General features: G+C 35.0%; 2 protein-coding genes and 1 pseudogene across 2 annotated transcripts; all 3 read right to left on the reverse strand.

Moving 5' to 3' along the window:
• Positions 1–8,528: 8,528 nt before the first annotated feature.
• On the reverse strand, positions 8,529–9,464 carry LOC141509715 (olfactory receptor 2D3-like). The gene has a single exon (XM_074219492.1). It carries the CDS (start codon positions 9,462–9,464, stop codon positions 8,529–8,531), a length of 936 nt encoding a protein of 311 aa, XP_074075593.1.
• A 13,032-nt stretch (positions 9,465–22,496) lies between these two features.
• On the reverse strand, positions 22,497–26,401 carry LOC141509784 (cingulin-like protein 1 pseudogene; annotated as a pseudogene).
• Positions 26,402–42,838: 16,437 nt separating this feature from the next.
• On the reverse strand, positions 42,839–43,774 carry LOC141509847 (olfactory receptor 5M5-like). Its single transcript, XM_074219714.1, has one exon. The coding sequence runs from the start codon at positions 43,772–43,774 to the stop codon at positions 42,839–42,841; it is 936 nt and encodes a 311-aa protein (XP_074075815.1).
• Between the last annotated feature and the right edge of the window lie 28,315 nt (positions 43,775–72,089).

A 72,089-nucleotide genomic window follows, 5' to 3' on the forward strand; every position in this document is an offset into this window, starting at 1 on the left:
CTTAGACACAATTGACATCAGCTTCTAGTAAAAAATAAGATTTCTACCTGTCCATAGGCACCCCACCAAACCTACCAAGAGGGACTTCTCTTTTCAAGGTTCAGAGGAACTTGAAAAGAAGACTGATGGGATAAGTTGTCCAATTAGTTGACTAAAGAGCACCTGGTCTTGAGTTTATAGAGTTCTAGAGTCCATTCCCATCTTTCCATTAAGCCTGTAGCTTGGCAGTTATAGGGAGATCTAGTGCACCCATGCCCCTGTGCCCATATTTGAGTAAATGTTGAAGTGAATAAATTATCATTATCATTAAAATGTGAACAAGGTAACCAATCAGAAAGCAAATGATAGGGTCAAGTTTTTTTTTGTTTTTATTTTTTTAGCATGAATTCAGAAACAATAGTGAATCTGTAGCCAGTATACATGGTCACATAATCTGGATTAATATTAGGCCTCACTGGAGAGTTAAAAGATCAATATGATATATCATCTAGAAACACAAATGACCCAGTCCATATCAGGGACCTTCTTTACCAGGAATGCATATTTGTGGAATTCCACTGTAGGGTGCCACAGTTTTAATGCAAAGGGAAATATAGGGAAACTGTATCTCTTCTCCTTCAGGAACATCCATGAGATGGAATCCCTACATTAAAGTTGATTGTGAAATTGGGTCCTCAGGTGCAAAGGAGAACTTTGAAGTGTGTGAATTAGCAATAGTTTCCTGTGACTAACTGACAGATTCATGCCAGGTTTGTCAGGGGACTAGATATGTCATTTCTATATCATGATGGGAGGTTTCCAAAATGTGACTGATCTTGTGTGACTGTTGCACAATACTGGCTATAAGATGAGACTATTCAGAATGGTCAGAATTCTGCTGCTAGATGCCTTATCTCTCTCCTGAACCAGACTAGTAAAAGAAATGCAGTTGATCATTATTCTACCAAAGTAGATGTTCAAAATCTCAGGTCTTTCTACCAAAGGCCCCAGGTGGCATCATAAATGAGTCATTTATAATCCAGTAGTATCCTGGTCAGAGTTTCCAGGGACAGGGCATCTCAATTGTACTTTGGGGAGTTTCTAAGTCAAATTTTGTTTTTGGCCCCATGGAAACTGCATACATGACCATCATGTCCCATGTAGAGGGACTATAGAATGATGGCTGAGGGAGAGAAGAGGGGGAATGGGGGAGGGGAGTGCTTTCTTTTCCTAATAACCTACTTCTTTATAGTGATACATTTATGATAAGTAGTTTTTTTTTTTCCTGTAGTCTTGATGTCCCACAGTTCCTAACAGAATTGATGACCAAACAATCATCAATGAGAAGAGTTAATAAATTCTCTAAAACCTTAGTTGGAGGTTCCTTACTCAGTCAATGTAGAATGTTATCAATATAATGGTGGTTTTCCAATCTTGGATCATCGTCAAAGAAGTCAATATCTATTCCACTTATAAACAAACTTGTAATTTTATATTGACCAGGGAGGGAAATCCCTGAGTAAATATTCACCAATTATTATTCACATAAATGTGTGGCACATGGTAGGCAAGTAAATGATTTAAATCACTTGATGAATTGATGAAAAGCCATTTTGGTAGAGTAGGACACTAGTAATTGGGGGGTATCATAATAGGTTTCATGCAGGAGATAATTCCTGAACTGGTCATAGAGGAAAATTAGGTATTCTTTGAGAGAGAGGGGAGCAGGGATTCAATTACAGGGAGAGGGAAGATAAAATATCACATATGATAAACAAACGAGGAGACCACTTCTGGCCAAGATGGCGGAGAGAAGACAGGCACAGTTCTAAACTCTCCTGATATCTTCCCCATCTATCACATGAAACAAACCTCTTAAAAGAAATCCGACAAACAAAACCTAGAAAGAAAAGCTAGGAGAAAGAACATCTACCTCGGGATTTGTCTTCGTCAGCAGCTTTGGCCGAATTTGGGTGAGTAAATCTGGGCTCAGCGGGAGGATCAGCCCGGGATCAGCCAGATTAACAGCTGAATTGGAACCATGAATCTGAGAGCCAGAACTGCTAGATCAGAGGTGGGGCTGTACCACAGGTGCATGAGTCAGCGGGAGAGCAGAGGTGCAGGTGTTGGAGCTGTCCCCCTGGGAGATGCAGGACAGGGCTGGGGGGAGAGTTCTGGAGCAGGAAGGCTTGGGACAGCATCCCTGGGCTCCTCAGGTCTGAGTCCCATTAATACTAAGACTTGTTCCCTAACAAACAAATGCAAACTACTTCTGCCTCAGGCCCAGGTGTGTGAGCAGAACCAGCCCAGCTGATGAATGACCTCAGGCCAGGGTAAAGCCCACCACTGATTGAAGGCAAAAGAATTCAATAGCTCCAACCACTCTCTTCAAGGAAAGGGAGAAGACTTTAACCAAGGTCATGGACACTCCAGAGAAAGCAACCAGCAACTCCTACTGGCCAGCCAGAGGAACTGCATTCAGTGAATAAAGCCTTTAGGATCCCAAGTCCCTGTGAACCAGCCCCTCCCCAACTCAGGTCTTAGCGAAATGAAGAAGGGTCAGTGGAAAGGTGGATCCATAGAAAAATTCTTGGAAGGGAAAGACCCTAACTCAGAGACCTGGAACCTCTGAGAAGAATACAATCTGGTCTTCAGCACAGAAAGACTTCCTTGAAGAAATAAGGAAGGAGCTTAAAAATTTTAGAGAGACAATACCTTGCAACAAGAAAACAAAACCTTAGAAAGTACAATTGGACAAATACAAAATGAGAATAAATCTCTCAGATCTTCAAATGGGCAAATGCAAAAAGAAATTAATTCTCTCAAAACCTCAATTGGTCAAATGGAAAGTTCTTTCAAATGTAGAACTGACCAATTGGAAAAGGAGTAGCAAAAGGTTAATGAAGAAAATTCCTCCCCCCCCAAAAAAAAGAATGGAGTCTACAGAAACTAATGACTCCATGAGACAGCAAGAGTCAGTTAAACAAAATTTAAAAATAGAAAAATAGAAGCAAATGTAAAATACCTCATCAATAAAACCACTGACCTCGAGAATGGATTGAGGAGGGACAACCTGAAAATTATAGGACTCCCTGAAAAAAACATTGAAGAGAAAAAAAAACCTGGACTCAATATTACAGGATCTAGTGATGGAAACCTGCCCTGATATCATGCAATTGGGGTACAAAGTAGTTATTGAAAGAGTACATTGATCCCCACCAGAAAAAAGATCCTAAAATGAAAACACCAAGGAATGTTGTGGCCAAACTCCAGAACTTTCAGATAAAAGAGAAAATCCTACAAGCAGACAGAAAGAAACAGTTTAAATATCAAGGAGCCACAGTAAGGATCACGCAGGACCTGGCTGAATAAACATTAACAGATCAAAGGGCCTTGAATGAGATATTTCAAAGAGCAAGGGAGCTTGGGATGCAGCCAAGAATCTACTTTCCCGCAAAGCTGAGCCTTCTCTTACAGGGAAAAAGATGGACATTAAAGAATGGAAGAATTCCAAAAATTTCTGATGAAAAGACCAGAGCTAAACATAAAATTTGGACATCAAACAGGAGGTTCAAGAAACATACATGAAAAGGGTAAAAAACCATACAGGTGGTAAAAGGAACAAAAAATGAAATCCAGTAAGTTGAAACTGGCTATATCCCAGCATGGGGGAAAAAAAGATTCTCATAAATCATGAGAATTGTAATTCTAACAGAGAGAATATACCAAGCCAGTAATGATGGATATTCATGACCTATCCATGAGACTGCTATCTAAAGAGATGTAACTGGCTTTAACCCCACTTGGGAGAAAGACCCTATTAACTCTCAGGAATTTTGACTCTATTCAATAGAATATACTGAATTAGAAGGGACAGACGCTCAGAATTTTCTAAGACTTAGATAGAATGATATAAAAAACACTACCTCCTTAAAAAGGGGGACAGGAAATAGACTGGAGGAGGGAGGGGAGTGAATAGGGTAAATCTCATTACACTAAGAGGTACAAAATAACCTATGGTAATAGAGGGGAAGAAGGGAGAAGATGAGAAACACCTGAATCTTCTCATCAGACTTGGCTAAAAGTCAACCTACGCATACTCAGTTAACTTATAAAACATCTTTCCTTTCAAGTATTAAAAGGGGAAAAGCAGAGGGGGGGGCAGAGAAAGGGAAGGGGAGTGGGTGGGAAAAAGGGGAAATAACAAAAGGAAGGGAAGGGAAAAGGGAAAAATGGAAAGGGGAAAGAAAGGGGAGGGCAAACACACTGAAGGTGGTGGTATTCAGAAACAAAATATTAGGTAATATGGATAAAGGGGGGAGAAAGGGGGGAAAATACAAATGGATGGAAGATAGCACAGAGGGCAAAAAAGAATTAGTAATCATTAACCTTGGATGTGAATGGGATGAACTCTCCCTTAAAACATAAGCGAATAGCAGAGTGGATTAAAAACCAGAATCATACAATATGCTGCTTACAAAAAACTCATTTGAAGCAGAGAGATACATACAGAGTAAAGGTAAAAGGTTGGAGCAAAATATATTTTGCTTCAGCTGAAGTAAAAAAAAAAAGGGGGTAGCAATCCTTATCTCAGACAAAGCAGCAGCAAAAATAGAAAGCATTAAAAGAGATAAGGAAGGAAACTTTATCCTCCTAAAAGGTACCATAGACAATAAAGTCATTGCAATATTGAATATACATACACCCAGTGGAACAGCACCCAAATTCTTAGAGGAGAAGCTGAAAGAATGACAGGAAGACATAGACAACAAAATTCTACTACTGGGAGCCCTCAACCTCCCATTATCAGATCTAGATAAATCGAATCATAAAATGATAAGAAGGTAAATAGATTGTTAGAAAAATTAGATATGGTACACTTATGGAGGAAACTGAATGGGGATAGAAAGGAATATACCTTTTTCTCTGTAGTACATGGAACTTATACAAAAATTGACCATGTACTAGGACATAAAATCCTAATGATCAACTGCAGAAAGGCAGAAATACTGAATACATCTTTCTCAGATCACAATGCAATAAAAGTCACATGCAATACTGGATCAAGGAGATATAGACTCAGAACAAATTGGAAACTCAATAACCTCATTTTAAAAAATGAGTGGACCAAAAAACAAATTATAGAAAGAATTAACCATTTTATCCTAGATAATGATAATAATGAAACAACATACCAAAACCTATGGGATTCATTCAAAGAGACTCTCAGGGGATATATTATACTTCTAAATGCTTACATGAATAAATTGGAGAAAGAGGAAATCAATGAACTAAACATGCAACTAAAAAAATTAGAGAAAGAACAAATCAAAAATCCCCAATTAAATACTAAATTAGAAATTCTAAAAATTAAAGGAGAAATTAATAAAATTGAAAGCAAAAAACTATTGAATTAATACATAAAATCAGAAGTTGATATTATGAAAAAAACCAATAAAAAGAGAAACCCAATTCAAAGTAACCTCAGAAAATATAAAATATTTGGGAGTCTATTTGCCAAGATAGACTCAGAATCTTTTTGAAAACAATTATAAAACACTTGTCACACCAATTAATCAGGTTTAAATAAATGGGCAAACATCAACTGCTCATGGATAGGTAGAGCTAATATAATAAAAATGACAATTCTACCAAAATTAAACTATCTGTTTAGTGCCCTATCAATCAAAATTCCAAAATATTATTTTAATGAGTTAGAAAAAATTGTAAGTAAATTCATATGGAGAAATAAAAAAGTCAAGAATTGCCAGGACCTTAATGAAAAAAAGTGCAAAAGAAGGTGGCTTAGCTCTACCTGTTCTAAAATTAAATTATAAAGCATCAGTCATCAAAACTGTTTGATATTGGCCAAGAAATAGAGTGGTGGACCAGTGGAATAGACTAGGTGTAAAAGCAGGGATGATTATAATAATCTGCTATTTGATAAACCCCAAGAGTCCAGGCATTGGGATAAAAACTCCCGCTTTGATAAAAATTGCTGGGAGAATTGGAAGTTAGTATGGAAGAAACTGAGATTAGACCAACACCTCACATCCTTTAGTAAGATAAGATCCAAATGGTTACAGGATATAGGCATAAAAAAACAATACTATAAACAAATTAGAAGATCAAGGACTAGTTTACCTGTCAGATCTATGGAAAGGGGAGCAGTTTATGACTAAGGAAGAGTTGGAGAACATCACCAAAAACCAATTAGATGATTTTGATAACATTAAATTAAAAAGCATTTGCACAGATAAAACCAATGTAACCAAGATCAAAAGAAATGTAGTAAATTGGGAAACAATCTTTACAACTAATGATTCTGACAAAGGACTCATTTCTAAAATATGCAGAGAACTGAGTCATATTTTGAAAACAAAAAGCCATTCCCCAATTGACAAATGGTCAAAGGATATGTAAAGGCAATTTACAGATGAGGAGATCAAAGCAATCCATAGCCATATGAAAAATGGAACACTATTGTTCTATTAGAAACCAGGAGGGACAGGATTTCAGGGAAGCCTGGAGGGATTTGCATGAACTCATGCTGAGTAAGATGAGCAGAACCAGAAAAACACTGTACACCCTAACAGCAACATGGGAGTGATGTTCAACCTTGAAGGACTTGGTCATTCCACCAGTGCAACAATTGGGAACAATATTGGGCTGTCTGCAAAGGAGAGTGCCATCTGTATCCAGATATGGAGCTGTGGAGTTTGAACAAAGTGCAAGGACTATTCCCTTTAATTTAGAAAAAAACAGATATCTTATTGTCTGATCTTGTTACCTCTTAGACTTCTCTTCTCTTCTTTATGGATATGATTTCTCTCTCATCACAACCAATTTGCATCAAGGTACAACATGGAAACAATGTAAAGATTGACAGAGTGCTTTTCATTGGGGGTGGGGGGAGGGAAGCATGATTGGGGGGAAATTGTAAAACTCAAATAATATCTTTAATAAAAATAAATTTTAAAAAAGCTTTAAAAAAATTCCCTTTTGCCAAAGTAAATAAAAACAAACAAACGAGGAGGCCAATTTGACTAAAATGTAGGGAAGGTGAAGGCAAGTACTGTAAAGGGAGGCTGCAACCAGATTAAAAAGAAAGAAAGAAGAAACAAGCAAAATTTTTTTAAATTTTTAGATGCAAGCAGGAACTTAGGTCCTTTTTGGGCAAGAAAATGATGTAGTTAGAATTAGGAATATAATTTTGCCATTTAAATGGAGAATGGGTGGGTGAGCAGCATGTATTCTGAAGGCAAGGGGACAAATTAAGTGATTGTTATAATAGTTTATGTGAAAGGTGATGAAGGCATGGACTATGAGAGAGAAGAGAAGAGAGAGAGGAAGAAACAAATGTGAGATACTTTTTGATATTGATTTGAAAAGATTTATCAACTGATGGCAAAAGAAGTAGGAGAAAAAATGATTCATTAAGTATGACCCCAAGGTAGAAAACTTTATTAATTGGAAGAAGGTGACTCCATCAACAGAATCTGGGAAGTTAGAAAGAGGGATGAGCTTAGCAGAAAAGATATGGATTTTGATGAGTTTGGGTTATCTTTGAGTCAACCAGTTTGAAATACATATTGAAATATAGTTGGTAATTTGGGACTAAAATTCAGAAACAGGATCATGACTGATATGTAAATTTAGAAGTCATCTGAGTGGTAGTAATAGTTAAATCCAAGGGGACTGAGTATAGAGAAAGAAGAGAAGTGGACCCAGGATCAAACCCTGAGCAATACCCTTACAAAGAAAATCCTTCCAGAAATAACAATAAATGGGATTTCTTTTTAAATGCTGGCATAGTTTAGAGAAGAGAATACAGGATTTTGAGTCAGATCATTGATGTTTGAAATTCTTCTACTTATGCTATTTTAATAATAATAATAATAATAATGATAATAATAATAATATAATAAATTCTGCTTCAAGAAAACTATTTTTGCAAGGTGCAGCTTTTGTAAGATGTAGGTATATTTAGAAAAAGATTTCTGAGGTCCTCACCTCAATGCAACAAGTACAATATTTATTATGATTTTATGATTAGCTAGGCAAAGAGTTATGTCCTGGAGAAAGAAATATAAAACAAAATAGCCTTTTCTATCAAAGAGGCTATATTCTATTGAAGGAAAACATATAGACATATTATTAGTAATTACCAAATATATGTAACTAATTTCTTAAGGGAGGATACATATTCGAATATCAAGGGAAATTCATAAAATTTCACGGGAAGGCTATAGAAGAGTAGAATTGGGAAAACCCAGAGAATGAGATTGGTCCAGACTAATTTGAGGAAATTGGGGATAGTGAACAGGGAAGTGCATTGCAAACTAGAGACACTATAAATGAGATTCAAAGAGAAGCTGAGTCAAATTATAGGGCAATAAACTGACATATACTTCACAGTTAATAAAAATAATGTAATTTGATTTTCAATTGCTGAGAAAGAGGCACAAATAGAGAGGGGAAACTTGGGTGGCATTTTACATATGATACTCTATTTTTCTGTCAGATGCATATGGCTGTGGGAAAATGTGTTATATGTCTCTAGTTTTCCCTAGGAGTTTCCTTAGTGCTATTTTTACTTCCTTATTCCTCAGGCTATAGATGAGGGGATTCAAGGTAGGTGTGAAGACAACATAAAACACGCTGATGATCTTGTCCTTCTCTGGGGAAGACATGGACTTGGGCCTCATGTAAAGAGACATCACAGAAGCAAAAAACAGGATGACAACCAGGAGGTGAGAAGAACAAGTGGAGAATGCTTTTCTGCGCCCCTGAGCAGAGCGAATTTGAAGGACAATGTTGATGATGTGGGTGTAGGAGAAAGTGATGAATATGACTGGGCACAAAAGAGTGAAGATACAAAGAATCTGTGTGATAAACTCTGCCCGAGATGTATCAGTACATGAGAGGCGGAAGAGAGCAGGCATTTCACACAAGAAATGATTGATAACATTATCTTGACAGAATGACAGCTGGAATGTAACTACTGTAAACACCAGGGATATCACTAAGCCACCCATCCAGGACCCAGTCACCAGCCTCACACATACACCCCTGTTCATTGTGACTGAGTACCTCAAGGGGTCTCGAATGGCAATATAGCGGTCATAGGCCATCACTGAGAGAATATAGCACTCTGCAATGCCAAAGGACAGGAATGAGTAAACCTGTATAACACAGCAGAAATAGGAGATAGACTTTCTTTCTGCAAAGAAATGTACCAACATCTGTGGGAACACACAGGACGTATAACAGACTTCAATTATGGACAGATTGGTGAGGAAAAAGTACATAGGGGTATGGAGAAATGTATTCACTACTATCAACAATACAATGAGCAGGTTTCCCAGCAAAATCATCAGGTAGATCATGAGGAAGAGGACGAAGAGGTACATCTGGATCTCAGACTGTCGGGAGAGGCCAAGGAGGATGAACTCAGTCACCAAGGTGAGGTTGCTGCTCTCCATCTTGCTTATGAATGTACTAAGGGAACATTGAACTTTATCGTTAAAAAGTGTTTTACATGATCCATCTCATTTAATTCTTAATATAAACATTTAAAGCAGGTAAGCATAATGATTTCCTCATTTTTTTCCTTTTTTAATGGATTTGATCATCCACAAATATAAAAAGGTGAAAAAAGTTTGATTTATAAACCCATAATCTTCTGTAATATGAAAATTAATTTATAGTAAATTTAACAAAGTAATAAAATTAGCACATTTGTGACTTTTCTCCTGAACTTCATTTTGTTTTATTCTTTGTATTTAAAAAATCTATTGATGCTCTTTTTATGTGTATGGTTGCTTCCCATTAATTCACTGTCCTCTCATTAAATAAAATTCTTTTTTTGAAAAAGGCAAACAAATTAAGCAGATAAATTGACAATGCAGGACAAGTGTAATCACACTTTTATACATGGGGAAACTGGGCCTTGAAAAGTTATTCGACTTCCAGTCAACAACACAGCAAATTAATGTCACAACTGACCCTTCATTAGTCATCTCTTTGTCATCTGTCTTAAAACTAGAAGTGAGAAAAACATGATATGTCCTCCCTAACTCTTGCCAACTCTACCTCTCATGTACTTGTGTGGAATTGTGAAAAGTGATGATAGTCCTCCTATTCTACCAGTTAATTTGGCCAAATCATTTCTGGAGCTTTTGCATTCCATTTGAACCCCAAATTGGGGGCAGTGTTACGGGATGGAGACCTTGATTGGTAAGCTAGTGTTTTTTTTCCAGAGAAAGAAAGTCAGTATGATAAGACATCTAAAAACTATGTCCTACAAGGATTTCTGATTGCCTAGAAAAGACTTAGAAGGAATATTTGATTTCTTGAAAGACTATCTTTAAACAGCTTTATTTTGTGTGTGGTTCAAGAGGGCAGGAGTTTTCTTAAGAATTTAAATTTAATAAGGGTCTATTATCAGATAAATTGAAAGAAAACTTTAAAATGGTATGAAGTACCACTTGAAGGAATGAAATCTGTTGAAGGAAACGCTCAGAACCCAAGGAGAGTCAATATGAAGTTATCATTATAATAATTTATATTTAATTAGTACTTACATATTTAAATAGGACTCTCTCTACAAACATTATATCATCTGATCCACATGTGAACACTGTGAGGCAAATACTACAACTATTGTTCATCTTTCTTTATGATTGAGAATCTAAGAGAAGAGAGGTGCTTGACCATCACTACCCTGTGCAGGAACCTCCAGTGGCTCCCTATAACCCCCAAGAAAAACTATAAAATCCTCTCTTTGCAAATAATTACCTGAATTACCATTTCACCTTCCCTTCCCTTCAACAACCCTTCCAGGCTTCTGAATTTTACTACTCACCATGGATGAATCATGTAACAATGACTTTTTCACTGTTTTCAATGTTTCTCAAACAAGATACTCCATTTTCCAATTCCAGGTATTTTCACTGCTCCTCATGCATGAAATATATTCTCTATTCGTTTATATCTCCTAGTTTCATGGTTTCTTTCTCACCTTTTACTCAGGAAGCTTTTCCTACTCCTTCTTGTTTCTAGTGCTTTGTCACTATGTTATTTCTAGTTTATTCTATACATAGATCATTTGTACATAGTTCCAGATTAGTCCAGTAGATTGTAAGTTTCTTAAGCACAGATATTGCCTTTTGTCTTTCTTTCTATCTCCATTGGTTAACAAGAAGTATGTGCTATTTTATAAAGATTCCTGGATTGACTGTCTAGTCCAGGGTGGCACAGATAATGAGTTTCTGAGGAAGGATAATAATACCATTGGCTAGCATTTATGTAGTGCTTTAAGGTTTGTAATGTCCTGTTCAAATATCTCATTTTATCATTACAGGAATTCTGAGAGATAGATGTTTTTATTTGCATTTTACAGTTGAGGAAACTGAGGTAGACAGAGGTAAATGACTTGCTCAACGTCACATAGTAAGCATTTGAGGTAAGATTTGAACTGAGATCATTCTGATTCAAGGTCAAGTGCTCTATATATTGCCCCTAACTCAAATCTTACTTTTCCTAATTCCTAATCCAGGGTTTCATTCACTATCTCACCCATCCCTAGAAGGGATTTGCCTCTGACTTAATTACCATGTGACCACAGACAAGTCCTAGTTCCTTATTGATCTAAAGAAGGAAGAGTCATTAGGGGTATGACTTTACTGATAAGGACATAGAGGCATCATGAAGTTAAGTAACTTACCCAAGGTCACATAGGTAATAAGCATCAGAGCATAGATAAAAAGAGAGAGGTAAGTGCTTACTATAAATCAGACACTCTTCTGTCTGTTCTTATAAGACTGCATAAATATTATCTCATTTGATCTTCACTAAACCCCAGAAAGTAGATACCATAATTATTCACAATTGGTGGTTGAGGATATTGAGGCAGACAGAGATTAACTTATTTACCTAAGGTCACATAGCCATAATTGTATGAGACAAGATTTAGATTCAGGCCTGCATGATTCCAGACCCAATGTGGTTCCACTGTGCCTGTAGAAATGGGTGATTAGTTCCTAGGCACTTTGCATTCTTTAAACCTCAGTTTCCTCAATTATAAAATGGTGCTAATAATAATTGAGGTACCCCCTTATAGTAGTATTAAATGAGAATTCATATATATATGCTGAAATATAATTATATATATATATGTAAATGTAAACTGATTTGCAAACTTTAAAGAACTATATGTTGTTGTTCAGTCATTTCAGACTTATCCAGACCTCATTTGAGGTTTTCTTGGCAAAGATACTGATGTGGTTTACCATTGCCTTCTGAAGTTCATTTTACAGATATGGAAATGAAGAAAACATGTTCAAGTGCCTTGCCTAGGTCATACAGTGATTAAGTATCTAAGACTCATGAAGATAAGTCTTCAAAATTCCAAGCCTCTACACAGTGTGTTACCTAAGTGCCCCTGAAAGTACTTATAGATGTCAGTAATTATTGTAAGTACTCATAAAAAAATATTTTGTAGAGGGAATTCATGAATGAGATGAATTGTAGTTCCTTTTCATTTGGAAAGTTTGTTTCATATATATATATAAATTTTTAATGAATTTTTAACATTATGCAAAATTTCATCAAAAGTTTCCTTTGCAAAATCATTTTCCTGAGAATTTAAAAATAGCATACAACTTGGAAAGAAAAAGGACAATTTACAAAATAAAAATGATGTGCGAATCTTGTTAAAATTCCACCTTCTACAGAAAGCCTTCCCCAGTTTCTCTTAATTCTAATGCCTTCCCTTTGTTAATCAGCTCCAACTTCTCCTACATAAAGCTTGCTTTGTATCTACTTGTTTGTACTCCCCAGTAGAGTGTATGATCCTTGATTGCAGAACTATATTTGGACTCTTTTTATATTCCCAGCATTTAGCACAGTGCCCAATACATAGTAGGTCCTTCATAAATGTGTACTGATTCATTGATTACAGGGAATTAACAATGAAGACTAATGATACCTGACCTCCAGTGTAGTTCGCTGGTCCTGTACCTCCCCAGTTACACAGTTAAGAGGTGAATAATCCTTACCTCAAATTTCTGGATCTGATCCAACAGTAACTCTTGCATTGTTGACCTCCCTTTTCTTGTGTGTACAGTAATGGGAGTCCATGGGGAGGCTACAGAGACATTAAAAGAAGAATAAGAGTATTCATCTCTTTAGCCAGCTATTCCTCAATTCCATCATCTGACATTCAACAATCCTTCTTATGCAGAGGGGGAAATAAGGTTCCTGGGATAGGTGCGAGGTCATGCAAAGCAGGATATTTAGCAAAGCAATTAAGGGACCACAGTTTCAGCAGCTTTAGCCTTGAGATTTCCTTGTTTGGCATAGAAGTGGTTTGTGGAGATAAGGGAATCACCAAACAGGGTAGGATGAACTCTTCTTAAGGTTCTCTCCAGTTGCTGACAGTTCACAGAGACCAAACCTACTCAATTTTGAAAAGAAAAAAGAAATCAATGATATTATATTTTCTTCCTCTCTACTCCCTCTTGTTACTCCTTCCCTTAGCCTTGGTGCACCAAAACGTATAAGTATTCATTAGGAGGGAGGATGCAGAGGAAGTTTAGGTCAGACAGGATTAAATTCCACAGCTCTAGCAAAAGACAACCTCGAATGTAATCATACTAATAGTACCTGGCATTTTCATTGAGCTTGAAGCAACCCAGTCTAGTATCTAAACGATCATCTTCTTTGATCTTCTCAGTATCTTTGTGTGGTTGGCAGGATGGTTGTTGACAAGTGAAGAGAAAATAAAAGACCACTGAAGAAATGACGTTAGGGGTACACATCATACAGAGTTAACTGGGACTGTGTCAGATGTCTTGACACCCTACAGAGGTATCTGATCACCATATTGCATTACCCTTCTCATAAGTCTTCATGTTGGAGCTTTTTAATTTTCTTCTCTAATCTAATACTGCTAGCTTACCCGCCCTGGTTTTCCTGACTATTGATGCCTCTTTTTCCTTCTCCCTACATCAAACTCCAAATTCTAAGGTGACTAATTAATGATTTTTGTATTCATTTTGGAGCAAACTCTGGGAATTGAAATAGGGCAGGGTCCTACTCATTCATAACACCTCCCAAATGCTATCTAAGACCTCAATTTGTGCTCCCCTAACTCTTACCCTAGGGGTCAGTGATAATCTCAGATAATGTTAAGAATCTGAGTTATGTCTATTTCTCTGCTTCAGATTAAAGCAAATAAAACTCAGAAGCCTAAATTACAAAATATCTATAATTTTCTTTTAAGATGGGATGGTCATGAGGAATGAGAATCTCCTAGTAGTGTTGATGGAAATGGGTGATTAATTCCTGGGCTCTTTGCCTCTAGAAGTGAAAAATACTAGTCCAGTTTCACACAGGAATATTTGCTAAGTTTGAGGACTATAGGGATTTGATTCTCATGACTCCTCATTAGAGAAAAAAGAAAAGGAGTAATTGTTCAATCACTCTTTCTGGCCCTTAGCCTCCTGGGTCCTATATTCCCACTAGGAAAAGAGTAGCATATAATGGGCTATATATTCTGAGAATTTATGACTGACACCAGGCAAAAAGTATATAGTTCAGAGAGATCTGCTTCAGATTCTCCTTGGAGACCTCTCCATTCATGAATCCTTTTTCATGTGGTCAGACTTCGATCTTTAATTCCAGACATAAAGTCCAGCTAACTGCTTTGACTTTAGAATATCTCTTCTTTCATCCAAAGAATATGAACATCTACTTGGATTACTCCATAACTATTAATTCACAATCTCTTCTTTTCCTTTTGTTATAAGGCCTCTAGTATTTATTTCCCCAAGACTATTCTGACTTTTTCATTTTTCATTTTTTGACGTTTTTCTTTGACACTTGTTCTTTCTGCCTGAAGAACCTCTCCCACTGCAATCTATTCATTCAACTTTATACAATCTACAAGGCCCAGGCTCCAGATCCCTCAAAATCCTCATAACTAGTCTCTGAAACTTTGACTAGCAACAACTAATTTCATGTTTAGCACATACTTTTGTATCACTCATCATCTTCTTTGTATCTTCTCCACAGAAGCACATTATTGATCATAATTAATTTAGATTTGAATCATAAAGCTCATTTTCTTTTTAAAATAAAAAATTAATTGTGAATTTGAGGAAAAATGACTTCCACTTCCCAGATATCATTCATGAGAAGAAGGGGAATGATGTAGGTCAGAGACTCCTAGGAAGAGCCATTGAAGGGAAACAAGTAAAAAACTATCATACCATCTCATGTCTCTAGTTTTGCTCAGGGGTTTTCCTAGATCATTTTACCTCCATAATCCAAAACTATAAATTATGATAGATTTGAGGACCATATAGAATGCAGAAATTATATTATCATTCTTTGAGGAAGAGCAAACAAAGAGAAAAATTACATTATCATATAATGCCATGAAAACCATCAGATGAAAAGAACAAATAGGTGAAAATATCAGAAAGTGATGAATGTGACAGGACAAGATAGCATAAAAATACAGAGTACATTCTTTTTTAGGTTTTTGCAAGGAAAATGGGGTTAAGTGGCTTGCCCAAGGCCACACAGCTAGGTAATTTTTAAGTATCTGAGGCCGGATTTGAAATCAGGTACTCCTGACTCCAAGGCCAGTGCTTTATCCACTACACCACCTAGCCACCCCCAGAATACATTCTTGACCATATCTACAAGGGATGTATCTGTTCAGGAAAAGTGCAGCAGGGTAGGCATTTCACACAAGAAATGACTGATAATATTTTCCGAATAGAATGACAACTGGAATATGACCATTGTGTCCACTTTGGATACTACAAAGTCACCCACCTAACACCCAGTAGCCAAACCTCCAAAGAACCATCATTTGATTATGAGTGAGCACCTGAAGTGATTCCTGATGGTCTCATAATAATCATAGCTCATTGCTTGAAGAATATATCACTGAAAATGCCAAAAATAAGAATGTATAAAGCTGTAGGGCACAATAGGAAAAAAGAATTAGAATTCCTTCCTGCCAAGAAGGTCCCAGTATCTGTGGAATCACACAAGTTGTGTGACAGACTTCTGAAATGGCCAGAGTTTTGAGAAAGGAGAACACAGTGGGGTTTGTGGAGGCATGGATCCAATAATATCAACAGACAATGGGCAGGTTCCCCAACAAGATCACAATGATTGACCATGAAGAAGAGCAGAAAGAGGTATAGCTGCAGAGCAAATCTATTGGAGAGGTCAAGGAGGATGAATTATGTTACTGAGGTGAGGTTGAAATTTTCCACCTTGATGACAGATCTACAGAATAGAAAAAAGATAATTATAATTTTATGGTTACAAAGAATTTTGCATTCATCATAAAACATGATCCTCAACTTAAGCACACATTAAGGACAAATATTATAGAAGAGGAAACTGAGGTTCAGGTGGCTTATGATTTAGTGACAACAACATAATTCAAGTGGCAGAGTTTTCCCCTTTCTTCTCAAATCCTGATTCCAGAGCTTTTATTTGTTCTCTATATTATCACTGAAATCACGATCTCTAATTGGTGAATTGTGTTAGGTAGAAGGAGAGAGAGAAGGGGGAGGATATTCAGAATTGTAGACTCTTTCCTAATATTGTTCATATTGTTCATCAGGATCTTGATACAAAAGTATTCATTTTATACTTGTGGAAGCTCCATCTGCCCATGTTTCTGTTCTTCCCATCCCATGTGACTTTTGCCAGTTTCCCATTCTCTAGCTACAGGCATCTTCTTGATAAAATGGAATCTTTTGCTTCTGATTAGAATCATTATTTGCCTTATAACTTGCTCTCTTTCTAATGCAGCCCACCAATAAACATTATTAACCCTCACAATGTGTTACACACTATTCTATAAAACTTACTTGATACTTGTAAAGAGACCATCTCATTTTGTCGGTTAGTTTAAGAATAAATTATTGATCTCTGTCACTGATCTGATATCAGTGAGTCAGTCCTTAGCATTCAAGGACAACCCCATTTATGTAGCTCAAAAGGTTGTTGTGAAGATACCATTTTGTAAAGTTTAAAGTAATAAATGTGAATAAATGACATTACTCTGTCAATTATCCTATCAATATCCCATCTTCCTCTATTCATTATTCAAAGCCTATACATGCATTTATTTCCCAAATCTCAAAATAAAATGTGAAAAAGCACCCTAAACCTTTCTAATCTATTATGTGCACCTGAATTTTGTTGTTACAATATTGAAAATGCTATAATTTGTGATTTTCCTTACCATTATGCAATTTTGTTGAAAGCATTGGTTCAATTGATTTCTGTGCTTATCTTGTAGGATTGTTAAAATGAAAACTGCTTTCAACAGGAAAACAGTTCTATCTCTCCTATATCTATCAATTGCTCCTATTTCTTTTTCTTTTTTATTGCTAGTGCTAGCATTTCTAGAAAGAAACCTATGTTCATTAGGAAGAATGGTCTCTTATTGTCTTTGTTTTGGCTCTTGCTTTTCTTGGGTATCAACACCAATATTGGCATCATAAAAGGAATTTGACAGAACTTCTATTTTGTTTAAATATTCTACATAGAGTCAGAATTAATTATTCCTTAAATGTTTGGTGAAATTTTCTTTTAAATCCATCTGGTTTGGAATTTTTCCTTAGGGAGTTTATTGATGGTTTCTTCAATTTCTTTTTTCTGAAATAGGGCTATTTAATTATTTTACTTCCTTTTCACTTAATATGAGTAGCTTGTAATTTTGTAATATTCCTCCATTACACTTATACTGTGAAATTTATTATCATTTAGTTGGGCAAAATATTCAAATTATCACTTTAATTTTCTCCTCATTGGTGCTGAGTTCACCCTTTTCTTTTATTAATTCAAAATAACTAAAGGTTTATCCGTTTTATTGAATTTTTTCAAAAAACTAATTCAGTTTTTGTTATTTATTAGTGTGATAGTTTTCTTACTTTCAATTGTATTAATTTCTCATTTGATTTTCAGAATTTCTAAATTGATATTTAATTGGAGATTTTTAATTTGCTCTTTTTGACTGTTTTTAGTTGCATGCCCAATTCACTGGTCTCATCTTTCTCTATTTTATTCATATAAGCATCTAGAGAGATATAAAATTTCCTCTAAAATCTTCTTTGGCTACATCCCATAAATTCTGGCAAGATATTGTCCTAGATGAAATTGTCAGTTATTTCTATCATTTGTTATTTTATCTATTCATTATTTAAAATTAGTTGTTTTGTTTCGAATGAATTTATGATTTATCTTTACACGAACGTTTATTTTATGAAATTTTTATTACATCATGAAAAGAAAAACAAGCATCTGATGTCTATGCCTTTCTGCATTTGACTGTAAGATTTTTATACCCTAGTACATGATTTAGGTGATTGTACTGCAGAAAAAATATGTATATGCCATACTATTCCCATTCAATTTTAACCAGAAATCTATCATATCTAAAATTTTATTCACTTTCTTAACTCCCTTCTTATTTATTTTGTGTTTAGATTTAACTAATTCTTACAGAGGGAGGTTGAGGACCCTCACTATTATAGTTTTGCTCTCCATATCTCTTTGTAATTTATTTTACATGTCCTCTAAGTATATGGATGCCATACCACTTGGTGCAAATATATTTAATAATAATATTACTTGGGGCAGCTAGGTGGTACAGTGGATAAAGCACCGACCCTGGAGTCAGGAGTACCTGGGTTCAAATCCAGTCTCACACACTTAATAATTACCTAGTTGCGTGTCCTGGCAAGCCACTTAACCCCATTTGCCTTGCAAAAACCTAAAAATTATAATAATATTACTTCATTTCCCATGGTACCTTTTTAGATGATGTATCCCTTCCTTATCCCTTTTAATATGATCTATTTTTTGCTTTTCCTTTGCAGGAGATCAGGATTGCTACTCCTTATTTTTTACTTCCCCTGAAGCATAATATAGTCTGCCATAACATTTTAACTTTACTCTATGTGAATCTCTCTATTTCAGATGTGTTTCTTGTAAACATTATATTGTAGGATTCTGCTTTTTAATCCATTCTGCTATTTTCTTATGTTTTATAGGAGAGTTCATCCAATTCACATTTAGAGTTAAGATTATTTTCTCTATTTTCCCCCTCCATTCTCTCTTTCCCCATTCATATTTTTGTCTTTCCTTTGTCCTTTTCTCTCTTTACCGATGTGTTGCTCCCCATCTGCATTAACTTTTTTTTTATTTTAATTTTAAATTTACTTGTACTTTCCCCTTCCTTTCATCAATGCTTTCTTCCTGATTCTGTCCCTTTCCCCAAATCCTACTTCTCTATAAGGTAGGATAGATTTTTGAAACCTAATTTGGAATGTATGTCATTCCCTCTTTGAACCAAATCTCTTGAGAGTAGAATTTACACAATGTTCACACCTTCCCTTCTTTCCCTCTACTCTAATAGTACATTTTGTCTCTTTATATGTTGCTATATATCTTGTAATGTGTAGTCTTCTCCCAGTATAATCCTTTTCATTTCTTGATTGTTTTAGCCCTGTATTATATCTTCCACCCCTCTATCAAAATATACTCCTTATAACTGTTCTGAACAAACTACCTTTCTCAAGGGTTGAATAATTGATAAGCATTGTTATTGTCCAAGTTCACCCTCCTTTTCTGTCCCATTAGAAATACAGTTCTCAAGAGTAATAACATAACTTCAAATTATAATCAATTTATGCTCTAAATCATTACTTATTAGAGAAATGCAAATTAAAGTATCTCTGAGGTACTAGTTCATACCTCTCAGACTAGCCAATATGACCAGAAAGGACAATGATCAATGTGGGAAGGGATGTGGAAAATGTGGGATACTAATACATTGTTGGTGGAGCTGTGAACTCATCCAAACTTTCTGGAAAGCAATTTGGAATTATGCCCAAAAGACAATCAAAATGTGCATACCCTTTGATCCAGCAATACCACTACTGGTTTATACCCTGAAGCGATCATGAAAAAGGGCAAAAACATCACTTCTACAAAAATATTCATAGAAGCTCTGTTTGTGGTGGCAAAGAACAGGAAATTGAGTGAATGCCCACCAATTGGGAAATGACTGAACAAACTGTGGCATATGTTCATTTTGGAACACTATTGGTCTTTTAGAAACCAGGAGGGATGAGAAGTCAGAGAAGCCTGGAAGGATTTACATTAACTGTTGCTGAGCAAGAGGAGCAGAAACAGGACATTGTATACCATAACAGCAACATGGGGGTGATTATCAATCTTAATGGACTTGCTCATTCCATCAGTGAGACAATCAGGGACAATTCTGGGGTATCTTCGATGGAAAATAGCATATGTATTGAAATAATGAATTGTGTAGTTTGAACAAAGACCAAAGACTATTGTGTTTAATTTTTTTAAGGTTGATAGACATTGTTTATTGAAAAGTGATATTAGTGTTTAGAGTTTCATATACATAGAGGTAGCTGCAACAAAAATATATCTTCCCAGAGATAAATAGCGCAACTAAACTATGGCCAAGTAGAAAACTAAGATGAAGACACATCTACTGGCATTGTAAAAAAGGTTTTCATAAATGCAAAATAATCAAGAATCACAAAAAATACAATTTTCTGATGATTGTCATCACAGCAATTGTGCATTTGGTCCTTTAAAAGAAAAAAGATTAAAAACATGCTCTTCAGAGGACTATAGAAAACAGTGATAAGGTTCTTTGAATTAGTCATTAAAGAGATTAAGTAGAGAAAGTATTCATTCATAGATATATGAAGTGAGTAATAGATTAAGTAGAGACAGTATTCATTCATAGATATATGAAGTGAATACTAGGAAACACTAAGTATGCTATATACTCACAACTTTCAAGAGAGGTTTTGGCAATGGTCAGTCATGCCTTTATCTCCATCCTACCATATTCATGAGGTCCAACTCCTGAATTCCTAGCAAGCTATCTAACCATTTTTCACATACTCTTCTCTAACCACGAGGGTCAAGGCTTTAATGGTGCCAAGGGAAAAGAAAGACTGAGCTCCCTCTTGTCCCTCAATCACCCAAGGGCACAATTCTCAGAACTTAAGTGAGTTCTTCAGTAGTTCTTGCTTTTTTCATGGCATGAGTTCTACCTATCCCCTTTCTCCAGTGTCCAAATCTACCAAGACTTCAAATCCTGCTCAGTCTATATTCTACCTACTTATCCTCTCCAACTTAAGAATTCTTTTCTTTTTCCTCCTTCATTCCTATTTCCCCTACTCCTCTGATCCTATATATCCCTTTTATACCAGCTCATCATCCCTTACTTCTTATACTTCCTAGTTCTCTCCTATTTTCTTCAAGATCCTGAATTCTTGATTCAGTCATGACCTCTCACCATTTCTCCAGTTCTTGGCATCATCCCATTTAGGAAGCCATAAAGGCTGGTTTAGAGGAAACTTTCATCAGTGGCAAGATTATCCAACTTGTCTATACCAGAAGTGATCACTACTTCTGACTATTAGAAAGTTAAAGTTAGGGGCAGCTAGGTGGTGCAGTGGATAGAGTAACTGGAGTCAGGAGGACCTGAGTTCAACTCCGACCTCAGACACCCAAATAATTATGTAGCTGTATGACCTTGGGCAAGTCACTTAACCCTACTGCCTTTCCAAAAAAATAGCTAAAGTTGGAAGACAATTCCCTCCCACCACATATAGATCTAAAAAATTTGAAAGTGGTGGTGTCATATTTCAGTATGTCACTAAATGCAAAATACACATATTACATCATGGAGGATGGAAAATCAACCCAGAGATAAAAGATAAACTATTTTACTCTGTAGGTGGTGATGGGGGAGACAACTACCACTGACTGAGTAAATTCTCTATTAAGAAGTGGATTTTCCAAAGAATATGGCTATTATCATTTGAATTCTTTCAAGAATGCTATTCCCTTTATATTGATTTTCAAAATGGTCCCTAATATTATTACTTAAACTCTAGTCATTTCTTATTTAAAATGATATATACTCAATATATATTTGCATGCTTTACATATGAAGCTGACCTATAAAACTTCCATAGTTTTCCAAAATGGAACTAGAGAAGTCAATGAGGTCTAGTTCAACATATTTACAAACTATACATCAGATTTTCTCAACTTAGAGTTATTAAATATAACCAATACCTATACCCTGGCATTTAGGATCATCAAGTTCTAGGTGACATCATTATTTAAATAGAAACTATGCCCTATATTCTGTCATTTGGAATCATCAGGTTGTATAGTGAACACAATCAAATGGTGATGGCAAATAATTATCATGACTGATCTTGACCTCATCTGATGCTGTTGTTGATTTTCTTACTATATGAGCTGGTGCTCAAAGGGTAAGTAAGCAGTAGTAAGCCCTATTTATAACACAGGAACTACCTATCTTGGATGTAAGAACTGCTCTTCAGTCTAGATACCCAAAGTGAGGATTATAATACTTGAGGAAATAGCACAAATTGTGAATAAAGGGGAAAGGTATCCACTCCAGATGGACCTTTTTATGCATCTGGCTCTGGTCAACTGCACTTTGGTATCTTGTTTTGCTGTTCAAACACTGAGGGAAGCAGAAGCAGACTTAGTAGGATCATTTTCCTTTGAAAATGGGTACCCCAACGGTGCTTCATATAGACTGTACTGAAGTCATCATCATCCTCATCATCAAGATCATCCAGCACTTTACTTGGCATCTTCTTGTGTCTTAAATCCTTTTTCATGTTGCTGAGTTGCCCTTGTAGTTGCTCATTCACATCCATCTGCTCTTCCAACTCTCTCTGAAGCTTCTTTTTTGAACTTTCCAGTCTGTCAATCTCTTCTTCTGCTTCCTCAACCTGGCACTTCATTGCCTTTAAACGTAAGCTCAGCTGGTCTTTTTGGTCAGTTAAAGAGAGATGCTCATCATCTACCTGCATCACCAATTCCTTCACTTTCCTTTCCAGTCTTCGATTGGTCCGTTGAAGATTAGCTCTGTCCCTATCTTCATTCTCTAGTCTGTCTTCTAGCTCTGAGATCCTGGCTTCCATCTGCACCACTAGTCCTTCTTTACTAGATCTATATGAACCTCCCAGGTGAACTATTCGACTCTTTAAATCTTTGTTCTGTCTCTCCAAGGAAATCTTATCACACTCCAAATCTTGCCTTACAGCTCTCTCTTGTAGAAGCTCACTCCTTATTTGTTCAATCTGTTCCCTGCCACAGGTGATCCTCTCAGACAACAAATCAGAGTTGTTCCTTTCTTCATCCAGTTCCATTTCCAGCTGAGAAATTTTGTCCTCCATTTGCTTGACTTGTCTGCTGCGATCCTCCTTAAGATGACTCTTGGCTTCCAATTCATACTCTAGGTCTTTCAAAGTCTGTTCTAGAAGTTGTCTTTTTGTGATGGCTTCATTTTGAGATCTTTGGTAGTCTCATAATTCCTCCTCCATTAAGTGCATCTCATCTTGGATTTTTATGGCTGTCAGACGGGATTTTTCTGCCTCCACGGTTTTCTCCTTTAATTGCCTCTGCATTTCGGCAAGTTCTCTGCGATTTTTCTCCTTGTATTCATTCAGCTGGTTCTGGAGTTCCAGAGTTGATGCCCGTGAAACTTCAACAATGTCAGCCATTCTCTTTGTGCAGTTTCTCAATAGCCTTGTCCAGTTGCCATTGCTCATTCTCCATTTCATTCTTCAATCTCCTCAGTTGTTCTTTCTGGTCTGTCTCATCTTGTGACTTCTCCAAGAGATTTTTGTGCTCCTCTGTGGCCCGACTGAGATTTCTCTGAATGTCCTCTAGTTGACTCTCCAGTATCCTTTTTGCTGATCTCATTTCCTTTTCTTGATCTTTGGCACATAAAAGGGCTTCTTCCAATTGCTGCTTGTTCCACCTCACATTTCTTTAATTTTTCCTTCATTTTGACTTCATCTAATTTCATCTCATCAACTTGTGTCTGAAGTTCTGTCATGCTCACTTCTAGTTCTCTGAGTTTTCCTGTAGTTTCTCATTTTCTTCAGCTAGAGCCTTCACTTGGTTTTCTGCTCCTGATTGAGTCTGTTGTGAAGTACTACTCCGATGGGCCAGGACTAGAACATTCTTGGTGGCTTCTTCTACACTCTCTCTCAGAGCCTGGAGTTCTGCATCATATTGTTCCTTGAGTTTATCCATTTCTTGATCATGACTTGATACTTCTTCCTTTAATGCTCCCTTCAAGGCAGTGAGTTCTCGCTCTCGTTTTCTTAGCAGATCTTCTTGTTCCTCTTTGGCTATCAAAACATCTTGCAGATTGGGCTTTGTTTGCAACAATTCCTCAATTAGGGCTCCCTTCTCTCCATCCTCTGAATGTTTTGCATTATCCAACTCATCATGCATTTCTGACAGCCGGTCCTGGAGATCTCTGATCTCTCTCTGGTGTTGTTCCCGTTCCATCTTCACCTGAAACAACTCTTCTAGTTTTTCTGGAGCTCCATTTCACTATCATCCAGACGTTTCTGCAGTGTCAAGGCCTCCTCCTTTTCCTCATGTTGGCTTCGAAGATCCTTAAGGTTATCTTTCATTCGGTCTCATTCTTCTTTGATGTTCTGTTGATTCCTAATTTCTAGATTCAGTTGTTTCTGAAGTTCTGAAACCTCCTTGTTCAGTTTGTTTTTCTTTCTGCTCCAGTAGCTCTCTGACTTCAGCTGAAGGATCAGAAACTTGATTGTTTCCTTGTGCACTTCCAGTTGCTCGAGACTTTAAAGTCTGAATCTTCTCAAAGACCAGGTTTACTTTTCTCTTAGTGGCATCATCATTGTCAGTGCTCCCTTCTTTGAGGTAATTGTAAAGGATCGGCTTAGCCATCTCCTCATTTGTTTGTTGAGCAAGCTCCTGCTGACCTTTTCATAAGTCAGGTGTGGCCTCCGCTCCCGCCCTGCCTGCCTCTGGCCGGTCCTGGGTGCGCCGCGAACTCCGGCTCCGGCTCCGGCTCTGGCTCCAATTCCTGCTCTGCTCCTGGTCCTGCTCGTGCAGCCAAATATTGTGTTTAAGTTAAAAAAGAAACTGTTATCTTTTTATATAATTTTGCTATGTCTTATATTTTGTTTTTTTTTTTTCCTTAAGGATATGATTTCTTTCTCAACACATTCAACTTAGATCAATGTATAGCATGGAAACAATGTAAAGACTAACAAACTACCTTCTGTAGGGGTGGGGGAAGGGAAGTGAGTTTAGGGGAAAATTGTAAAATTCAAAAATAAATAAATAAAATTTAACAACTTTTAATCAATTCATACCATACTCTCTTTTCAAGTACTCCCTATGGACATAGAATTGTCAAGAGCTAATATTCCATGAAAAGGAAAAGTATGTCATAAACCATTTATACTCTCACCCTCAAACTACACTTCCTGTGATTGTAGTTAAAGTATCAAGGAAAGCAAAATCACTTCAAGATCTATTTATGTCCAATCTTTCTAAGTACACTTTTTCTTTCTATCCCTATAGTATTCCAACTATAGCACTATAGTCTCACTGACTAAAGTACTGGGTACACACACACACACACACACAGACACTCTCTCTCTCTCTCTCTCTCTCTCTCTCTCTCTCTCTCTCTCTCTTCTCTCTCTCTGTTCCTCTGTTATTACCACTATTGTACTGAAAAAGCAAGATCACTTCATGATCTAGGTACGAACTCTCCCTCTGTCCCTATTGTACCCAACCCTCATTAACTGAAGTATCTAGTAAAGTAAGATCATTTCAGGTTTAATTATGGACAGACCCTCTAAGTATTCTCCTTTCCTTTTCCCCAAGAATAAATACAGCCCTTGTAATCAACATTGTTTCATGACTCATATGTACCCATGACCTCAAGGACAATCCCTCCAAGTATATTGAAACCTCATTAATTAAGGTGTCCAAATGTCCAACACTTTCATGGTCTTCATGGGCATCCTATACCCATTCTCTCTCTCTCTCTCTCTCTCTCTCTCTCTCTCTCTCTCTCTCTCTCGACTACTTGCAGTATTTTCTTCTTTAACTGTGAATTTTGTAATTTGTCTACAATGTTCCTTGGGAGTTTTTATTCTGGGATCACTTCAAAGCTCTGTTTTTGATCAAGGGTTTCAAGTAGACCTAAATTCATAAAGTATCACTCCTGCATCTTTTTAAAGGTCATTTGTTTTTCCTAAAAGTTACTCTACATTTCTTTCTATTTTTTCAGCCTTTTGGTTTTACTTGTTGAAGTTTTGATGTTTCATATAGTCCTTAGTTTCTAGTTGTCCAATTCTGATTTTAGGATTTTTTTCCTTGAGTTAGCTTTGGTGTTTCCTTTTCAGTTGGTTAATGTTATTTTTAATTGAGTTGTATTTCTTTTCCATATAATTCATTTTGATTTCTGATGAATTACGTTCATTTTCCCATTGGCCATTTTTACTCATAAAGGATAATTATCCTGCAAGGCTGTCATTTTTGTTCATTCCATTTTTCTTCTTCCTCTATTTTTTTGGTTTCTAAAATCATTTTTGAGCTTGTCCATAAGATTTTGGAGTTGAGGTGAATTCAAAAACTCCTTTGAGGCTTCACATTTGGGTAATATCTCACTACTTTCTTCTAAGATGATATATTTATCATCCCTATATGAAGAATAACTTTCTTTTTTTAACGTTTTTGCAAAGCAAATGGGGTTAAGTGGCTTGCCCAAGGCCACACAGCTAGGTAATTATTAAGTGTCTGAGACTGGATTTGAACCCGGGTCCTCCTGACTCCAGGGCCGGTGCTTTATCCACTGCTCCACCTATCCGCCCCAAAGAATAACTTTCAATAGTTAGTGCAAATTTTATTTTGTTGTTGTTGTTCACTATGTCCTTGGAGTATAGTAACAAGTTTTTGTGCCAGGGATCTGATCCTTGACTGATTGCTTACCAAGGTGGTGCCTATACAGTCCAGTCCTTGCCTATGCAGAGTTTTGTTCCTAAAGTAATCCTGTCTGTTACTCTAGTATTCCCAGGGCTTGGACTTTGTCTAGCATTGGAACCTTTACTGCAGGTATGCTATCAAGTTAGCTTGGTGGGTTGAGACCTGAACTGAGCTGTGGCTAAGCTAGCTGTCTTTCTCATTCTCCAACCTATGCTGGGTTTTACCTTAAAGACACATATCTTTACTGACAATTCTATATGATATATTTTTAATTTTTTTTTATTTAAGCCAATGGGGTTAAATGACTTATCCAATGTCATACAACTAGGCAATTATTAAATGTCTGAGGCCAGATTTGAACTAAGTCCCTCTAGACTATAGGGCCCTATCCACTGCACCACCTAGATTTCCCCTACATGATATCTTGAGTTGAAAACTTGTTTCAGTCTTTGTTGTGGTGTAATCTGTAGCTTTAAAGTCAGTACAGAATATTATAGGCTAATATCCCTAATAAACATTGATGAAAAAATCATAAATGAAATATTAATTAAGATATTACACCAATTAACATTTATTTAGGCTAATATAAGTTAATCAAGTAAGATTTTGCCAGGTAAGTAGAAATGGTTTCATTATTAAGGGAAAAATCAACATAATTAACCATATCAATAACAAAAAACAGCAATCATATGATTATCTCCATAGAGGCTGAAAAAACCTTTGACAAAATATATCACCTATTTCTATTAAAAACACTAGAGACTATATGAATTAAAAGAGTTTTCCTTAAAATAATAAGCAGTATCTATCTAAAATACACAAGCATTGTATGCAATGGAGATAAACTAGAAACATTTCCAATAAAATCAGGGATGAAACAAAGATGATCATTATCATTAATATTATTCAATATAGTATTAGTAATGTTAGCTTTAACAATAAGAGAAGTAAAAGAAATGGAAGGAATTAGAATTGGCAATGAGGAAGCAAAGCTTTCATTCTTTGCAGTTGGTATGATAGTATACATGGAGACCCCTAGAAAATCAATTAAAAACCTACATGAAACAATTAACAACTTCAGCAAATTAGCGGGATATAAAATAAACCCACATAAATCAATCTGTATTTCTATATAAGAACAACAAAGCCCAAGAGCAAGAGATAGAAAATTCAGTTTAAAGTAATTGTAGACAACATTATATACTTGGGAATAAACCTCCCAAGACAAATCCAGAAACTATAAGAACACAATTGCAAAATACTCTTCACACAAATAAAGTCAGATCTTAGCAATTAGAAAAACAACGAATGCTCATGTCAAGATAATATATAAAAATGAAAATTCTTCAAAAAATAAATTACTGGGGCGCAGGTGGTGCAATGGATAAGGCCCTGGCCCTGGAGTCAGGAGTACCGGGGTTCAAATCCAGTCTCAAACACTTAATAATTACCTAGCTGTGTGGCCTTGGGCAAGCCACTTAACCCCATTTGCCTTGCAAAAAACATAAAAAAACAAGCAACAAACAAACAAATACATAAAGAAATAAATTACTTATTCATTGTAATATCAATCAAATTACCAAAAAACATTGTATGGAATTAGAAAAATAATAACAAAATTCATCTAGAGCAACAAAATGCCAGAAAATCAAGGGAATTGATTTTTTAAAAAATGCAAAGAAAAGGTAAATTAGCTATACCAGATATAAAACTATAGTTTATAGTGTCATTCATCAAAAATGCCTAGAACTGGTTACAAAATAGAGTATTGGACCAGTGGAATATAATAGGTACAAAAGAAATAGTAGTTAATGACTATAGTAATCTATCGTTTGACAAACTCAAAGACACAAGTTTCTGGGATAAGAACTTAAAATTCTATAAAAACTTCTGAGAAAACTGGAAAATAGTATGGCAAAAACTAGGTATAGATCCACATCACAGCCTATTCTAAAATAAGATCAAAATGGATACAGGATGTAGAGATAATGGGAGATACCATAGTCCAATTAAGAAAACAAGAAATACTCTATCTGTAAGTGCTGTGGAAAGGAGAGAAATTTATGACCAAAGAAGGAATAGAGAACATTATAAATTGCAAAATGGGTGATTTTGACTATTATTTAATTTAAAAATTTTGCACTAATAAAACAAATACAGCCAAGATTGGGAAGAAAACAGAAAACTGGGAAACAATTTTCACAGCTAATGTTTCTGATAAAAAAATTCATTTATAAAATGCAGAGATAACTAAATCAAATTTATAAGGTTACAAGTCTTTCCCCAATTGATAAATGGAGAAAGGATATGAACAGACAGTTTTTCAATTGGAAAAATTAAAGCTATATGTAGTAATTTGAAAAAATGCTCCAAATCATTATAGATTAAAGAAATGCAAATTAAAACAATAATGAGGTACTACCTAACACCTATAAAATTGACCTCGATGACAAAAAAGGAAAATAATCAATTTTGGACAGGATGTGGGAAAATTAGGGTATTAATGCAGTATTGGATAAATTGTGAACTAATCCAGCCATTCTGGAGAACAATTAGGAATGCTATACAAAGAACAAAAAAATGCAATGACATAACCTTTGACACAGAAAATATCCAAAATAAATCATGGAAAAATGAGAAAAGTCTTAAATGTCCAAAAATATTTATAGCAGCTCTTTTTATAAGGACAAAGAATTGGAAAATGAGGGAATGCCCATCTCTTGGGGAATGGCTGAACAAGTTATGGCATACAAATATCACAGAGTTCTATTGTTCTATAAGAAAATATGAGTGGTGTGCCTTTAGAGAAGTATGGAAAGAATTACATGAAGTGATGTTGAGTGGGAACAGAACCAAGAGAACATTATGCATATTAATATTGTGAGGTAATCATTGATGATGGATAGAGTTGCTCTTGTAATTTAGCAATCATGGACAACACTGAGAGACCTGCTATGAACAATACCATCAATATGTAAAGAAAAAAATCATAAAATCTGCATGACTGCTATGGTTCCTTTTCTAAAACCTCATCTTTTTCCTTCTTTTCACATTTTTTTTTGTTTTTCCTATAATTCTAAATCCTCTTTTTTAAAATGACTAAAAGGCAAATAGTTCAAACACAAATGTATAACTTTTTCCAGACTGGAAGGAAGGGTTGTAGGAAAGTGTGGAACTCATAAATTTGCAAATGGATGAATGCTGAGAAATTACCACTGCATGTAATTGGAAAAATTAAATTTCAAAGACAAAAAAAGGGAGAAATGATACAAAGTTACACAGATATTTAATTGGAGAACTAGGGATTATATTTTTTGGAAGCTATAGGTCCTAAATAAAGTGTTCCTCAGTTTAAAAAATATTATTGTTTTAAACTGAAATAAATATCAACAGAAAGAAAAGAAAGAAGACTTCTAGTATTTTCCCATTGCACATAATGCTAACTTTTGGATTAAGAGAGATACTTTTATCATAACAAAAGAATATTTTTCTACTCATAAGTCTGGATGATTTTTGCATAAGCAAATAGTGTGCTTTGTCAAAGACCTTTATTGCATATATTAATGTCATATGATATTGACTATTTGGGAATTTAATTTAATTATGTTAAATGGCTTCCTTGCTTCTATGATAAAAAATCTAATTTGAAGATAGTAAATAACTTCTTGGATTAATTACCATATTCTTTTGCCAAAATTTTTCTTTTAAAAATGAATTCACATCTAATAGTAATATTTGTCTCATTAAATGATTTTGTTAGTGTTTTCTCAATTTTTTAGAACGCTGTGTAGATATCAATTGGTATTTAAAATTTGATAGAATTACTTTATAAATTCATCAGGAAAAGCTTTGTTTTCCTTTGTAGTTCTTTGCAAACTAGTTAAACTGAAGTTCTGTTAATTTGAGAATTTTATATTTTGGAAGACATAGCAGCTTTTCTGAGTTCAATCACCCTCTAGGGTGATTGGATTATTGCATTATTGTTGCATAGGCTGATTGGATTATCAGAAGTCAGCTATTTACAACTCCCTCAGTAGTCTAGGGCTCACCCTGAGGAGACAAGTTTCTGGGACTGTTGTTAATTCCCCCAGCCCCAGTGTTCTCCTTTTGCCAATCAGTCAGATTCAACTGCAAGACAATCTTAATGGAATTTCAAGTTCATCCACCAATAAGACAAATAGGCAAAGTCAAAAAAAAAAAAAAAAAAACAAGGTTAGGTAATTTCTAACACATATATGGTTCTGGAAAAGGAGTTATACACTTAGAATTGACTATTCAAGCTTCTTAGGCTGGCAAGTAAATCTTATCATATGGATATACATTCTGTAAGCATATTCCATTAAGTCAAGTATTCTGGATCAAATACTTAAAAAACTTGAAGGAAAGAAATGAATATTTAGGAGCATCATGGTATGCTCTAAGTAAATGACTAGATAGCAATGACACAGGGAGACAAAATTCATATTACTTATTCATAATATGTAATTATGATGTAATATATTTTATTATATCATTATTTAATTTTACAAAGAAGATTGGTAATCTAGAACAAATGAATAGTGTAATAAAACAAATATTTATTTATATAAAGCATTCAAACAAGCAAAACTTATCTCAATGAATTGCATGAATTATAAAATGTACACTCTAAAAGGAAAATGCTATTTTTCCTTCAAAGGACTCCTGAAAACTGATTAATTCAGTAATGAAAGTCTCAATAATGCAGCCTTAAAATTGCAAAAGGTACCAACATTTTGACAGACAATACCACCACAATATATCAATGCCCATTCTAACAGGCACACCTCCCCAACTGAATTCTCAAAATTATAGATCTGAGCTCCAGAAAGCATGAACTTTGGATATTAAAGCTATTGACAACATATCTACTCTTTTACCTTTCCAGTTTTCTTGCATCTTACACTACTCTTCATATTTATGTTCTCCTTGTCTTCACTTTCCAGTTTCCCTGAATTCATCCAAGTGTTAGCTAAAAGGCCATCATATTTAAGTAGCTTACATTTTCTCTCTTAATTCCAGAGCTTTCCTCCTTATATTACCTTCAATTTATGCTCTAGACGTCTTGAATATACAAAGCTATTTACAAAATACTACCAGGTGTGTGTCCCAAAGAGATCATAAAAAGGGAAAGGGATCCTATATGTACAAAAATATTTATAGAAGCATTTCCTGCTATGAGAATTGTACATTGAGCGGATCCCCATCAATGGGAACGACTGAACAAGTTGTGGTATATGAAAGTGATAGAATACTACTGTTTTATAACAAATAATGAGCAGGTAGATTTCAGAAAACCGGGACAAACTTCCATGAATTAATTTTGACTGAAGTAACAGAAGCAGAACAACATTGTGGACATTTACAGCAACTTTGACTGATTATGAACAGTGATAGACTCTTCTATGCACAACAATGAACATTGGCAATTTTAAAATCCTAGGTTGGAAAATACCATCCATATCCAGAGAAAGAAGTAGGGAATATGTATGCAGATTAAAACATATTACTTTCACTTTTTTCTTTTGTTGTCGTTGTTCTTTTTTTCTTGCTCATGGTTTTTTTCTTTTTGTTTTGATTCTTTTTTCACAGTAAGTCTAATCTGAAAACATGTATAATACAATTGTGCATGTAAACTATAACAGATTGCTTACTGTCTTATGGAGGAAAGACAGCAAGAAGGGAGTAAAATGAATACTGAAAACTATATAAGTAATTAGAAAAAGTAAACTGCTATTAATATAAAAAGGAACTCTATTTTAATATACTTATCCACAATGTCTTTTATGGATTCCATTTCTCTTTAAAATCATTTTGAAATTTCTCATTTAATTTTCAAGCCATTCTGAAGTGTTATTTTATGAAATCAAAGGATTCTACTTTTCAAAATGCACTGGTTCACTTTTCTTTAAACTATAATATTTGTTAAACAAGTATTAAAGTCTGTCTGAGAACTTAGACAAAATTAATTCTGACTTTGAATCTATTCTATTGATTTACCTTTTATGGTCTTTGTTTTTATTCATTTTTGCTCTATCAGTCTCCCCTTATTGCTTCCTCATTATTAAGTTTTTGTACCCTGCCCAATGCTGCAAAAACCTTTGGCTACAAGGCTTCCTCTTTAAGCTTATGAGATTCAGGTGATCAGTTTATTATGAGCAGAGCATGTTCTTCCTTGGAGTCAAAAACCAAACAGAGGAGCTAATGAAAAAAAAAAAAAAGAGATTTGCATACTATTCTGTCTTACAAAGAATGGGAATTTTAAAAAGGTGAAGTCTACTTTGTAAGATAACTTTTATATAAACAATATGGAAGGGAGGTTTTTCTGAGACCCAGTTAAAAAATCATCTTGGTTGTGGTTCCTGATGCTATGAGTTATTTCATTAAGGAACCCTTCAACCTTTCAACAAGGAACCCAAATAAATAAGTAGAAAAATTAACCTAAATAGAATTTGTTAGGGGTTCTTTTTTCTCAGTTTTATGAGCTTCTGAGATCTCACATTCAAAAAACCTCTGCCTTCAAAGACTCTCCTAATGAGAGAAAGAACAGTCAAATAAGTATGTAAATGCATATATATATATATATATATATATATATATATATATATATATATATAAAACACACACACACAAAATGAAAAGAGCAAAAAAAAACACAATTTGAGATTATAGGACTTCTATTTTAATAATAATAGTTGCCCATGTTCAAACAGAGGACCATGTCAACTTTTATATGACTACATGACATGTGAATTATGCTTATTTTAATGAGGGGAATATTGGCAAAATCCTTCTCACTGCCTTTCCTTTTCACTCCTTGGTCTGACTGAAAGGAAACAAGACTTTTGTTGATGTCTGGATGCCATGTGAGTCCTTAGTCTTATGGATATGTTTTCTCTTCCATATCAGCTAGGCTCCAGAAGGTTCCAGCAATGTCAAGCAAAGTGCCAGGAGATAGTTTCTTAATTTTTGTATATCTCTTGAGAAATACTTAAGTTCTTGAGTACCCAATCCCGACACTTGTACATCTTGGGACAGTATCTTGGTATGTTCCACCAGATGCATCTATCTAGATTTCCTATAAAAGTGATATTTTAGTTGGGAAGAAAAGCAAGTCAGAGAAGAGTCTATATGTATTTGAGGAGGGAAGAGAACAGTCCAGGCAAAGGGGCCACCAGAGAAACTGCCCAGAGTTAAGAGATAATGATGAAATTGTGGAATAGAAATGAGACCAATGTCACTGAGTCAAAGTATATGATCAAGGAAGTAAAGTGTAAGAAGTCTGGAAAGATAAAGGCATACTATATCTCATCGATTTCTTTATTTACATATCATAATAATGGCAAAAGTGGAAATAAGATTGATCTGGCATAACTTATTCTTGATTTTTCCATGTTGAGTCCTGCTGATTATAATTTTCTTCTAAAAATTCTGACCATCCACTATTATACTAGCATAGTATATTTTTTCTCACCTTCAAAAATCAGAGCAACATTTATATCCTTCAAATCTTATAGTTTACTCTTCTCCATAGGTTTTTTTAAATTTATTTAAGGAAATGGTGTTAAGTGACTTGCCCAAGGGCACACAGCTAGGCAATTATTAAGCGTCTGAGGCTGAATTTGAACTCAGGTCCTTCCAACTTCAGGACGGTGCATTATTCACTGTGCCACCTAACTTCCCCTTCCCTCTAGTTTTTAAAAGATAGAAAACACATATTCCCACTTCCTTTAGGATCCTAAGAAGCACTGCCTTTAGGTGTAATGACTTGAACTTTTTAAAAGAAGATAATTACAGTTGTCTTATCATTTTATCACCAATCTTTCAATTTAATTTTCTATTAAATTCTTTTCATGATTCTTTTTATGTTGAATGCTGGGAAGCTTAATGATAGCAAAAGTCTTTTTCAAGGATCTCATGGTTTTTCTTAACTCCACTTTTTCTGAGAGGTTGGCAAAGAAAAAGAGTTCCTAAAATTCACTTCCAAGGCAAGTTAAATTTTTCCTCCATTTCTTGAAATTTTATATCTGCATTTATATATACTTTTAAATATAGTGTACACACACACGCACATATCTGTGTATCTTGCCAAGCTTTCCGACTTTCTGGCAATTATGAACCTCACACAATCCACTACAGAGATCTGAGTCCAACTTATTTTCCTTTGGAAAACTATACATTCTCTTCTAGATGAATAGTTTTCAAACTTTTTGTTCCTTAGGACCATCATTAAAAATTATTGAGGAATCCCTACTAAAGAACCTGTGTTTATGGGATATATATATATATATATGTATATATATATATATACATATATATATATATATGTATAAAACCATTTATTGTAAAGTTAGAGCCAAGATGACCTAGTAGGGTGGGAAGTCACATAAATTCTCACAAATTCCCCTCCAAACAACTATAAAACAATAGCTCAAAATGAATTCTAGAGCACCAGAACCAACAAAAGAATAGGGTGGAAAAATTTTCCAACACAACACAACATAGAAGGTTGACAAGTGAGGTCTATTTCACTTAGATGAGAGTGGAGCCCTTTACACTTTAGATGCACTGGCCAAGTCAGCATCAGACTGCAGTTGTACAGTTCAACAGTGAAACCCCAAGATCCCCCACAAAGCTGGGGCAAGCCAGTAACAACCCCCCAACCCAGCCAGATAGTCCAAGCCTTAGGGAACACTGCATCAGCTGAAGTGACTCCCAGAGTTCTCACAAAATAGACAATTAGGACCTGAAAACTGGTGAATAAAGATTACTGGGACCTGGCATTGGGACAGGGATCCAGGTCATAGATGTGGGTCTCAGTTCCAGGGTGAAGAGGAGAACTAGTACACTCAAATATACGTCCTCCTCAGGGAAGCAGAGTTATTGATCACAGGTCCAGAGGAAAAAAGAGTACTTGTGGTCTAACACAAACCAGAAGAGTAGTGGCCACACCTCTCATACTGTCTTGGAAGTATGGAAAACTTGCAGGTGCCCACAATTACCTCCAAAAATTAGTAACGTGAAAAACATGTAGTTCAAGGCAATACCCCCCTCTACCTCAGGAGTTGAGTCCAATTTTAACATAAAATTAAAAGTCAAGAAATATCCTGGAATAGCCTGGAAAATGAATAAACAGCAAAAAAAAATTGTGGCTATAGAAAGTTATAATGATGATAGGGAAGATCAAAACACAAACTCACAGGAAAAAATGGCAAAATCAAAAGTGATACATCCACACTCAAAAAAAATTTAATTGATCTCAGGCAAAAAAGACTTCCAGAAAATTCAGAAAGGACTTAAGAACTCAAGTAAGAGAAGTAGGAGGAAAAATTGGTGAAAGCAAAAATTGGATATAATGATGTAAAAATCATAAAAATATTCATCTCAGTAAAGGAGCAAAAAAAATGAAGAAAATAACACCTTAAAAACAGAATGCAAAATGGTAAAGCACAAAAATGAAATGAAGTGAAGAACCCCTGATAAAACAGGCTTGGTCATATGGAAAAATATATACAAAATTCACTTAATAAAATTCTTCAAAAAGCAAAATTTGACACACTCAGAAAATAAGTACAAAAATTCACTAAAAAAATCTTAAAAATTTGAATTGGCCAAATTATATCAGTGATTAAAAAAATCTTATTGAAGAAAATAATTGCTTAAAAATTTGAACTGGACAAATGGAAGATACTTAATCCATAATCCATCCAATAGCAACAAAATTAAATCAAAAGGGGGAACTAGATCAACATGTGAAATATTTCTTGAGAAAAAAAAACAATGTACTACAAAAATAATTCAAAAGAAAACATTTAAGAGTAATGGAATTACCTTAAAGTCAAGCTGAAAAAAAAGTTAGATATGGTCTTTCAAGAAGTTATCATGGAAAATTTTCTGCTACTGTAGAATCAAAAGTTAAATAAATGAAAGAATCCATTGAATCCTGCAAGATTTCAGTAAATTAAAAACTCTCAACCAAATTCCAGGGCTCCCAGTTCGAGGAGAAAATATTGCAATTAGTCAGAACAAATTGAAATATCATGGAGCCACATTTAGAGTAACATAGTATTTAGTAGCTTCTTAGATAAATAATCAGAGAGCTTCAAATATGATATTCTAGATGGCAAAGAAACTAAGAGTCCAACTAAGAAGCAACTCTTCAGCAAAACTGAGTAAAATCCTTAAGGGGAATATAGGATACTTAATGAAGTAGAGGACATTAAAGCATTCCTGATGAAAAGCCCAGAGCTGGATAGAAAATATGACTATAAAATATAGGACTCAAGAAAAGTATATAAAACTAAAAAGAAAATAGATCATAAGTAATTCAAAAGATTAAATTGTTTACATTCTTACTTGGGCAGATGATACTTCTAAATACTAAAAATTGATCATCATTAAAAAAAAAATCCTAAAAAAGATCGTCATTAAAATTGATCATCATGAAAAGAGTTCAAATGAGTATAGATTTACAAAGAAAATAAGTCTGAATTGACTATAATGGGAAGATTTCAAAAAATAAAATGAATGCTGAGAAAAAGGAATGACCTGAGAGAAAGGAGATAAGAGAACTAAATTAACCAACATAAAAGAGGTACTGAAAAAAAAGATATTTTATTCTTTTGGAAAGATGGTGGTGTTGGTAAATTGCATGAACTTTATCTCAACACAATTGACTCAGAAAGAGAATAACTTAAACATTGAATTTTGTTTCAAAATCTATCTTGTTTTAAAAGGAAACAGGAAGGAGTATAAGAGAGGGGTAGATGATAGAAGGAAGACCATATTGAGGGAGTCAAAAGCAAACAAGCTTTTGAGGAGGGACAGGGCAAAAGGAGAGAGAGAGAAAGTGATAAATGGGAGAATAGGATGAAGGAAAATACAAAGTTAATAATCATAACTGTAAATGTAAATGGCATGGGTGTTTATGACACCCATAAAAAGGAGACATATAACAAACTGGATTAAAAATCACTTATAAAAAATATACTTGATGAAAAAAAGACTCATACAGAATTAAGGTAAAGGACTGGAGTAGAATTTATCATAATTCAACCAATATTAAAAAAGCAAGGTTAGCAAACATGAGGGACAGCGATCTCATATAGTGGATTGAGCCCTAGTCCTGTAATTAGAGTACCTGAGTTCAAATCTGACCTCAGATATTTAATGTCTATGTTATCAGGATCAAATAAGTTATTCAAGTTCGCTTCCATTTCTTAGCTGGAAATAGCATGCCACTATTGTTTCTTTGAAAAGAAAATTCCTAAATGGTATCACAGAGAGTCAGGTACAACTGAAATGACTCAGTAACAAAAAAGTAGATTTGACTGAAGATAAAGTAAAAACAGATCTAATTAAAATAGAGAAACAAAGTATGTTTAGTTAAGAGAATCCAAAGACAACATAATAATATCAATACTAAACATACATGCACCAAAATATATAGGATCCAAATACTTAAAGAAGTTAAATGAGTTATAGAAGGAAATATTAGAACTATACTTTTGGAGGAACCTTAACTTTCCCATCTCAGAACTTGAGAAATCTAGCAACAAAATAAATTATAGAAAAAATTAAGCAGAAGAATATCATTTTTAAAAGTTAGATATAACAGAACTGGAAAAAAGTTAATGAAAACAAAAAATGAAGGTAGCTTTTTTCCAGTGGTTCATCAACAACTAATTGCACAAATTTTGTCATTTATTAAAATATAAAAACCTCATGATCGAATGCATATAGACAGAAATATTAAATGTATTCTTTTTGAAGTGCAATGCAATATAAATTACATTCAGTAAAGAGCTGTGGAAACATAGATTAAAAATTAATTGGAAACTAAATAATCTAATTAGGAGTGAATCTAAAACAAATATTCATAATAGCCCTGTTTGTGGTGGCAACAAATTGGAAATCAAGTAAATGTCCTTCAATTAGGGAATGGCTTAGCAAACTGTGGTATATGTATGTCATGGAACACAATTGTTCTCTTAGGAACCAGGAGGGATGGGAATTCAGGGAATCCTGGAGGTATTTGCATGAACTGATGCTGAGTGAGTGAGATGAGCAGAAGAAAAACACTGTACACCCTAACAACAACATGGGGGAGATGATCAACCTTGATGGACACGCTCATTTCATCAGTACAACAATCAGGGACAATTTGGGGCTGTCTGTGATCAAGAATGCCATCTGTATCCAGATAAAGAACCATAGAGTTTTAACAAAGTTCAAGGATTATTCCCTTTAATTTAGAAAAAAATACTGATATCTTATTGTCTGATCTTGTTATCTCTTATACTTTATGTTTCTTCATTAAGGATATGATTTCTCTCCCATCACACTCAATTTAGATCAATATACAACATGGAAACAGGGTAAAGACTGACAGATTGATTTTCTGTAGGGGGGGGTTTGGGTGAGGGAAATAAGATTGGGGGGAAATGGTAAAACACAGAATAAATAAAATCTTTAATAAAAAAGGACTGAATGAAAAACAAAAGATAGAAATAATTAATAATTCCTTAAAGAAAATGAAAATAATGCAGAAACATTGCAAAATTTATGGGATACAGTCACACAGTATTTTTTAAAACTTTTATTTATTTAAGGTAATAAATGGGATTTCAATGACTTGCCCAAGGTCACACAGCTAGGCAATTATTAAGTGTCAAATTTGAACTGAGGTCCTCCTGATTCCAGGACTGGTGCTCTATCCAATATGCCACCTAGATACCGCTTCAACATGGTATGTAATGGAAATTTTATTTTTCTAAATGCTTATATCAATAAAATAAGAAAGAGTAGATCAATGAATTTGGACTGCAACAAAAAAAATTAAAACTAAATTTAAAACCACTATTTAATCACTAAATTAAAAATTTTGACAATCAAAGGAGAATCTAATAAAGTTGAAAGTTAAAAAAATTGAACTATTAAATAAAATTATGAGCTGGTTTTATGGAGTAACGTAATTAAATAGTTAAAAGAATTGGTTAATTCATTAAAAAAAGGAAAAAAAAACTAATTGGTTTCAAAATAGAAGAGGTGGAATTCACCACTAATAAAGAGGAACTAAAATAATCATTATGATCAATTTTGCCCAAATAAATGCCAATAAATCTGACAACCCAAGTAAAATGCATGAATTTAAAGATTTATAGAAGAGAAGTAATTCTATTTTAGGAGAAAAAAATTAAGCAAGTCATAAATTATTTCCCTAAGAAAAATCCCCAGAATCAGATGAATTCACAAATGAATTCTATCAAACATATAAAAAACAATTAATTTTGATATGTGCACTATTTTTTTAAATGGACAAAGAAAGCAATTCTGCCAATTATTTGTGATGTTCATACCTAAATAGAAATAAATGTAACACTCATGCCTAAAATATAAAGAACAAAAACACAGAAACAAAACTAAAGACCAATTTCTCCAATTAATGTAGATGCAAAATTTTTAAGTAAAATGCCAGCAGGTAGATTATAGCAATATATCTTAAAGATCATACACTATGTTCAGGGGGTATTTATACCGGAATCCAGGGCTGGTTCAATATTAGGAAAAATATCATCCTATTTGTTAATTTTAATAACAAAAACAACAGAAATTATATGGTGATCACCATAGATGAAAAAAAAGCATTTTGACAAAATATAATACTTATTCCTATCAAAAACACTGGAAAGCATATGAATAAATAAAGTTTAAATTAAAAAGATTAGTATTATCTATTTCAAACTATCAGCAAGCCTTAACAGAGAAAGTTTAGAAGTCTTTCCAATAGGACAAAAGTGAAGCAAGGATGATATTAATACTCTTGCAAAATAGTAAACCAGAAGTGCTTGCTACAGAGATAAGAAATTAAGAAATTAAAAAAAATTTGAATATGCAATGAGAACAAACTATCTTTCTTTGTAGATGAGATGTATAATGAGAAAAACCTACAGAATCAATCCAAAACTTAGCTGAAATTCTTAGCATCATCAAAGTTACAAGATATAAAATAAATCCATAAAAATATCAGTATTTTTATACTTTCTCAACAAGCAAAGAGAGATAGAAAGAGAAATTCCATTTCATATAACTATAAACAATAAAAATTACATGTGAGTCACGCAATCAAGACAATCACAAAAACTAAACAAACACAATTACACTTTTCACACAAATGAAAAATGACAATTTGACTTAAATTAATGTACTTATTCAACACCATACCAAACTACCGAGAATTTATTTTATAGAGGTAGAAAAAATAAAAAAGAAAATTCACTTGTAAGGGGAAAGAAAAGGATCAGGTATATCAACAGAATCAACCAAAAATAATTGAAGAAAAGTAGCCTAGTCACACCAGATCTCAATCTCTATTACAGAGCAATAATCATCAAAATAATCTGCTATTAACTAAAAAAAAATACAATGATGTACCAGTGGAATATGTTATATATTTGCAATGTGTTAGTAAATGTCAATGATCATACAGTTTTTGATTGATTGAAAAAGTTTTGAGAACAACAATTCAGTATGTCACAAAAACTGTTGGGAAAACTGGAACATAGTTTGGCAGAAAATATAGACTAGCATCTCATATCATATAGAAAGATTAAGACAAAATGTGAATATGAGTTAGACAAAAATCACCATATCGTAAGAAAATTAGGAATATCTTTTGGTCAAATCTTAGGTAAGGGAGGAATTTATTAAAAAGATTTAGAGCATTATAGATGTAAAATGGATTAGACTGAAATAAAAGAATTTTGGACAAATACATTCAGTGCCACCAAGATTAGGAGGAAAGCAAAAAACCGGGGCATGGAGGAAGGATTGAATTAATCAAGCTTCTTAAAGGTATCATTTCTCAAATATATGAAGAACTGAGACAAATTACAAGTCAGTCCTTAATTGATAACTGTTCAAAGGCTATAAAGGGCAGCTTTCAGAAGAAGAAAAATCAGTTATTTCTAATTATATGAAATATGCTCTAAATTACTATTTATTAGGAAAATGAAAATGAAATCAACTCTGAGATACCACATTACATTTACCAGATTGATTAATGTGACAAAAAAAGGAAAAAAAGACAAATGTTGGAGGCTGAGTGGAAAAACTGGGACAATAATACTCTATTGGTGGAGTTATGAATTATTCTAACTATTCTGTAAAATAATTTGGAACTATGTCTAAAGGCTTATAAAACTATACATACTCTTTAACTCAGAAATAGATTTGTTTTCCAAATATATTTTTTTTAAAAAAACACAGAAAGAAAAGGGTTTATAAGTACAAAATTATTTTTATCAGTTCTTTTTTGTACTGGTAATGAATTGGAAATAGAGGGAAATCTATCAATTGAAGAATGACCAAAAAAGTTTGGTTTATGATTGTGATAAATACTATTGTGCTCTTAGACCTGATAGATACGTTGGTTTCAGAGAAACCAAGAAAGTGTTGTATAAATCAATGCAAAATGAAATGAGCAGAATTAGAAAAACATTATACACAATAGCAGCATTATGGTCCAATGATCAATTGTGAATGACTTACCTAGATCTACAATGATCCAAGACAATAGAGAAAGAAATGATGAAAAAATGCTATCCACTTCTAGATAGAACTGATGGAGTATAAATGCAGACTTTTATTTCTTTAGTTTCTTTATTTTTATCCATGATTTTTTCCCAATATAACGAACATAGAAAAGTTATACAAGACATCTTTATCAAATTTCTTGCCTTCTCAAAGTAGCATGAGTGGGAAAAAGAAGGAAGAAAATTTGGAATTCAAATTGTAGGGAAAATGTTAAAATTATTTTTAAATCAAATTGTAAAAAAATAAAATCTATGCTTTTAATTTGTAAATAAATTTGTGATGGGAGAAGAAGGAAACTCTTTGGGATCAAGTTTTTCTCCTATAGACTCATGTGGAATTAAGCATTTTCAGATTTCCCCAAAAGCTTTCTCAGAGCCATTTTCACCTCCTTATTCCTCAGGCTATAGATGAGAGGGTTAAGGGCAGGTGTGCAAACCATATAAAACACAGAAACAATCTTATTGTATTCTGGAGAAGAAAGAGACTTAGGCTTTAAGTAAAGAGACATTATAGTCCCAAAGAATAAGGTGACAACTAAAAGGTGGGAAGAGCACGTAGAGAAGGCTTTTCTGCGTCCCTGGGAAGAGCGAATTCTCAAGACAGCAAAGATGATGTGTGCATAGGAAAGGGTGATAAATGTGATAGGGCATAAAAGGGTGAAGATACAAAGGACATGCATGACCAGCTCTGCCTGGGTTGTGTCAGTACAAGAGATGTGCAGTAGGGCAGGCATTTCACACAAGAAGTGATTAATAACATTTTCCTGGCAGAATGAGAGCTGAAATGTGGCAACTCTGTCCACAGTGGATAACATAAAGCCACCCAACCATGAGCCAGCAGCTAGCCTCCAACAAATCCCCCAGCTCATTGTCACTGAATACCTTAAAGGATCTCGAATAGCAACATATCGGTCATAAGCCATCACTGAGAGGATATAGCACTCTGCAATGCCAAAGGATAGGAATGTGTAGAACTGAATAACACAACAAGAGTAGGAGATGGACTTTCTCTGTGCCAAGAAGTGAATCAGCATCTGTGGAAAAACACAGGATGTGAAACAGACTTCTATACAAGATAAATTAGTGAGGAAGAAGTACATGGGTGTGTGCAGGCGTGAATCCTTCAATATCAGCAAAATAATGATCAGATTCCCCAGCAAGATCATCAGGTAGAGCATGAGGAAGAGCAAGAAGAGGTACACCTGGAGCTCAGGGCGACTGGAAAGACCAAAGAGGATGAACTCAGTCACTGAAGTGAGGTTGTTGCTCTCCATCTTGTTTAGGAGTCTACTGAAAGAATATGGAAAGTTATGGCAACAAAGCACTTTATATTTCTCTTTTCCTATTTCTGAAAGAATATAAAAAAGCTATTAGATCAGAAGAATGTATCCTTTTATGATTATAAATTACTTTACATACATTATCTCACATTGGTCCCATTCTAACCAAATGAATCATGCAAAATATTTATAAGTTAACATCTCATTTTTTTAATACTATGGATATTGGGGCTCAGAAAGTTAGGCAATGTTCAAATAATATCACACTTAATATGACCAGCTCTCTCCACAAATCCTGATCAGTAAACTTACTCTTATTCTTCATTGCTGATGTTATTGTTCATCCTTTGTAACTGAAGAAGACCATGTCATCAAATGAATAATGGCATTATGTTGATTATGTTGAAGGCAATGTTGTGCAAAGCCAGTCTTCTCACTTCCTTTACCAGAAGCATCATCACCACAAAACATGATTCAATAGGAAACAAGACTTCTTGTGATGACCTGGCTTCTGTGGGAGTCTTTGGTCTTTAGATGTGAGTAGTTCCCACATCAATAAATCTGGGCAGAATACCATCTTGGTGATTATTTGTGTATTTAGACATCCATGGCTTAATCTGCTACTGGCAGCATCTACATTTCCTCCCTAATTTTTAGAAAAAATATTATATAGTTCTCTTCTCAATCTATCTCTGTCCCTCTGTCTTTCTCTGTCTCTCTATCTGTCTCTCTCCTCTTCCCTCTTCTCATATTTATTCTCCCCCTAAGCCTGGTGCTCCTTGGCTTACCTCAAAAATCTCTGTTAAAAATCCTAAAAATTATAACTGGACAGGCAAAAGCTAATGACTCAATGAGACCCTATGATTTCAAAAATAAAACCAAAAGACTGAAAAAATAGAAGAAATTGAAAAAAGGAAGAAAAAAGTATAATTCTAATTTTGATTTTTTCCCATATTCATTGTAAATGACAGACTCTTGCTTCAATGAAATACAATACCTCTTAAAAAAGAATGACTAAACTGGAAAATAGATCCAGGAGAGATAATATGAATTATTGTTTACCTGAAAACCATGATCAAAAAAAAAGAGCCTAAGGGCAGCTAGGTGGCATGGTGGCTAGAGCATCAGCACTGGAGTCAGACAGACCTGAGTTCAAATCCAGCCATAAACACATAATAATTACCTAGCTATGTGACCTTGGGAGAGTCACTTAATCCCACTGCCTTGCCAAAAAAACTTCAAAAAGGGTTTGGACAATATCTTTCAAGAAATTATCATAGAAAACTGTCCTAATATACTAGAAAAGGAAAATAAATATTCCTTGAAAAGCAATCAATCATCCACAGAAAGAGATCCCAAAAGAAAACTCCAATATTGTAGCCAAATTTCAAACTTCTCAGTTAAACAGAAAACCCTGCAAAGAGTCAAAAAGAATAGCTTTTAATACCAGGGAGGTACAATCAGGATTACACAGGATTTAGCTTCAGCATTAAAGGATCAGAGGGTCTGAGATGTGATATTTTGGAGGACCAAGATTCTTGGATAACAATCAAGAATCAACTACCTTGAAAAATTCAGCCATGATATAAGGGTTCAAATAAATGGATTATTATTATAATTCTAGATTTCCATCTCCACTCTACAGTTCTCAAGAGGGTACTACATAAATGTGAATAAGTATTATATCTTTATACCAACTTCAGGGACTTATTCTTTCAATCTTCAGTCTTTCCCTCTGCAAATGTTTGTAAACATTTTCAGTTCTCCCCAATTTTATGTTGCTATTTTACATTTTTTGGCCTATTTATCTGTTATTTTCTCTCCTCCATTTCAGAGGCTCATTTCTTGAAAAAATATATATGACCTCTCTCCTTTCTTATAATGCATGCACTTCTCAACCTGTTGCTACCTGGATTCCATCCATTCTATTAAATTGCAATGTCAAGAGACACCAATTAGGTGTTTTTCCCCCTAGCTCTTCTTTTCTTCATTCATAGAATAGTCATTCATCATTATGGTTTCAAAATTCATTTATAACTCTAATTTTGACTTTTTTTCCCATATTCACAGTAGATGACGTAGACTCTTACTTCACTGAAACAATTATCTGAAGTTGGGTATTTGGTTGGGTGGGAAGATAGATAAAGGGGAGGTTCCCAATATTACTAATCTTGCCTTGCTACAAAAGCTTTTACTCCAGGCTTGTCAAAGTTCATTCTGCCTATACTTCTGTTTTCACTGTTTCACATGGCTTCTCCCATCCTTCCCTTCTCCAGCTACATGTATCTTCTTGATGAGATAGATCCTCCTGATATTACTACTAGAATAATGATTTGTCCTAAGACTTCTTCCCTTTCTAATTCAGTCGGTGACCATGTATTAAACCTACACTATGTGCTTGCTAGTCATTGTGCAAATGAACTTATTTGAAACTAATAAATGGATTCTCTGCCATGATCCCATTTTTACAGTGTGTTTAAAATCAAATTATTGACCTCTTAGCAGGGATTAGTTACTTGACTTCAAAGACTATCTCTTTATGTAGCTCAAAGGATTGTTGTGAAAATAGTATTTTGTAAATTTTAAAATAATTAGTGTGATTTATTATTTACCCTCCTGTATTACTCTGACAGCAATCCCCTCAACTAGCTTCCATCTTCAGTCTTCTTCCTTCCATTATTGAAAGCCTAAACATGCCCAGATTTCCCTAAATCTAAAAATAAAAAAATATATACCCTAAAACTTTGCAACATATTCAGGAACCATAAATCTTTCTCTTCCTCTCTGCAATCAAATGTCTTTTTTTATTTAAAAAAATCTAGGGGCAGCTAAGTGGCACAGTGGATAAAGCACCAGCCCTGGATTCAGGAGTACCTGGGTTCAAATCCAGTCTCAGGCACTTAATAATTACCTAGCTGTGTGGCCTTGGGCAAGCCACTTAAACCCCATTCTCCTTGCAAAAAACCTAAAACAAAATCTGCAGAATATTTCTACTTCCCTATTTACTCCTCAACATGTTGCTATAAGATTTCTTCTCACTTTAACGAACATTCCCTCAAAATTCAAATATGACTATTGCCCAATTCAAAGACCTTGAGCCTTTTTTAATCTTTAACACCATTGATTATCCCCTTCTTCTGCAGGAATTCTTTTCTCTTGTTTTCTGAAATTGTACACATGTCAGGTTTATCTCCTACCATTCTTAGTGGTCCTTCATTAAATCTTTTATTGTTTCTTAATATTCTTTCCGAACTCTTAATGTTGGTGTGTGTATTTTTTTTTTTACAATTTTATTTATTTAAAGCAATGGGAATAAGTAACTTGCCCAAGGTCACATAGCTAAGCAAGTGTCTGAGGCTAGATTTAAAATCAGATTCTCCTGTACTCTAGACTCTGTGCCACTCAGCTGCCCCAATGTTGATTTCTTAAAAGGTTTGTGCTGGCTACCTTTCACTCTGTCTGTCTCCCTCTATCTCTGTCTGTCTGTCTGTCTGTCTCTCTCTCTCTCTCTCTCTCTCTCTCTCTAGTTTTTCTCCCTTCATCTTTCTCTCCTTTCCTAGATCTGTATTTCCCTTCCTCTCTCTGTCTATAATTGTTTCTGTGTCTGGGTGTCTTAATATCTGTCTCATCTCCTGTCTCATGACTATCTTCAGTATGTTCCCTGCAGAAATTATTCTCTCCTCAGTAATTCTACTCCTGAGCTCCCTCCTGATATTAAGACATAAATTTCAAATTACCATTAGTACATCAATTTCTGAATGTTTATCCACTGGTATCTTGTATTCAACAAATTTAAAAGCTTATCTCTTTTCTTACTTTTCTCCTTTCTGTCATTTGTACCAAAATTCACTATCTTGTATTGAAAACCTATCTCTATAATTTCTGTCTGCCTCAAACTTTCATATGAGCAATCACCATTTATTATCAGATCTCCCGCCACAATTTGTCTAACTTCTTTCCTCTCCTCCCAACAGATTACCAAGTACATAAAAGCTTCAAAAGTCCTTTAGTTAATTCTCCTGCCCCTTTTAGTCTCATTTCTCTATGAATCTAACCTTTATATTGCTTCCCAAGTTATTTTCCTTAAGTACAGATATCCATAAATTTCTTCAAAACTCTTGAAAGCTCCCTACTATTCATGGAATAAAGTTAAAAATCTTTTTGTACAGAACTGAAATTTGTTGATACTCATGATAGGAATGCAATCACTTTGAAATTTGAGAAATAGGATAACCATATTTCCCCCTAACATAAACCTGATTTCCCTGACCCTAGAATCCAGATATAATAAAAAAAAAAAACCTGAGAATCTCTCTAGCTTTCTGCCCTCCCATAATATTAAGAGAAAGTAAAACTTTGCTTCTCAGTTTAGTTTCCTCATCCTTTCAATCTCAGTGACTCTATGTAAAGACTCTCCTCTTAGCCAACTTCATGGCTATTTGTGGCTATAAAGAACAATATTGCTCAAAAGTATTATGCCATGGGGTAGAGGCAAGGGATAGAAACATCACTGACTTTGACTATCATAAATTGATATTAGGTTCATAAAATTTCAGTGATTTGCCTGCAGAATGAAATACAAACTTTTTTTTTTAACATTTAAAGCCCTTTACAACACATCTTCAAATCATCTTTCCAGACTCATTACCCATCATTCCCCCTCTCCTTCTATGTGTTCCCAAGATTTGGAAATGTAAAGAAACTGGATGAGATATAGTTTGGCAAAGTAATAGCCGTAATAACAACAGCTTAAAATCATCAGCATCATTTTATAATGTTTCAAGATGTGAAGAGTTTTTCCATACATTATCTCATTTGATTCTCACATCAACTCCCTAAGTTAAGTAGGGTGAGAGTGGTATACATTTAACTGAGGGTAAGTCAGTTATATATCTCCTGAAGGAGTAGTAGTCTTTTTGACTCCAGGTTCAGTGTTCTATCTACTCCATCATCTGCCCAAGAAGAAAAAAATGTACACAAGGCTTGGAGTTAGGAAGATGTGAATTTGAATCTACCTGTGACAAACTTCTAACTATAAATGAGTCATTTGAACACTAAATCTCAGTTTCTCCATCTGTAATATAGAGATAATAACTTTAATTACTATATCATTAGCTTATGGTACAGTCTAAATATAAATCACTTCAAAAGTTTTTAAATCATTGTACAAATAACAGTCACTGTTATTGTTTTTACTATATGCAAGTAATACAGTGGAGTATAAAAATACCATCTGAGTGGCATGAAAAGCTGGAATAAATTAAATGCCTTCCGGTTAAAAATTTTTTAATCTAATGAATACATGAATAAAAGCAAATTAAAACAATATTATTTTAATTATTTGCTTTATACATTGATTCATCATAGAGTTCCTTCCAAAACTAAATTCTATAGATATTTCAAAGGGATTCTCCTTCAAAAGAAAAGCACCATTTACTCTAATCTTACTAGTATCCATGAAACAATAAAAATGATGACCTAGACCTTGCAGCTGTGATCCCCCACACTAAGGAAAGCAACTTATATGCTGCCTCAGGAAATCCTCAAATCCATTTCTTAAAATTAGGCCATCTATGCCTCTTATTTCTGGACATGACACAGCAGTAACATCTACATTGCTGGTAGCCCTAGTGCTGTTTATACTACACTGACAATCCATTGGAAGGCTAAGGAAACAAAGAGGGGAAGGAGGTTCTTTCCTATACCATGTAAAATCTGAGATTCCAGATCAGGGAAGGCATATGATTTTAAGATCTGATAAAGCAATAAGTATCAGCAACATTAGCCCTCTACTTACCTGATCAGGCAGTAGTTTATAGAAGAACTAGGGATCATAAGATCATAAGTTTAGAGGTGGCAGGAGCCTTTGATACAATTAAATCCAGCTACTCCTTTTACAAATGAAAAACTAAGTCACTAAGTTGCATGATTTGTCCAGGGCATCACTGTTCAAAAGTCCTGGAGTAAAGATGTGAATTCAATTCTTTCTGATGCTTAAGTCCAGAATCCTGTCCACTGTGCCATTCAGAGTAAGTTTAGAAGTCTTCCCAGCTTATGATAATTTGCAGGAACTATGCCTATCCGGTCTCTAGAGATACAAGGGAGAAAAAAAAAAAAAACATTTACTCCACTTGGGAGTAAATAATTCTTCATTAGCAAAAGGGATTAATTTTCCTATCTCTCCCTCTCTGACCTTTATCCTCTGGAGTCCTATGACCCAACTAAGGAAACAGAGATGTCTAAGGGGATCTGTCTTCTGAGCATTTCATGAATGGAATAGTTGGATTTTCTGAGCGGATGCAGTCAGAGACATCTGCTTCAGAAATCCTAAGGGTCATTCAATTCCCTCTATCACCCACCCCAGCCTGCATTATCTCTTTCACTTGGAATAATCAGGATCTTTATCTCTAGATGCCAAGCCTGGATGTCTTTATGCCTTCCTAGTACTATTTTTCCCCCACAAGGAATCTGAATATGTATTTGAGTTAATCTCTGGTTATTCACCAGTATATTGTTTCTCTTCCCCTTTTGTATCATGGGAGCTCCATTAATTGTTATATCTCATGACCATTCTGAAGTCTATCTTCTCCAAAAAGGTTGATTTCATTGTGTCCCTCAAACAAGCCAATCTCATTTCCACCTTTGAATCAATTTTTTTTAGAATATTGTTTCTCTTGTTATAAGAGCTCTTTCCAATCTTCTCCAGCTTTTTCAGTCCTATATTTTAAGCATCAACTTGCTGCTAAAATGTTGAAATTCACATAGAATAAATTATACTTAAATGAAATTGTTTGTCTATTCTTTCTATATTGAAATATTCATTTATGTTTCTCAACGTGTCAGAGTTCACCATCAAAAGAAAATTAAAATTTTTAAAAGAGTAGTAACATTTGACTCTTCACTTTTTCTTTAAAAAAAAACTTTTTTTATTCTGAATTTAACAAACACCAAATAAATTAGGCATTATATACATATTTATACTAGGAAAAAAGAAGATTGTGCATGAAAATGCAGTTCATATATATATATATATATATATATATATATATATATATATATATATATATATATACCTTGCTCTCCTTTTGGATAATAAATTGAACATGAAAGTTTTCTTTTTTAAATTATGAAATAAAACAAGCATTTTTAAAACATAGAAGAACAATGAAAAGATGATTGCACATAAAACTGCAAATCTATTTTGTATCACTAGCTATTTAAATAAGTCAACTTTTCAGTTGACTGATTTTTTGAAGTTTTTTCTGTTCTCTTCTGTGTGTAGCTCCTATAAGCTCTAATCCTCTTGAACTGGAAAGTTTAGAACAAAGCACAACTTCCCATCAGTATCCCCTCATTCCTTTTCACTTCACAATCTCACCTCTGTGATGTCATTCTTTGAGAATGAAGAACAGGCATCATCACACATATTCCATTCCAATCATGGAAATTGTTTCTGGGAATTGTTGTATGTATCTTTATGATGCTATCAGTATGAGTCTCTATCCCAGGGTGTTCCTTTCATTATTAATAGTTTATGTAAATTAATCAGCTAGACTTATTTGTGCTTTAAAAAGAGATATTTTACTAAGGTAGTACAGTAAGAAGGGTTGTTTCATAACACATCAGAAAAATCTTGGCATAAGCTTAAAAAATATATGTAAAAAAATATTTTGTTTGTTCGAAGATCTTTTTCTTAATGAGATTCTCAAGAAGTTCCTTTAGTTTTGATGTGGTTTCTTTGTTGGATGTCTTGACAACCCAGGGATATGCCTTCTCAAATTATGTCAAGTCTCTTTTCAAAAACTAATGGAGACACTGCTACAAGCTGAGGATGCCAATATCAAGATGAGAAGTCTTGTATCCTCCTGACTCTGAAGTTTTCAAGGTCTATTTTTTGATATTACTCAGAGACAGTTAGGTGGCACAGTGAAGAAAAAAAAAACTGTGCTTGGAATCAGGAAAACAAGGTCAAATTCAATCTGAGACATGAATTTTGTTTTGTTTTGTTTTTGAGGAATTCATTTAACTCTCTCTTGTCTCAGTTTACTCAGCTATAAAGTGGACATAATATTTGTACCTATTTCCTATTGTGAAATTTAACTGAGAAATGTACAAAACTCTTAGCATAGTGTCTGCCAAATAGTAGGCACTTTAATAAGTGCTTATTATTTCTCTTGAATATAGTTGTTACTATATAAAACTACTGCTAATTGTGATTCTATTTCCCATGCTGTGATCTACTAAGGTAATTGCTTCAACTGGTTTTTGTGCCATCTTCTAAAACATTTTTTGACAAAAAGGTAGTTTTAGCTATTCTTTTCTTATAATTCTTTACCTTCTCTTATTGCTAAAACTATAACATTTCTAGAATTATGTATATGGATACAAGGGAAAGAAGACATGCTTCCTTTATATCTTTCTTTATTGAGGAAGTTTCTATTACTTCCCCATTGAACATACTGCTTTTTGTATTAAGATAAATACTTTCATCTTATCAAAAGAAAAGTGTTACTATGCATATTCTTTAGCTGAGTTTTTGAATAGATAAACGTACTTTGTCAAAAGCTTTTGCTGCATCTATTGACATAAGGACATGATATTGGATGCTCAGGATTTCAATATAATTATATTCAATGCATTCCTGTAGAAGCATCCTTGCATTATTTAAATAAATCTAATTTGAACACAGTGGATGTCACTTTGGACAAATTACTCTTTTCTCTTTGTCAGAATTTTTCTTTTAAAAATGAATTCATATTCATTAAATATATTGACTTCTGGTTCTCTTAGTATCCTTTGTCTTCTCCTGGTTTATATATTAGAACTATATTTAACTATTAAAGAATTATGATACTGTTTTCTTTCATTTTTAGAATAATTTTTGTATCAGTTAGTACTTTAAAATTTCGTAATTATCTTACAAATCCAATTAGATAAGAGTTTTGTTCCTTTTGTAATTCTTATCAAACAATGTCCTTTCATTGTCTTTCTTAGGAGTTCTGTTAATTTGGGAATTTTCTATTTTGGTAGAAATAGTATCCTTAATGGGCTCATTCACCAAAACAGCTGCTTATAAGGGAAAGTTGGGTTATAACTACCCTCAATATTCTACCCTCAATAACTACCCTTAATAGCCCTGAAGGGAAACCCTGATGGGGTTTCTAGTGACCCAACTTTAGAAAAGTCTGGAAAGAATTGCATGAACTGATGCTGAATGAAGTAAGTAGAACCAGAACACTGCACACATTAACAATAACATTGTGAGATGATCAATTAGGACAAGGCCCTTCTTAGCAATTCAGTGATCAAGGACCATCCTGAGACTCCTGGTATGGAAAATGTCATCCACATCCAGGAGAAAAATCTATGAAATCTGAATGCAGAGCAAAACTTACTATATTCACTTTCTTAAATATCTTGGGTTTTTTTTTTTCTCATAGTAATTTTCCCCATACCTTTAATTCATCTTTCATAACATAACTAATAGGGAAATAAATAAGCAGCTTGGTAATGCAGTGGGTAGAACACTGGCCTTGGTATCAAGAAGAGGGGAGTTTGAATCTGGTCTCAGACACTTGTGACTTGGGACAAATGCTTTAACCCTGAATTCTTTGAATCAAGAGCCATCTTAATGCTTGTCCTTCATTTCCTTTTTTAGGTTTTTTAGGGGGTTTTTTTGTTTTTACTTAAGGCAATGGGTTTAAGTGGCTTGCCTAAAGCCAAACAGCTAGGTAATTATTAAGTGTCTGAGGCTGGATTTGAATTAAGAGTTCAAATCTGACTCCAGGGCCCAGTGCTCTATCCACTGTGCTACCTAGACACCCCTGACCTTCATTTTCTGTTTTTTAAAAGATTCTATTTTTTATTTACACTTTAATAAATATTCTTGTCTAAGAATAAACATAATACCCCCTCCCCCACAAAAATATAAAAGCTCATGAGAAATAAAGTGAAAGTTAAAAAATGTGTTTCAATCTGTGTTCGGATATCATCAGTTCTTTCCTGGGTGGATCACATTCTTTATCATAAGTCCATCTTAGAAATTACTTCCATATTTTTTCACAGTTGCTGTTGTTAATTGTAATTTCCTCCATCCATTCTTCCCCACTATCATCGATTATATTTTTTCTCTCCTTTCACTCTGTCCCTCTTCTAAAATGTGCCATGGGACAGCTGAGTGGTGCAGTGGACAAAGCACCAGCCCTGTGGCCAAGAGGCCCTAAGCCCATATCCCACACCAGATACCCAGCAACTACCCTGCCCCATAGTCCCAAACAGGCCATCTAATCCCAGAACCTTGCAAAAAATAAAAAAGCAAATGTGTTATGTCTGACTATCCTCTCCTACTATCTACCCTCTCCTCAATCACCCACATCAGCCCTTTCCCCTTGTCCCCCTTCTCTCTTTTTTACTCTAGATTTCTATACCCTATTGAGTGTATACGCTGTTTCCACTCTGAGCCATTTCTGATGAAAATGAATATTACTCCCCTGAGCTTTCCCTCCTTCCATACCATTGCAAAAGCTACATGAAATATCTTTTATATGAAATATCTTAGACTATTCCATCTCTCCTTTCTCTTACTCCCCATATATTTCCCTTTTAGCTATTGACTCCATTTTTAAAATATATATCTTCATAGTCAGCTCTCTCCTGTGTTTCACCTATAAAAGCTCCTGCAACCTGCTCTATTAAATGAGAAAGTTCATATGAATATTATCCATATCATTTTTCTATGCAGGAATATCTGCAGTTCAACATCAAGTCCATCATAATTTACCCTTTTCCTCCACTCTCTATGTTTCACCTGAGTCCTGTTCTTGAAAGTCAAGCTCTATTCAGTTCTCTGTTCAGCTCTGGTCATTTCAACAGGAACATTTGAAATTTCCCTGTTTTGCTGGTAGTTGATTCTAGATTGCATTCCAAGCTCTTTTTGTCATCCAGAATATTATATTCCACCCCCTACTAGCCCTTAATGTAGTTGATGCTAAGTCCTGTGTGATCCTGACTTCAGCTCCACAATATTTGAATTGTGTGCCCCTGGCCGCTTGTAAGAATTTTTCTTTGACTTGGGAATTCTGGACCATGGCTATAATATTTCTAGGGGTTGGGTTATTTTTTTGCAGATCTCTTTCTGGGGGAGATAAGTGGATTCTCGGAATTTCTATTTTGCCCTATGCTTCCAAGATATCAAGGCAATTTTCCTGTAGGAATTCTTTAAAAATGATGTCAAGACTCTTTTCCTGATCATGACATTCAGGTATCCCAATAATTTTTAAATTATCTTTCCTGAATCTATTTTCCAGATCAATTGTTTTTTTCAATGAGATATTTCACATTTTCTTCTAATTTTTCATTCTTTTCGTGTTGAACTATTGTATCTTGATTTCTCACAAAGTCATCAGCTTCCTTTAGCTCCATTCTACATCTGAAGGATTTGTTTTCCTCAGAGAGCTTTCTTATCTCCTTTTCCATCTGAACAATTCTGGTTTTTAAGGTATTCTTTTCCTCAATAACTTATTTAACTTTTTTTATCCATTTGACCTAAGCTGGTTTTTAACATGTATTTTTCTTCAGCATTTTTTTGGATTTCCTTGCCTAAGCAGCCAACTTCATTTTCATGTTTACCTTGCATATCTTTCATTTCTTTTCCCAATTTTTCTTCTATCTCCCTTACTTCATTTTCAAAATCTTTTTTGACCTCTGTCATAGCCTGAGCCCACCTTCTATATTTCTTGGAGTCTTTAGCTTTAGAAGCTTGTACTATCTCATCTTCAGATTGAGTATTTTGGTCCTCTATGGGACCAAAGTAATTTTCTATGGTCAGGTTCCTTTTCCTATTTATTCAATTCTCCAGCCTGTGCCTGGTTTTGGGGTACTTCCTGATCTTTTGGGTATTATTGGGGTACCCCCCACAAGGACATCAGTGTGTGAGGCTCTGATTGCTCTCCTGGTCTGTGAAGGACAACATGTTTACCCCTCTCTCCCAGGGCTGTGAGGTGGGAGGGGTCTCTGCTCTATAGGGAGCCTAGACTGTTACCAGAGTCTGAATGTGGTCAGAGCCCCAGAGTCCTGTTCCAGGGACAGAGGACAGACATTAGCAGTCTCCCTCTACTCTCTTACCTTAGGTAGGCTGAGCACTCAAGGGCCCATCTGCCTGGAGGCTCTGCTGGATCACTCCACCTACCTGCTTCTGTTTCCCGCATCTGAACTGCCATGACTGGGCTGAGGGCTTCATGCTTGCTCTGGGAGAGCTCTCCTGTCCTTCATTTGCTTTCTTTTTTTTTTAGTTTGTTTTGTTGTTGTTATTGCTGCAAAGCAATGGTGTTAAATGGCTTGCCCAAGGCCACACAGCTTGGTAATTATTTAGTTTCTGAGGCGGAATTTGAACTCAGGTACTCCTGAAACACAGCCAGTGCTCTATCCACTGTACCATCTAGCTGCTCCCTGTCCTTCATTTTCAAAGAAGACCCTGACAACAGTGGAGGTGATGCCAATGCAAACAAATAAATTAGATTTGTGTGAGGAGGTGCTATGCTAAGTCAGTAACCTCACTTTCTCCACCAGAGCATCTCTTCCTTTGGTCCAGTGACCAGATAAGAAAATAACAGGATGACTGGAGATGGCCCTGGATGAGAGGCAATTAGTGTTAAGTGACCAAGGTTACACAACTAGTAAGAGTCAAGTGACTGAGACCAGATTTAAACTCCTGTCCTCCTGACTCCAGGGCCAGTGCTATATACACTGTGCCTCCCAGTTTCCATTAGGGCCATCTCCATTTGCCAAATCCATTTATGGCCATTGGACCAAATGACACTAGAGAAGAAAGTGAGGCTATCGATTTAACATAGAATTGTAAAATTCAATTCACATGCCTCCCATAGCATCACTTCCCTTAATGTCATGGTCTTCTTCAAAAAGGAAGGACAAACCATCAATGTGGAAATATGTTAAACATAATTGTGCATGTTCAACCTGTATCATATTGCTTGCTGTCATGGAGAAGGAAGAGGACAGGGAGGGTATTAGAAAAATGTGGAACTAAAAAATTTGTAAAAGGATAAATGTGGAGTCAAACTATACTGCAAGGTAATCCTAATGGAAATTCAAACTCATCCCTCAATAGGGCAGGTGGGTAAAATCCAAAAAGAAAGAAAATAGGGTCAAGTAAGTTTCAAACACATAAATTTTTCAAGTAGGACTTTGGACTTGGAGTTGATTATTAAGCTTATGAGGCTAATAGGCAAAAGTGAACCTACATTTTATAAGGAACTCACAGTAAGTTAATTTATCTAGATTAGTTTAAAAGCTAAAGGAAAAAAAATTAACACTTATGAGTTACCATTCTATTATCTAGGTAAGCTACTAGATACCAGTATCTTAAGGACACAAATTTCCTACTGTTTGATCACAGTAATCTATCATCTTTCTATCATAGTTCTTACAATATTTTTTGTATTTCCATATTTTTCTACTCCATTAGTTTTTCTTCTGATTCTATCTATTTCATTTTTCAATACTGGAGTCAATAGTCAATAAAGACTAAGCACTACTTTTGCTAGGCATTATGATAAACACTAGGTATAACATAGGAAAAATATATTTCCTGTACTGAAGGACTTTATAATCTAATGGAAAAAGACAATACATTAAAGGAAATGAAAAAAGAGGGGCATGAGAGGGGTACCCAGCAGCAGGACATAGTAGAGAAAATCATAGATACCGCTAAGTAGATCATAGATAGCACTAAATTTAGGCTTTGGAGTTGATGCTGTCCACTAACCAGGAGGGCAGAGAGTAGTGATGAGGTAAAATCCTTCTGATTTTGTTCCAACCCCTTATTTTAACTCTATTTTGAGTTTTTATGGTTAGTGCATTTCTTATAAGAAATATATTGTTGGATTTCGCTTTCTAATCATTCATCTACCTCTTATAATTTATAGGTTAATTCATCCCATTCATATTCATAATTATGATAATATTTCTCTCAATTTTATTCTCCTCTCCATTCTAATTGAAAATTAGAGCAGGTGGCTAAATGATAAGGGTTTAGTTCTTGGAGCATGCACAAATGCTCCCCTGGATCCAAAATTAACTATATGTAGTCTTGGTTATTCTACTTCTGAAAATGAATAGTGGAAAGTCTTCATCTCCATTTCAGAGTATGCAAAAATATTTTACGACTGCGACTTTCAGTTGATTTTTTGTTGTGACTAGATTTAAACTTAGATCTCCCTAACTCCAGATTCAGCACTCTCTCCAGTGATCAACAAAATTTGATGTTGATTTGATAGCAATAATATTGAGGAGCTATCAACAAGTCAAATGATGTTGGTGAGTTACTAACTGAAACTGGTGATACTGAGGGGAACACACCAGGCTAAACTCAAGAATGATTGTACTAGAAAATATACTTTACTTCCTACAGATTTGCCTTGAACTCTGAGAGGAAAAATACTGCTTCTCTAGGCAGCCAAAGAGTCAATGGAATTGGAGTTGAGAAAGCAATCTCAGAGCCTTTATGTATGATACAATAAATTAATTTAGATATGTTTCTTGACAGGGGAAGTTGACTCCATCACAGCAGGTTATGTGAATAGTGCTAGTGAAATATAGGAAGAACATAACAACAAAACTATACTGGATAAAGTGTCAGATTTGAAATGAGGAAAACTTGAGTTAAATCTAACATCGAATACTTACTAACTTTGTGATTCTGGAGTCACTTACTTGTTTGCCTGTTTCCTCATCTACAAATGAGTTAGAGAAGAAATGCGAACCACTCCAGTATCTTTACCAAGGAAAGCTTGAAAGGGGTCATGGATAATTAGACATTACTAAGTACAACTAAACAATGACAAAATTAAAATTTTAATGGAGCAGTTACATGACATAATGAGTAGAATACTGGAACTAAAGTCAGAAACACATATCTTACTGAGTCCAACTCTGACCACAGATACTATTTTGCTATATGACCCTGGGCAAGTCACTTAATTATGTTTGCCTCAGTTTCCTCACCTGTAAAATTAGGTGGAGAAGAAAATGGAAAACAATTCTAGCATCTTTGTCAAGAAAACAAACAGGGGCAGCTAGGTGGTGCAGTGAATAGAGCACTGGACCTGGAGTCAGGAGTACCTGAGTTCAAATCTGGCCTCAGACACTTAATGTTTACCTAGCTGTGTGGCCTTGGGCAAGCTGCTTAAAAAAAAATAAACAACAATCAGGGTCATAAAGAGTCAAATATGGTTGTAATGCCTGAAAATCAATAGCATCAAAATCAGTATAGATTCTATAATTGATTTTATATATTTCCTATTTTCAAGAAAAGATCCAAGCAGATATTTCAGGACGCTCAAAAGTCTAAGTTAAAACTCTACTTACAAGGTTTGTAACTAAAAGTACTACCTGTCAATACTAGATGCTACTGGGAGCATTTACTCTCAAAATCTGAAATTAGCATTGTTAGAAAAAATAATTAATTAATCTGCCAAATAGATTCTGTCACTCCTCCAATAACCCCCAACTCACTGCCCACTGTTCAACCATCTGATCCATCCTGTGACCTCCTACACCCCCCCTCAAAAAACTGCCACTACGCTTGAAAATTTGTATTTCCACCCAACCACTTCACCCATTAGCAAATTGCCCCAACTTTCAAAATACTAGCTGTAATTCTGCCATTTAGTATAAACATTATTTTAAATTAACTTATTGCTAAAGAATTATCATCATGCCAAATGCAGGATTATCTGGATTAAAATCCGTGGTAGTTTAGGGAAATGAAGATGATTTCATTTGTTTGGTAAAGGAAAAATAGGAAGGAGAACAGAGGGATAATTCAGATGGTTCCTAAACTGAAAAGATTGAATGAAAATTAGAGAATCAGGAACCAGACATACTTGAAACTTGCAGAGGAACATCAAGGAGGCTATTTGGGTTCAAGTTTTGCTCTCATAGTGTCTTGACTAGGATATGTGCAGTTAAACACCTTCAGATTTCCCCAAAAGTTTTCTCAGGGCCATTTTCACCTCCTTATTCTTCAGGCTATAGATAAGGGGATTTAGGGTAGGTGTGAAAGCCACATAAAACACAGAAACAATTTTATTTTACTCTGGAGTGGATAGAGATTGTGGTTTCCTGTAAAGAGACATTACTGTGCCAAAACAAGAGTAACAACCAGAAGGTGGGAAGAGGAAGTGGAAAATGTCTTTCTGCATCCCTGGGCAGAGTGAATTCTCAGGACTATGATAATGATATGTGCATAGGAAAGGATGATGAATGTGATAGGGCACAAAAGGGTAAATATACAGAGGACTTGCAAGACTAAATCTGCCTAGGTTGTGTTCTTATAGGAGAGGAGCAGTAGGGTATGATTTATAACATTATCCTGGCAAAATGAGAGGTGAAATGTGGTTACCATGTCCACTATGGATGCCATAAAGCCACCCAACCATGAGCCAGCAGCCAGCCTCCCACAAATTTCCCAGCTCATTGTCACTGAATATCTTAATGGGTCTTGAATGGCAACATAGTGGTCATAAGCCATCACTGAGAGGATATAGCATGCTGCAATGCCAAAGGAAAGGAATGTGTAGACTAGTATGACACAACAGGAGTAAGAGATGGACTTTACTTCTGCAAAGTGTATCAACATCTGTGGAAATAAAGAGGAATTGCAACAGGCTTCTAGAATAGATAAATTAATGAGGAAGAAGTACATATGTGTGTGGAAGTGCAAATCCCTCAATATCTGCAACACAATAAGCAGATTCCCCAGAAAGATCATTAGGTAGAGCATAAGGAATAGGAGGAAGAGGGGCACCTGGAGCTCAGGTCAGCTGGAAAGACCAAGGAGGATGAACTCAGTGACTGAAGTGAGGATACTGCTCTCCATCTTATTGATGTCTACTGAAAGAACATGGAAGGTTATGGCTGCAATGCATTTTATATTCCACTTTTCCTGTATCTGAAAGAATTATAAAGACTATTAGATCATAAGAATTCATCCTTTTTTGATTATAAATCACTTAGCTCTTCCAATTTTTACTTTGAGGCTTTGAATGCAGGAATTTTAACTTTGTTGTCTTCTTCTAAATATGTCTTTTGGCCTTGCTTGTCATCATAATAACTTTTATGATCAGAATATTTTTCTACTGTTTGATCATTTTCTAATCTTTTTTTTTTTGGCATTTAACTCAATGCTAAAATGGGACTCTGCTTCCCATAAGGAAGGAGCACTATACCAAACATTAGGTTTTTTGTGTAACTTTTCAGAGATATTTCTGTGACTTGTAATTTTTTGGCTCTTCTAGAACATAACCAAGTGAAGTGGGTTTATGACTTCCTGAACTTTGTGCTGGTTCCCACAAGATTCCGCCAACCTTAGTCCTGGCACCAGGGTTCCACAAGCAGGGAACTTATGGACACAAGCTCTGTTGTACTAAGTCATTGTACTAACCAGGATTAAGACCCAGGACTCTGGCCTCGATCCAAATAGAGTCAATACATAAGATTCCTGCCTCTTGTGCTAGTAAAGGGACCCCCTGGAAATCTTCTTCTGACCTATTAACCTATCCTCTTGCCATCTGTGGATAGAGAGGTCTGGAAATTACCACTGCTATCACCTATTCAGTTGATCCAAGGCCTACTCATAGTTTGCTGTTGCCTGGTCTGTTCAATCAAAGTCTGTACTGGACTTTGCTCCTCTCTCATCCTGTCGCCAACATTCTAAGTTACCTTGAGCTGGAAAATTGTTTCACTCCATGGTTTTGGGGGGTTCTGTCACACTAGAATGTGTGGGTTCTGTTACACTAGAATTTGTTTAGGTCTTTATTTAAATATACTTGATATTCAGATATGTTTGGCCAAGATTAAGTGATTTTAAAAATAATATCATAGCTAATTAAAAAATTGACCTGACTCTTTTCTCTCTACATTAATCCTGTACTCTAAACCTTCCTTGATACTCCATATTCACCAAAGATTATTTGTTGTCTTTCTTCACATATATCGGGGGCATCCAATGAGAACTCCTCAATATTAATCTCCTCTATTCCTTGAAACCTATCAATAACTTCTCTCACATTTACAGGATGAAATAAATTTCTTCCTCCACAAGGCTAAGCCCACTGAAATCCAAAATGAATATGACACAGGCATAGATAAATTAAGCCTTCAGAAAACTAGGTGAATAGAGGTTGTCATGAGATCACTAAACTCCAGGTGATGAGCTAAAATTACATCAACTAGTGAAAAACCCCTGAGCTCTATAAAGTATAAAAGTATGAAAGTTATTTCTGATACTGCTTCACTGATCTGAAAAAACCTGCTGTCAGGAATCATAAGTTTATGTTAATTGGTGAGATACAGGAGAGACAGCATTTCATGCAACTATTATTTAACTTTCCTAATAATTTTACCTGTTAGGCATCCCTACTCAACAAATAATCCATTCCTTTTTCTTCAGACACTGGGACTCCAAAATATGCCACTTGGTTTTATTGTTTAAATATTTTGCCTTTAGTTTCCCCTTATTTTGAGTGGTACTTCCTGCAAGTCCTCAGATTACTGGGCTCAGATCATTGCAATAGTCAGCATGATACAACCCATTGGCATCTAATCATGAACAGGGAGAAACAGAGAGGAGGCTCTGATCCCTTAACTGCCAAACCCCATGATCTAATGTTACCCAGAAGCTCAGGAATATGTAGGAAACGTTCTACCAATACTCTTCCAAGGAACTTCAAAGGAGTAACCTGATGGATTAAAAAGGGAGTGAAACAAGTCCAGTCATTCTGGAAATATTTAGAACAATAACTGAAAAGTCATTAAATAGCATGCTTTTTGAGACAATTACACCAAAATGGAATAATTTCCATCTCTCTTCCATAATCTGCACAAATTTGCCTCCATGTGTTTGTTGTTGCTGGTTATTCTTTCATTCACTTATCTAGTTGTTGAACTATGAACCATCCCTTATGGAAAAGCTCAAATTCTCTTTGATGAAGCCTTCCAGAATTCTCTCCTCTTCTTCTTCCCATCAATAATTGATTATAATTTCCTCCCTGGAATCATACATATCACTTACTTTAAGCCTCTCATATAGTGAGCATATACCATTTTGTTAGTATTATGAATATATTGCAATTACTCAACTAGATCTCATAATCTGTCTATCTCTTGGAATAGCAAACACGATGCTAAGGTGTTTTTATAAATGAAGCAGGGAATCATACCTTACAATTTGTGATTCCAGAATAAGTTTTCTAGCCACTCTCATGGACCACACACAGAAACGCTGATGCCCCTCTTGTGCCAAGCTCAGGATCTCCTTTAATACTTCCTCTCTATATGCCACTTTCCTGTAACTGGATAGAGGTTCAGAATACTAGATAGAATACTAGAGTTGAATGTGAGTTCAAATCCTTATTCAGAAAATTCCAAAGGGGCAGTAGGTGACTCAGTGGATAGAGCACCCGTTCTGGTGTTGGGAGGACCTGAGTTCAACTCTAACCTCAGATACTTAATAATTGCCTTACTGTGTGATGTTTGGGTTAGTCACTTAACACCATTGCCTTAAAGAAATAAAAATTTAAAAAAGAAAAAAAAAGAAAGGTACTTGCTATGGGTACTTGCTATGAGATCTGTGCAAACAATCTAACTCTGGTCTGCTATCTGTAAAATGGAGATAATAGCACTTACCTTTGAGGGTTGTGAAGATGAATAATATATACATATATATATATATTTATATTTCTTTGTAAACTTTAATGCAGTATATGAATGTTAGCTACTATTATGATTAGTGTTTCCTTTGTAAAGACTACAGGCAGTCCAGAAACCATTATGATTATGGTGATGTTATTTTGTAATGAAAAGAGAAATGGAGCACTTGCACTCATTCTCACAGAGTCACTGTCTCCAGAAATGCCAAAATCCAGCAACATCACAAGTTAATTTTCTCATACATCTACTAGGTTTCCAGACACCCTTGTATCCTCTGTCTTTGGTATAAATGCTTTGTGATATCTGTGATTTGTGAAGGTATATTGCAGTTCTAAGTGATATGTGACTCATTCTAATCATTTGTCCATTATGTAAACAATCTCAGTTCCTGATTAAGCACATGCATCAAAATCCACTCTTAAAAATCTCCTAATGAGCAACTCAGACTCTCTCTTGATTTCTGGTCCCAATTAGATAACTTTTCTATCTAAGGCATATTTAAAATGTTATTTCCATTTCTGGAAAGGTGTCATTGCCTGACTCTTCTAAACCCACTTTTGAGATATGAAAGGCTTTTCCACTCACATGGAATTCTGTGGATAAACTTCCATTGAGACCTTACCACTATACTATACTATACACTTTCTCTAAATGAGAAAGACTATCCCTGAGCACAAGGACCTATCATTCTAATAAAGGAAGACAACATATAAGCATTTAAGGAGATGAAGGATAAGGTTGATATCCAGAGTAGAGGCAGGATGATGCAGTTACCCCGGCCCTGTGTAACTGAATCTCTTTCTGTGATGTTCTAACATGTATGCATGGATGGTGTTTTCATTTTTACCTTCTTGATGCACCATATAATAATAAAACTAATGAGGTTTCCCTACTTCTTTAGTAAGAATTTTCTGCAAATCCTTGAAATTCGATCTTTGTTCTAATTCAAACCAATAGGCAAAAAAAGCATTCTTCCCTAAAGACTTCTTCCATTTCAGTGGACCACTCTATCACAACTACATGACTCTTGCACTATGTATTAACTTCCTATACCCACAGTCTAGTTTTTATGAACAAAACATCTAATACTGGAGATGAAGGTTTATGCTGTCACCCTACTTAATTCAAGAATGCTTGACAATTATATAGAACTATATATACAGCTTCAGTACGTATATACATACTGACACTGTGCATGACGATCTCCTGTTTTTCTGGTGTTGTAACACTTTACCATGCCACTTCTTCATAAAAATATATGAGTTCCCTCAGGTTATCTGAAAGGTGAATGAATGGGTCAGCATATGAAAAATGGGTTTTCAAAAAGTCATACTCACTCTGCTCAAATAAAGATGATTGTGTAGTTTATCACTGAGGATATGACTAATAAATAGGTCACTAATTTAGATGAGTATTTGATTGGGCTAAATAACCTCTAAAATTGTTCTCAACTTTGAGATTTCTATTGCTAAGAATAGTGCGTGACACTATTCTCCATTTAGAGGGCTTTGGGTCCTAATAAGTCAAAGGGGAATCTAATAGATCAGGAAACAGAATAGTTTGAGAATGATGACATATTAGATGTGAAGAAGCTGTGAAAGATAAAAGAAAACTATTGAGGAAGCCAATAAATTAACCTTTTCTTGTTCTGTTAGGGGCTGAAATAAGAGGTTTTTAGGTTGCTAAGGAAGCCAGAGTTGAAAAAGGTTGGTCGGGATATCCCTGAATTGAGGGATCTCTAAGGCAGAACAACTGGAATATTTTAATGTTTTAATATATAAGAATAATTTATTGCATAAAAGATCCTATTAGTCTTTTATGAGAATATGCTGCTGCCTTGTATTTTATGACATAGAGTGACTTGGGAGATGAGATGACTATGTCTATCCTCAAGGTTATAGGAACCAAAGGAAATCTGAATTCTTACCTGAAGACAGAATGTGAAGAGTCAGCAGGCCAGCTTCAATTATCTGCAAAGTTGATCCTTGTTCATATAGTCTGATCAATAAAGTCCCTTCCAACTCTGAGATTTGTGATTCTGTAATCCTGGAATGTAGTACCTCTAATAGTCTCAAGAGCCCAGGGATCTATTCTCAGTAATTATATTTTACAGACTGATCTCTACATCACTGAACATAGTCACAACTTAATCTCAGAAAAACCTGCTTGACAATCCTTAGAAAAATCCATGTAATTTATATTCATTCAGAATCAGGAAGCAATGGAACTCAACAAGGGACCTAAGCTATCAGCTTTTTAAAGCATCACAATCCACAATTCATTCTTAAATAAAGGTGAATCATATTTAAATATAACTAAAACTAAAAGGGGATAAACTTCAACCAAGAGGAAAGTCTTTAAGGATACTTTTGTCTTTTCTTGTCCAATATGATTTTCAATGATTTGTGGAAAAATAGTTATAAAATTTGCAGTTGACATAGGGTGAGGAAAGTCAGTTAATATATTAGACAAGAAAATCAGGATCCAAAAGGATATCTATATATAAAAGAAAAAACTGAATTAAATCACTTAGATGGATAGAAAATGTATAAATTATTTATTCTATATCAGGTACTGTGTTAAGTGATAATAATAATAATGATGCAAAAATAAACAAGAAAGACTATCCCTCGGCACAAGGACCTTCATTTATTTTAATAAAGGAAGACAACACATAAAGATATTAAGGAGATGAAGGATAAGGATGATATCCAGAATAGAGGCAGGATGAGGTGAGGCAGGATGGGGTAAGGTAGCAAATTTCAATACAATTCACGCATAATTCTTTTATATACCTTTTCACAATGTAAGAATAAATTATCTCTTTATCAGGTTATTATTAGAAATAAGAATTGGATGACCAGGTGGAAGAATTGAAGCCTGTTAAGTACAAAAGAGAAGATGAAGATATTGACTTTAAGGAAGGCTAATATATGAGCACAAATATGAAGTCCAACTGTTTGCTTCTAAAACTCAAATACAAATGTATAAGATAAGACATGACTTATGAAGATCATGTGAAAAGGATTTAAAGGCTTTGTTAGACAGTTAAGTCTATATTAATCAATATCATGCCCTCAAAAATGAACTAATAAGAGTGAAGAATGAAGGAGGTAAGAGTCCTGATGCCCTTTACCTTGGTCAAACCCCTCCCATAATTATATGTTCAGCTCTGCATGGCACATTTTAAGCAATAAATTACATTGACAAGAAGAGTCATCTTTCAAAATAAGGAAATCAAATGACAAAATATCTTGAAGTATATTCTAGGAGGAAACATAAAGGAATTCATTTATGTTTTACTTGGAAAAATTTAGTTGGATTGTCCAATTTCTGTAAGTTTTTGAAGGAGTATCTTATAAAAGAAGAACCAACCTTATTCCATGTGGTTCAGGAAATCAGGACACTTCCAAGGAAGTAAAAGTTAGAAGGAGACTTTTTTTAAGGCAATTATAAAGAGAGATTTTCCAACAGTCCCAAAATTGTCTCTTTGGTGAGGGACCTCCTATCACAGAAAATATTCATACAGAAACTAGATAACCATGCTTAAGTGGCACAGTGGATGGAATCTTATATGTTAGGAGATTAGAGGAAGCAGAATTCCTTCTAATCCTAAAATTCTATTAATATAGTGAATAGAAACAAAAATTATAATTAAGGACACCAGTATTTAGAATTTTTGCTTTATACAAGATTTGACCTCAGGATCCAACCTTTTATTCCCCAAGATATTGAAGATAGAAATCCATTGAAAAATACAAGTACAGGGGCAGCTAGGTGGCGCTGTGGACAAAGCATTAGCCCTGGAGTCAAGAGTAGCTGAGTTCAAATCCGGCCTCAGACACTTAGTAATTACCTAGCTGTGTGGCCTTGGGCAAGCCACTTAACCCCACTGCCTAGCAAGAACAAACAAAAAAGAGACAAGTATATTTTTGCACTTTAGTATCATACCTATGTGGAAATTTCTAATCACCCAACATACAACACATTCATTAATCCATACTTTCATGTATGGACAGATGAATGAAAGAATGTGGGGTGAACATTACTAGGATATGCTGCATCAGGACATCCTCACTCCCACAGCTAAGGGCTGGTGATCCTTACCTCTCATTTCTGGATGTGATGCGACAGTATTGTCTGCATTGATGCCTTCCTTGGTCTTGGAGCTATGACTCAGTCTATTACAATGTTTTGGGACAGAAAAAGAGGAGGAAATTCATCCCCTACCCAACTGTGTTTCATCTCTACCAACTAAGATCCTAGCAATTGTGCTTGTGCAGAGGGGATGGTATAAACAGAAATTAGACTGAAGACACCTTTGTACAAAAAGACAAGAACATCTGAAAATTCAGGTACCAGTCTCAGTAGTTTTAGTCCTCAGATTAACTCATCCCATTTGAGAATGCTTTTATTTGGACAAATACAAACCACTAAAATAGGCAAAATTGAAGGTATAGAGACCTCCTCAGGCCCCAAGATATCCCTATGAGGAGCTATTAATGGATTTTTGGTTTATTAGTAAGTGACATCACTTTCCCCAATTTTGTCACTTCTTTCTCTTGGGATAGGTCAAAGTCCCATGTCCTGGGTGTTGGGGCCTAAGTAGGGATATATTCCACATCATATCATTTGAAGATTGATATTATCCCCCAAATCCCTGAGAAGTATCACACCACTTGAATTTATATTGTACTAGAATAAATCCAGAATTCAGACTCTAGGATTTCTTAACCTGAGTCCACAAATCCCCAAGGGTTAGGGCTTTGTACATGTCTAAGACCTCTAAATTTGAATGGGAAAAAATAGATCATTATTTTTCCTAACTTTTAAGTTCTATTGAAATCCAGTGTATTTTACTTTATGTCTTTAAAAATATTCTGAGAAAGTGTCAATGGATGGACTTCTCTAGACTGTCAAAGTAGTACATATCACAAAACAGGTTAAGAACCCCAGATTGAATCTGTTATCTCCTTTGACCCTCTCAAGAACTTCATATAACTGACACAGAATATCTTTTTTCTTTACATGAAAAGGGAGAAATTAAGCTCCACTGGATGGACAATTTCTTTTTTTCCATATTACACAACTATCAGCCCTCTAGACATGGAATCCAAGCTCTCTGAGCCCGGCATTAGACAATGATCACCATACCACACGTTCCCTCTCAGAAAATTCTGCAAGCCTTGGCTTTCTACTGTTACCTCTAGTGAAATCCACATCTCCTATCCCTCACAGATCCTTAGTTTCTTCTATTTTGTTGAATCCTTCCTACCACAAACTCTTGTTTCAGAGTTTACTTGTAATGAACTTTAGGTATTAATTTGGCAATTAATTCTAGGATTGTAAATCTATCAAAGGCTCATACATTAAAGACCCTTCCCCAAGGTAACACCATATTCCTCATGAAAGAATCCAACATCTCTTCCAAAGTCCAGCTCAAATTTCATTTCATTTCCTGATTCCTCACATCCAGAAATCATCATTCACTCTTCTGAATATCAAAATATTATTTGATTTTTTTCTAATTTTTCATTGACTACCTTTGTGTCTCTCTACTAGGATGGAAATTCCCCCAGATGGAATTATGGGCTATTCATAACTTTATTTACCCTAGAACCTATCATAGTGCTTAGCACACAGTCAGAATTTACTAAAAGTTGAATCTTAAATGAAGATAAAATGGGAAAAGTATGATAGGGTTAGATCATATGAGTATATAGCTACATTCTGTACAATTAGACTCAATCCAGGTAATGACAAGGTAGTCTATATACTGAAAGAATAACTCAGGGAGAAGAGACAAGGAGCAGAAAAACTATTACAAGAGCCTATTTGTGAGGGCATGAGATTTTTAGAGCATAGGGATAGCCATAGGAATGAAAAAGATAAGATAACTGAGATAATAAAAGGGATATTTGGAAGTTTTTGTGTTCCTCAATTGACAAATGGCCGAAGGATATGCAGCGACAATTTACAGACAGGAAAAATCAAAGCAATCCATAGTCATATGAAATATTGCTCTAAGTCTTTAGTGATTATAAAAGTGCAAATTAAAGCATCTCTAAGGTACCACTTCACACCTCTCAGACTGGGCAATGTGAACAGAAACAACAATGATCAATGTTGGAAGAGATGTGGGAATTCTGGGACACTGATACATTGTTGCTTGAGTTGTGAACTTACCCAAACTTTCTGAAGAGCAATTTGGATTTATGCATAAAAGGCAATAAAAATGTGCATACCTTTTGATCCTGCAATACCACTGCTTACTCTGTACCCTGGGGAGATCATGAAAAAGGGTGAAAACATCACTTGTACAAAAATATTTATAGAAGCTCTGTTTGTGATGGAAAAGTATTGGAAATTGAGTGAATGTCCATCAATTGGGGAATGGCTGAACAAATTGTGGTATATGTACATTATGGAGCACTATTGCTCTATTAGAAACAAAGAGGGATGGGAATTCAGGGAAGTGTGGAAAGATTTGCATGAACTGATGCTGAAGGAGATGAGCAGAACCAGAATATTGTACAACATGATTAAAATGGGGGGGTGATGTTCAATCTTAATGGACTTGTTCATTTCATCAGTGCAACAATCAGGGATAACTTTAAGGTATCTGTGATGGAGAATACCATCTGCAGCCAAAGAAAATAATGTGGAGTTCAAATGAAGACCAAAGACTATTACCTTTATTTTTTTTTAAATAAAAGTTATCTTATTATGTAATTTTGCTGTCTCTTATATTATTTTTCCTTAAGGATCTGATTTCTCTCTCAATACATTCAATTTTGATTAATGTACAGCATGGGAACAAAATAAATACAATCAGACTTCATTCTGTTGGGGGTGGGGGAGGAATCAAGATTAGGGAAAAATTGTAAAATTCAAAATAAAAAATAATTTAATTATAGAAGCTTTGGTGATTTTATTATATTTATAATTGTATCTTCCTCTTTGGGTTCCCTGCTTTGGATGAGAACTTTCTCATAGAGAGAGCAGTTTTAAAATATTGCACAATTGAAATAGAAAGATTCATGGCAGTCAGAATGGGACTAGTGATTGTATGCCATCATCAGAGAACAAGAGCAAAGCATAACTTCCACCACTACAAGACTAATGAGGCCCCATGGAAGTTCTGCTCCCTCTACCCACAGGTTCCTCTCTGTGATTAGAAAATTATCACCGAGGGGCACCTTTTTTGCAATACAATTAAGTTAAATCAGAGGGGAAAATGTTTGGTTTCTCCTGGATGATTATAACTTAGGAACTAAGCCCAAGAGCCCTTCTATACAAATGTGTCCCAGAATGGCCAGAAACAAAGTCTCCCCAAAAGCAGGAATGGGAAATTTTCATTAATATCTCTTTTAAAAAAGCATAGATCTTCATGAGAAATGAAATGTGATCTTCAAGTTAAAATCACATCCATTTACAGTAGGTAGGACTCCAATGCAGAGGATAGAGAGCTGGACCTAGGAGGATGAGTTCAAATCCAACCTCAGATACTTACTAGACATGTGACCCTGCCAAATCACTTAACTTCTATCTTCCTTGTTTTCCTCATTTGTAAAATAAAAATAACAATAGCATCTACCTCCTAGTGCTTTGTGAGAACCAAATGCTTTTTCATAAGTAAAGCACTTTAAGCACCATATAAAAGTTAACTATCATAATTATTAAGATATGTCATCCAGTCAGATGTCTTCTGAAATTTCTTTACTTCCTGATTGATAATTGAGTTTCTCATTATTTTTGGCCTTTATGACTTGAATGGTCAAAATCTGTCACCTGGCCTTTCTCTTCCCTAGCTTCAATCTTCTTAGTCCATTTTATGTTTGTCTGTTTTGAACTAATATTTTCTTTCATCCAAGCAGCCTGGATATACTTCTAACAAGTATCCTGTGATACTTGCAAAATTTATGAGTTGCATACATTCATATATCATAGTTTAAGTCTTCATACTTCTGCACAAGTCATCAAAGTCCTATTCTGATTAATAACATCACCACAAAGTCCTAGTTTGCCTGCCTCTGATCCAAAAGATATGGAGGCCATTCAATCAAATTAGAATTTGAATACCATATTAGTGATGAGAAACAAGAAAGATTCACACTTAACTTTACATAATATCAATTACAGTCACTGGCACTTTAAATGAATTTGTATAAATATACATGTAATAACTTATTAGTTTCTTTTGCATTCTTTTTCATTTTTAATTTGCCTATTCACCTAGATATTTATATAAACATACTTTCATTAATATAGGTATACTAAGTGCATAACTCTTCTGTGAGGCACTTATAATCTCAGAGTTTGAATGGACCTCAATGATTATCTAATCAGGAAATCTTAGTCTTTTTTGGTTCATGAACCTCTTTTGGCAGTCTGGTGAAGCCTATGGATCTGTTTTCATACATAATATGAAAAACACTATTTCAAAATATAGCCTTCAACATGCTTAAAAATGCTCACAACACCAAGTCCTGATTTTGATCAAAGCTTGAAGTTCAATCTCATGTACAATATTTGTAACCTCCTCTCTCAACTAACTCAGCAACAAAACTACTTCAGACCC

Source organism: Macrotis lagotis, chromosome 1 (genome assembly GCF_037893015.1).
Source record: "Macrotis lagotis isolate mMagLag1 chromosome 1, bilby.v1.9.chrom.fasta, whole genome shotgun sequence".
NCBI lineage: Eukaryota > Metazoa > Chordata > Mammalia > Peramelemorphia > Peramelidae > Macrotis > Macrotis lagotis.

Coding starts and splice junctions, on each gene's coding strand:
- LOC141509847 (XM_074219714.1), bottom strand. CDS start 43,774: ATGGAGAGCAACAACCTCACTTCAGTGACTGAGTTCATCCTCTTTGGT.
- LOC141509715 (XM_074219492.1), bottom strand. CDS start 9,464: ATGGAGAGCAGCAACCTCACCTTGGTGACTGAGTTCATCCTCCTTGGC.